At 39.5% G+C, this 72,089-nt stretch overlaps 1 protein-coding gene across 1 annotated transcript; it reads right to left on the reverse strand.

The window, feature by feature from the left end:
• Positions 1-10,509: 10,509 nt before the first annotated feature.
• Positions 10,510-44,258, reverse strand: LOC107771273 (protein argonaute 9-like). Its single transcript, XM_075247423.1, has 13 exons — positions 44,151-44,258; positions 43,826-44,031; positions 43,669-43,741; positions 16,480-16,540; positions 15,837-15,934; positions 15,653-15,744; positions 15,426-15,561; positions 15,105-15,212; positions 14,725-14,838; positions 14,469-14,640; positions 11,168-11,286; positions 10,950-11,080; positions 10,510-10,576 (listed from the first exon to the last, which is right to left on the reverse strand). Exons 1-13 carry the CDS (start codon positions 44,256-44,258, stop codon positions 10,510-10,512), a joined length of 1,485 nt encoding a protein of 494 aa, XP_075103524.1.
• Between the last annotated feature and the right edge of the window lie 27,831 nt (positions 44,259-72,089).

Below are 72,089 nucleotides of genomic sequence, written 5' to 3' on the forward strand. Positions count from 1 at the left end.
ATAATGATATATGACAACTGAAGTCTGACAATAATGAAATCAATGCATCCTCTCAAAGCAACAATCACTCAGTCCTCCCATTCACTCTAACCTCACAATCACATTTTCCTCACAGTCACTTATTCCTCTCAATCACTCGGCACTCGCACTCAGTAGGTACCTGGGCTCACTAGGGGTGTGTACAGATTCCGGAGGGGCTCCTTCAGCCTAAGAGCTATAACAAGTCAATCATGGCATATAACAATGAAACATGCTGCGGCATGCAGTCTGATCCCATAAATATCCTCACAATCAGGTCCTCGGCCTCACTCAGTCATCAACCTCTCCAGTCTTTTTGGCTCTCAGAAGTCATGATAAGCAGCCCAATAGAAATGATATGATGAATCAATAATGAACAATATAGACTGAGATGTAATATGTAGTAAAATTGTGACTGAGTATGAAACAACAATTTAGCATATAATTCAACATGTACACGACCTCTGTGGGTCCCAACAGTGTAAACACATGGTTTAAACATGATTTATAGTTCAATTTCTCAAATACGTGGAAATATAGACGGATATCAACAGATTATTTAACTACACAATTCCATGGAATTAATCAAGTCACAATTCCTACGGTGCATTCCCACACTCTCGTCACCTAGCATGTGCGTCACCTTAAAACCAATCACATATCACAAAATCCGGGGTTTCATAGCCTCAGGACTAAATTTAGAACTGTTACTTACCTCAAACCGTCTAATTCTTTATTTTTCAATGCCTTTGCCTCATGAATCGGCCTCCAAACGCCTCAAATCTAGCCACAAATACTTCGATTCAGTCAAAACAAATTATAGGAATTAATTCCATATGAAAATACTAATTTTCCAACAAAATCCAAAATTGCACTCAAAATTCGTGTCTCGAAACCCGACAAAAATTGTAAACTATGAATCCCCATCCAACCACGAGTCCAACCATACAAATTTCACCAAATTCCGACATCAACTCGACCGTCAAATTTTCAATTAAAGTCTTTGAAGATTTCTACCATTTTCAACCCAATTTTTACCCATTTGAACTCAACAATCTTTCCACAAACCTTATTGGTACGTATATGTATAGATAATACTCTCACACGCAAGACTCATACTCCCAATCACCCATCTTTACCCAAACTCGAAATTGAAGACCATGGTTAGAAATTCTTACCTCTTTGAAGCCCTAGAAAGATCCTTGTGAAATCTTCAAACCTTGAACAAGAATTGATGGACAAATGACTAGGTCTTCACTTTCTCTCTCTAAGATGCTCTCACCTCTCTAAAATATCAGATGAAACCCTTCAAAATGACCCCCAATGCCTTTTTGTAAAAATGGGATCGGCTAAAATTTCCAAAACTTAAACTTGCCGAAACCGTGTCTGCGATCGCATACCGTCCCAAAGAATCATTATGTGGCCCGCATAATGGGTCGCAAAAAGGCCCTTCGGAACTGGGCAACACTATTTCAGTCTGCGGCCGTTATGCGATCGCATAATGCATCACAGAACTGGTCTGCGGTCGCATAATGCACCGCAGACCTTCCTCAAAACTTGCCCCACCTCTGATTCACTCTACGACCATTATGTGGTCTGTAGAGTGATTCTGCGATTGCATAGTGGGTCGAAAAAATGACTTTCTGCCATTAAGCCTAGTTCGGCATCACGAAACCATAATTTCCTTAGCAAATATTTTCCGGGGTCGTTACACATAAGTCAACATCCGGTCAACCTTTTCAACTTAAGTTCTAAATCTTGGAACTAAGTGTTCTAAATCATTCTAAAACCTCACCGGACCAGAACCAATTATCCCGGCAGGTCAAATAACAACCGTAAAGCACAATTTACGCAATAAATAGGGAGACGGGTTTGTAATACTCGAAACGGTCGGTCGAGTCATTACATTCTCCTCCTCTTTAACAAATGTTAGTTCTCGAACGAGTTTAGAATTATACATGGTGTCTCAAATAGGTGTGGATATTTGCTCCGCATCTTCCGCTCAGTCTCCCAAGTAGCTTCTCCGACTGTCTGGCCTCTCCACTGCACTATCACTGAAGTTATGTTCTTTGATCTCAACTTTCGGACCTGCCGGTCTAAAATGGCCATCGGCTCCATATCATAAGTCAAATTACCATCCAACTGTACTATGCTGAAATCCAAAACATGAGACGGATCCCTGACATACTTCCGGAGCATAGATACATAAAACACTAGATGAACACTTGATAGACTAGGCGGCAATGCAATTTCATAAGCCACCTCTTCAATCTTCTTAAGCACATCAAACGGCCCAATATACCGAGGGCTCAACTTGCCCTTCTTCCCGAACCTCAACACAGCCTTCATGGGCGAAATCTTGAGAAGAACCATCTCCCCAACCATGTAAGCAACATCACGGACCTTCCGGTCGGCATAAATCTTCTGTCTAGACTGCGCCGTGCGAAGCCGCTCCTGAATCAATTTAACCTTCTCCAAAGCATCCTAAACCAGATCAGTACCCAATAGCCTAGTCTCACCCGGCTCAAACCAACCCACTAGAGACCGACACCGTCTCCCATATAAAGCCTCATACGGAGCCATCTGAATGCTCGATTGGTAGTTGTTATTGTAAGCAAACTCTGCCAGTGGCAGAAATTGATCCCAAGAACCCCCGAAATCTATAACACAAGTGCGTAGATAATAACTGGCCAAGGCGAGAAAACTTTGAATCTCAGTAGCTGAAGATGGTGTGGGCTAACTCTTAACTGGCTCTATCTTCTTTGGATCTACCTTAATTCCTTCACTGGACACTATGTGTCCCAAAAATACCACTGAACTAATCCAGAACTCACACTTAGAGAATTTGGCATATGGTCTCTCCTCTCTCAGCCTCTGTAATACAATACCCAAGTATTGTGCATGCTCATGCTGGCTACGTGAGTACACCAGGATATCATCAATAAATACTATGACAAATGAATCAAGATATGGATGGAATACACTATTCATCAAGTGCACAAATACTGCTGGGGCATTGGTCAGCCCAAACGACATCATGAGAAATTCATAGTGACCATAACGAGTCCTAAATGCCGTTTTTAGAATATCCAAATCCCGAATTTTCAACTGGTGATACACGGATCTCAAATCAATTTTGGAGAATACCTTCGCTCCATGTAGCTGGTCAAATAAATCATCAATACGCAGCAACAAATACTTATTCTTGATTGTAACTTTGTTCAGTTGCCTGTACCATCTTTCTTTTTCACAAACAGAACTGGTGCAACCCAAGGCGACACACTAGACCTAATAAATCCCTTATCAAGAAGTTCCTGAAGTTGCTCTTTCAATTCTTTCAATTCAGTTGGTGCCATACGATACAGAGGAATAAAAATGGGCTGAGTGGCCGACACCAAGTTAATACCGAAATCAATATCTCTGTCGGGTAGCATACCCGATAGGTCTGCAGGAAATACATCCGAAAAGTCTCTCACTACCGGTACTGAATCAATAGTAAGAGTGTAGGCATCAATATCTCTCATAAAAGACAAATATGACAAATACCCCTTCCAACCATACGTTGAGCCTTCAAATAAGAAATTACCCTGCGGGGAATATAATCTAGAGAACCTCTATATTCGACCTTCGGCAACCCCTGCATCACCAATGTCACGGGTTTTGTTTGACAATCCAGAATAGCATGACATGGAGACAACCAATCCATACCCAAGATTACATCAAAATCAACTATACTAAGCAATAAGAGATCAACTCTAGTCTCCAGTCCCCCAATAGTTACCACACATGACCGATACACATGGTCCACAATAATAGTATCGCCCACCGGTGTAGATACACGAATAGGTAAAAATAAGGACTCACGAGATATATCCAGATAATGAGTAAATTACGATGATACATACGTATAAGTAGAACCAGGGTTAAATAATATAGAAGCCTCCTTGTGGCACACTGAGACAATACATGTGATCACTACATCTGAGGCAACGACATCTGGCCTGGCAGGAAAAGCATAGAATCAGGCCTGACCGCAACGTGATTGGCCTCCCCCTCTTGGGCGACCCCTAGCTGACAGACCCCCACCCGAGCTGGCTGGGCGGGTGGAGAAGTAACTGGTGCTGAAGTCGTAGTCTGATTCCTCTGCTGCACTAGACCTCCCGGGCGACGAGGACACTGCCTCCACATATGCCCAAACTCCCCACACTCTAAAGCAACTCCCCGGTACTGGTGGTGGTAAGGACTGAATCGGGCCCCGAGAACCAAAATAACCGCTAGAAACACCCGGTGCAAATGAACCATTAACTGAAGGAGCACAGGACGAAATCTAGGCTGGAAGGGCACTGAGAGATGACTGACCCTGATGAGAACTGTATAAACCATGGCTGGATAATGCACCATTGTGAACTGGACGACCCACCTTAGCGTGTCTGTAAGGACGACCCTTGTCGTGGTAAGACTGACCCTCTGAAGGAATACCATTGAAACCACTCGATCCACGAGGCTCTTGGCCTCTTTCTCTCTCTCTCCTCGCTCCTGGATACGAACCATCTCTATCTGCCGAGCAATGTCAACTACCCCATCAAAATAGCACCTGCGGTTACTTATCATATGCAGTTACTTATGACACCCTTTCCCGAGTCATAAGTAACCGCAGATGATATGTGAGGCCATGAATGAACCTCCCCCTAATCCTCTCCCTATTGGTGGGAACCAACCAAACTGCATGACGAGCCAACTCAGAAAACCTCATCTCATACTGGGTCACAGACATGCCATCATGCCGAAGCTGCTCAAACTGTCTGTGCAGCTCCTCTCTATGAGACTGCGGCATGAAATTCTACAAAAAGAGAATAGAGAACTCCTGCCATGTAAGTGTACTACACCGACCGGCATGCACCTCTCATAAGCCTCCCACCATCTGAAGGCAGCCCCAAAATATCTTCACAATCAGGCCCTCGGCCTCACTCAGTCATCAACCTCTCCAGTCTCTCGGGCTCTCAGAAGTCATGATAAGCAACCCAAATAAAAATGATATAACGCATTAATAATGAAAAATAGAGACTGAGATGTAATAAGTAGTAAAATCTTTACCCATTTGAACTCAATAATTTTTCCACAAACCTTATTGGTACGTATGTGTATAGATTAGACTCTCACACCCAATAATCATACTCCCAATCACCCATCTTTACCCAAACTCAAAATTGAATACAAGGGTTAGAAATTTTTGCCTCTTTGAAGCCATAGCAAGATCCTTGTGAAATCTTCAAACCTTGAACAAGAATTGATGGACAAATGACTAGGTCTTCACTTTCTCTCTCTAAGATGCTCTCACCTCTCTCTAAAATATCAGATGAAACCCTTCAAAAGGACCACCAATTCCCTTTTATAAAAATGGGATCAGGTAATATTTGCAAAACTTAAATTTTCCAAAACTGGGTCTGCGATCGCAGACCGTAACATTGAATCGTTATACGGCCCGCATAATGGGTCGCAAAAAGGCCCTCTAGAACTGGGCAACATTGTTTTAGTCTGCTGTAGCATAATGCATCGCAGAACTGGTCTGCGGTCGAATAATGCGACGTAAACCTACCTCCAAACTTGCCCTACCCCCAATTCACTCTGCGGCCATTATGCAGTCAGCAAAGTGATTCTGTGACCGCATAGTGGCACGCAGAAATGACGTTTTTTGGCAAATATGTTACCTTTACTCCCCGGGCATTTTTCAACCCAAAAGGTCCTTGCCACGGTGAGCAAGCTCGCCGCGAAGAATATCTACAATTCTCAAACACGTAAGCCTAGTTTCGCACCACGAAACCTTAATTTCCTTTGCAAATTTTTTTTGGGGTCGTTACATATAAGTCATCATCTGGTCAACCTTTCAACTTAAGTTCTAAAACTTGGAACTAAGTGTTCTAAATCATTACAAAATCTTACCGGACCCGAACCAATTATCCTGGCAAGTTAAATAACAACCGTAAAGCACAATTTGAGCAGTAAATGGGGAGACGAGGTTGTAATACTTTAAACGGCCGGCCGGGTCGTTACATGTACTTTTTTGACTATCTAGATCGCCGCCTAAATTTGCATCAGTAAAACTTTGTAAAATAATATTGCTCCTTTTAAAGCAAAGTGCCATACCAGAGGTGCCTTTAAGATATCGGAATATCCATTTTACACCTTCCCAATGCTCCTTTCCTGGATTTGACATGTATCTACTGACAACTCTAACTGCATGGGCTATGTCACGTCTAGTGCAAACCATAACATACATTAAACTTCCTACTGTTGAAGTATATGGAACTTTGGACATGTACTTCCTTTCTTCATCTGTCTTAGGTGATTGGTCCTTCGACAAATTAAGATGGCTTAAGAGTGGAGTTCTTTTGGTCTTTGCATCATGAAGACTGAACCTTCTTAGTACCTTCTATATGTACTTTTCTTGAGACAATTTTAAGGATCCTTCAGAAATGTTTCTGCTAATCCTCATCCCAAGCATTTGCTTAGCTAGTCCTAAGTCTTTCATTTCAAACTCCTCCGCTAGTTGTTGCTTAACACTGTTTATCTCATTTATGCTAGATCCTGCAATTAGCATATCATCAACGTACAACAGTAAAATGATATAGGATTTATCAAGATTTTTGATATAACGGCAATGGTCCATCTCACATCGTGAAACCATTATTATGCATGAATCCATCAAATTTCTTGTACCATTGTTGGTGTGCGTGTTTTAAACCATAAAAACTCTTCTGCAACTTACACACTAGGTTTTCTTTACCAGAAACTTGAAAACCTTCGGGTTGCTTCATGTAGATGTCTTCTTCAAGGTCACCATGCAAGAAAGCAGTTTTAACATCTAGTTGCTCCTAATGCAAATTTTTTGTAGCTGCGATACTTAGCACCAACCTGATAGTAGTTAATTTGACTACAGGAGAGAAGATCTCGGTGTAGTCAATCCCTTCCTTCTGCTGGAAGCCTTTTACTACTAATCATGTTTTGTATCTCTTCTTACCATCATGATCTTCTTTGACCCTGCATACCCACTTGTTTTGCAATGCCTTCTTTCCTTTTGGTAACTCTATAAGTATACATGTTTTATTCTTTTGAAGAGAATTCATCTCTTCTTTCAAGGCTAGCTTCCACTTATCATAGCTTATCACCTGTATTGCTTCAACAAAATGCTCTGGTTCTGCAGCATCAGTCAGAAGTAAATAGTGTAGAGAGAGAGTTAACCTATCAGGAGAATTCATGACTCTTTTAGATCTCCTTAATATAGGTTCAGGATTAACTGATCCCGAATTTGATTCAAGTCCTGACTCCAGATCTGGTTCTCCATCTGATTCTATCTTTGGTTCTGGTTATGATTCTGATCCAGATTCGACTTCTGGTTCGGCATCTTCAATTTCAGATCCAGTTGTAGTCTCTCTATCCACTTCATTTTTTGAGATTTCCTCTAACTCAACTGTTTCAGATGTCTATCTGTTGGTGCTGGTTGGTTCTACTTCAAGCTTATCTTTGTACATCACATTTTCATTAAATATGACATTCCTGTGTCTTAGGATCTTTCTATTCTGATCATCCCAAAATCGATAACCAAAATTATCATCACCATAGCTAATAAAGAAATATTTCTTGGCTTTAGGATCAAGCTCATCTCTATCATTAGCGTTTACATGTACAGAAGCAACACAACCCAAAATTTTCAGATGTGAGAGAGTTACCTCATTTCCTTTCCATACCTCCTCAGGAATTTCAAAATTCAGTGGTACAAAGGGTCCCCTGTTTATGAGGTAAGATGTCGTGTTAACAGCCTCAGCCCAAAAATACTTCGGCAATCTAGAATGTATTCTCATACTTTTGGCTCGTTCATTCAGGGTTCTGTTCATCCTCTCAGCAACCCTATTTTAATCGGGTGTTCCAGGAACTGTCTTGATCATTGTGATCCCATTCTCAGAGGAGAATGCTTTAAACTCTTGACTATCATACTCTCCTCCATTGTCAGACTTCAGATATTTTAACTTTTGACTTGTCTGATTTTTAACTTCAACTTTCCATCTTTTAAAGGTAACAAACACATCATATAGTGTGAGCCTACCAGATAAGTTACAGGAGCTGGTCCCCACACATCTGTATGCACTAGTTCCAGCTTCTCTTTTTTTGGCATCCTTCCCGCCTTTGAGAAACTAACTCTCTTTTGTTTTCCGTAAATGCAATCTTCGAACAAACCTAATTCAACATGCTTTAGGTTTGGTAAATTTTCTTTGGGTGTCAACAACTTCATTCCCTTCTCACTCATATACCCGAGCCTCCGGTGCCATAATGTTGTATCACGACTATGATCAAATGTTGCTATAGTATCTCTGTGTATTGCATTTGCATACAATGTTTCCTTCTTGAAGCCTCATGCCACAACCAAATATCCTTTGGTTATCTTCCACGATTCGCTACCGAATGTTGTTGTATATCCTTCACTATCAATCTAACCCATAGATATCAGATTTTATTTGAGGCTAGGAACATGTCGAAAATTTTGTAATTTCCCCTTGTAAAGTCTTTATATGAACTTCACATTTCCCAACAATGTCCAGAGGTTCGTCGTCTACTAGATAAACCTTCCCAAATTTTCCAGAGATATAATTATGCAATAATTCTTTGCATGATGTAGCGTGAAAGGATGCACCTGAGTCCAGAATCCAAGATTCGACTGGACTGTCTGTACAACAAATTAGTGCATCACCAACTTGTTCATCAATTACATTTGCTGAATTATAATCCTTGTATTGATCGTTCTTCTTTTTCTTTGGCTCTCTACATTGACTACTGTAGTGACCTTTTTTATCGCAATTCCAACACGTAATATCTTTGTGATTTTTGGATTGCCCTCTTCTCCTTGACTTTGATCTTCCACGACCATGACTTTGTCCTTTTTGGCTGCTTCTCACCTGCTTTTGGTATTCAAAGCAGATCCTGGGGAATCATTTGATTCTCCCCATGCTTTCAGTATTCAAAGCAGATCCAATTTGAGTTTTGTACTTCCCGATGAACTGCTAACTGCAGTTACTATTGTAAACCAACTCTCCAGTAGAGATAATAGTAGAATCAGTGCCCTGACTTTGTCATTGAATGTTATATTAACAGAACTCAACTGAGTTAATATTATATTAAACTCATTGATATGTTCTGTAACAGATCCATCTTCTGTCATCTTTAAGTTAAATAATCGACGCATCAAATAGACTTTATTTGAAGCAGATGACTTCTCGTACATATTTGATAACGCCTTCATCAGGCCTTCAATGGTCTTCTCGTTAATAATGTTAAACGACACATTTCGTGTTAGCAACAAACGAATCACACCAATAGCTTGGAGATCTAATAGATCCCAATTCGCTTTGGCCATATTCTCTGGTTTTACCTCGGTCAAGGTAAGTGTAATTTTTTCTGGTACAAATAATCATCTATTTTGCATTTTTCAGAATCCAAAATCTTTGCTATTGAATTTGTCAATCTTAACCTTCCCTTCTTCCGATGCCATTTCTTTTCACAAAAAAACATTTATGTGAATAGTAACGATGATCAATAGTGTCGCACTATTTTTGTGAATAGTACATGCACTAATACCGTACTTTTCTACCATAATTACACTATCTGTGCCCTTATACTAGTTGTTGGGAAACGTGTGAGGCTAATTGGAGGAAAAAAATATTTGAAAGAGAAGCAATAAATTGCACAAGATAAGACAAGAGAATATTTATGTGGTTCGACAATTTTTGCCTACTCCACGGCCACACAAAAAATGGTTCTTTATTAATTGAAGAGAGAAAAAAGAAGTTAAGCGATGATTTATAAATGAAAATGCATACCCCTTTTATAGGCATTTGAATGTCATGCCGACGTAAGCGCGTACATCATAGGAATGCCGATATAAGCGCTTACATCATTTGAATGCCGATATAAGCACATACATCATAAGAATGCCGATGTAAGTGCTTATGGAGGTTGTGACATCATCCCACACTCATAATGTCATCGTCCCCGATGACACATCATGGCTTAAGACATCCCGGAGTCTGCCCCCTCAGGTATGCCCATTTCAGCTCCGTTTGTCCTGTGGGTTGGACTTCCTCGAAGTCCTTTCTCAAAAGGAGTCGTGCCCCATGCACTTCTCCCCCAAGTATCTTCCAAGCGTGCCTCTGCACTTCACCTCCATTCGGTGTTCACTTGGAAAGTGCCTCCGCACTTGCACCCTCTGGTGTCTAACTTTGTGATTGACCCACACTAGTCAATCACACCATGACCCTCACGGCCTTCATGTCCGTCTGAAGCTTTCCTTCACAGGTTAGCACATCAATGTGCTCTTTTGACGCCGCTCCCGTAGCCTTAAGATGCCCTTGGCATGTAGTTCATCTCTTTTTAACTTTTCTTTCTTTTGTTTTGTTTACTTTTCTTTCTTTCACATACAATAACAGATTTGCTACTATCAGTTCAAACCTTTTTAATCTGATCAAGCTCTAAGTTTAGGACTGTCTTGTCCTCCTCACGCGCTACATCCCTATACATTAAAGGCGAACAAGAGTAACTTGCAGAAAATGTGGATATGGAACTTGAAAAGAATAACAATTTTTAGTTCCAGATTAAAAGAAGTATATTTTGAGCAAATGCTTCAAGATTGAATCAGTTCTCTAGTTTTTAGAAATTATACCTAAAAATCACAATATTCTGAAGTTTCTGATGGTTAGAACTCTTATAGAAGTCTAGCAGCAGCTCCTTGAAAAAACAGGACAAACTTCTTAAGCAACAAAGAGAGGGCATGTATATTATTGGGAATATGCTACGTTTCAATGAAAATGCTTTTTTAAACAGAACCTCACACGAAAGATCTAAAAACTTTAAACACGAAAAAACTATAGTTAGTCAGCAACTACCTGAAAAGGCCCTCATCTCTAGCAATAGTTACATTTTCGGACAGACATTGTATCACTTCCAAGTTTGGTGGCAGAGTACGAACAACTGCCTTATAGCATGAAATGAAGGGCCCCTGTCTAGAACTAACCACCTGATGATCTCAAAAACATAAAATCAGTGACATCTAAGACCTAGTAAAGTAAGCGATTGTAAAATGAACACAAAAATCCTTTAGTACCGCTGCAATGGCTGGAAGATTTGCAGGTCCAGGTGAGACATACATGCCGATAATCATAGTGGGAATCTGATGCGCTGATGGGTCAAGCACCATAGTCAATAAGGAATTTATACACCCAGCTGCAACGAAGCACCAGATATAGAAGATATGTTTAATCAGTCAAGTCGCTAATAATTGGTGTAAAGAATCTTGTTAGTTCAGACTTGCCTTTACGTTAATTTTCAACAGCACATTGGTGAGATACCGATCAAGATTGATCTTTGCAAGATTAGAAATGTAACGACCCGATCGGTCGTTTTGAGTATTACAACTCCGGTCCCTCATTTACTGCTCAATTTGTGCTTTATAGTTGTTATATGACTCGTCGGGGTAATTGGTTCGGGTCTGGTGAGATCTTGGAATGAATTGGAACACTTAGTTACAAAGTTTAAAACTTAAGTTTAAAACTTAAGTTGAAAAGGTTGGCTGGATGTCGACCTATGTGTAAACGACCCCGGAATAAAGTTTTAATTATTCTAATAGTTCCGTATAGTAATTTTGGACTTAAGAGTGTGTCCGAAAATTATTTGGAAGCCCATAGCTATATTATGCTTGAAATGGAGAAATTAGAAATTTAAGTTTGGAAGTTTGACTGGGGAATTGACTTTTTGATATCGGGGTCGGAATCCAGTTCTGAAAATTTTCATAGGTCCGTTATGGCATTTATGACTTGTGTGCAAAATTTGCATCGAATGTAGAGGTTGGTATTTCTTAGTTTCATTAAGCTTGAATTGGGGTATGATTCGTGATTTTAACTTTGTTTGATGTGATTTACAGGTTCGATTAAGTTCGTATGATGTTTTAGGACTTGTTGGTGTATTTGGTTGAGGTCCCGGCGGCCTCGGGTGAGTTTCAGATGGTTAACAGATCAATTTTTGGACTTGGTGTTTTGCTGAAGTTTTTCTGGTGCACAGGTCTGTTTTCCTTCTACGCGATCACGTGAAGAGGTATGTGATCGCGTAGGCTTAGCTGGGCAGTGCAGGTTTTGTGCTATGCGATCGTTTAGGGGTATCCGCGATCGCGTAGGGTTAATTGTGGGCTATTGAGTTTTGTTCAATGCGATCGCATGAGGAGGACCGCGATCGCGTAGCTGGAGTAGTTCACGCATCCTAAACGCGGGAGGCATGTCGCGTTCGCGCAGAGGAAGTGAGGTAACAAGGGGGTCACACGAGTTTGTGCTTTGCAATCGCGTGGACAGGTACACGATCGCGTGGGTCTGAGAAGCTGTACTTCGCGATCGCGTGGCATTATCCGCGATCGCGTAAGCGTAATATGGGCATTGAAAAATTTGTGCTTCGCGATCACGGGACTTGGTCCCCGATCGCATAGAAGAAATGACTAGGCAAAGTGTTTAAGTTCTTAAAATAGGACGAAATTTCCATTTTTACCGATTTGGAGTTCGGAAAGAGGCGATTTTCGGAAGATTTTCAAGAAAAACAACGGGGTAAGTATTTTTAACTCATTATTGGTCAAATTACCCGAATCCACGGTTGTTTTTAATATTTAATTGGTGAATTAAGTTGGAAAATTGTGAAAACCCTCTTAGTTTAATTTGAAAATTTGAGGGTCGAGTTGATGCCGAAATTTGATAAAATTTATATGTTTAGACTCGTGGTTGAATGTGCGTTCTTATTTTGTAACTTTTATCGGATTCTGAGATATGGGCCCCACGGGCAATTTTTGAGTTAAATTTCGGATTTTGTTGGAAAATTAGTATTTTCATATGAAATAAATTCCTATGATTTTTATTGACAAAATCGAATTAATTGTGACTATATAAGAGGCTTTCGGAGGCCAATTCACGAGGAAAGGGCATAGCGGAATAAAGAATTTCACGGTTTGAGGTAAGTAACATTTCTAAACTTGGTTCTAAGGGTATGAATCCCTGAATTTTGTGCTATATCAATTGTTGGAGGTGACGCACATGCTAGGTGACGAGCGTGTGGGCGTGCACCATAGAAATTGTGACTTGAATAAATTTTGTGGAGTTGAAAAATTAAAGAATCATGTTATTATCCGAATATTCTCCACGTGTTAGAAAAATTTAGCTGAGACTCATATTAAAGATCACGTTTAGGCTACGTGCCGATATTTTGGGACCCATAGGGTCGTGTTGCTGTTGAATTTAATTATTTTAAAATATACATTTTATACTCAGTCATGTTCATCAATTGTGAGGATATTTATGGGATCGGGGATGCCCCCGCGCTGCCATATCAGCTTTATATATATTATTATTTTATGAATCGGGGCTGCCCGCCTGCTGCAGGCCTTATAAGCTTTATTATTATATGGATCGGGGCTGCCCGCCTGCAGCAGGCCATATCGACTTTATATCACGTTTGGGCTGAATGAGCCCCTCTGGAGTTTGCACCCCCCACAGTGAGCGTAGATGATTTATATTCGGCATGGACTTGTATTACTTATTTATATTTGTGATGAATTTCCCTTGACATGAATTTTGTCCGAATCATTATAATTTAGGGATAAATTACCCATGTGCTCGATTGACCTTATACGGCACTGAGTGACTAACTGTTAGTTGATGTATACATGGGATAGATCTTCCCTAGGCTGGATTGGTCATATACAGTACTAAATTTAATTGTTGAACTTGAAAGCATGCCTATATTTTTGTACCGTTATTGCCATAATGGACTGTACCTGCTGAGCTCGTCACTACTTTTAGCCCAAAGGTTAGTCTTATTCTTATTGAGTTGGCTATACTCATACTACACTCTGCACTTTGTGTGCAGATCCAGGTGCTTCCGGACATGACGACTGTTAGATCTCAGAGCGTCATCAGTAGGAGACTATCAAGGTAGCTGCCTGGCTTCCGCTGACCTTGACTCTCTTCCTTTCAGCTATTGTACTGTTCTATATTTTCAGACAGTGTTTTTAACAGTCGGACTTTGTTATCATTTAGATGCTCATGTACTCAGTGACACCGGGTTTTGAGAGTGTTTTGTATCTGTAATTGTGAGGTTTTCTATTGAATTCAAATATTATGTTTTCAAGCTTAAAAGATATTGAGTTTTATTGAGGTTGTCGGTTTGCCTAGTATTGAGATAGACGTTGTCACGTCATGCAGATTTTGGGTCGTGACAAGTAATGCATTAAGTCACGATACCAAGATCAACTAAATTCTTTCTCTTCCATGGGCCTTCAATAGGGAAGTTACCAGATAGATAATTGAAAAAGACATTCCAACAATTAGTATAACACTATAACTATAACTACAAAGGTAAACAAGGCAACAAACCATAAAGGTCAGATTTCTTTCTTTGTGGTAGAATGCAGAGAAGGAACTGAGGAAGATCTTCTAGATACGCTGATTTCAGTTTTTCTATCATCCCCTCAAAACTCACAGGAGCAGGGTCATTTTTGAACTCTAGATCCTCCTCAAAGATATGCACAAATGGTGTACCGAAGGTCTGCAGAGATGATGGAACAGGTTAACATTAATGCAGAATTATGACTATATATAAATATCACCCTATAGTTGGAGAGGTACTCACAATTCCTAGGTTAAGCCCACACCTCTGCAGGTCCTCACAAAGCTTGGCGACACCAGAGTGGTTCGAGAAGTCCACAACTGCCCAACGCTTTAGTGTGATTGGTTTAGCCAATTTCTGTGTTAGTAATTAAAGACATCATAATCAAAGGAGTGGCAATGATAAATCATGGGAAGAAAAACAGTTAAAGCAAGATTCCTACCTTGTGGTTAAAGTTCCACCTTCCTTCCGTAGGAAAGAGCTGTCCCTTGTCTACATTCAAGTGTAGTGCAAGTAATAATAAAAAGTGTTTTATTGTTGTGTGAACGAATTCGAATTCTGAAATGTAAAGCAGAATTTTGGAGCGAGCAATAAAGGCATAACTGAACGTTGATTATGCTCACTTGTGGGGATGGCAAGATACGACCTTTAACTTTACTAAACTCATCGCTGATTGAAATTTTAGCAGATTGAAGAAGAGCGTCACCCTTGTAGTTGCAAGTCCTTATTGCCTGCAAGTTTATATGATTTTAGTGAAATGCACAGCAGAAAGGTAATGTTCTCATCCTTTCAGCACCGGAAAGCACCTTGGTGTAGCGCTGGTTCTCCACCAGGGAGCAAAGCTAACAAGACAAAGAGAATAACGTCCTGTGAGTGAGGTCACAACCTTAAAATCTGCCCATAGCAGGTGTAAATTGTCTAGTACCTCAAGAGGAAAAAAAAACTGGATGTTGCTTCCCAACATTTATGCAAGGAATATCTCCAGAAATTGTCACAGCAATACTGCGATGCTTCGTGAAATATTCATAAACTGTCACCTCCTTAGCTTCCTCTTTTCCCCCTTTCGGCTTCATTTTGAAACTGAAAAGCAAAACAACGTAGATTTAATTTGTGATCTAAAGCAAATCAGTCAAGAAAATGTGAAGTAGTAAACTGGATTCTGCAAACTTACTCCTGCATTCTGCAAATCTCAGCAGAAAGGTCGGTGATTTTGTATTCCAATTTGAGGTGGTCTGCCTTGATCCTCAGACCCTTGAGCATCCTCTTGGCCAGAACAAAGGAGCAATCAAGAAAACTTTAAAATAACTGCTGCAAGGAAAAGGAAATTAGTACTGTAGTAGAAGTTAGTCAATTACCTTGGCCCAATCAATTTGTTCAAGAGAGTCAGCATTCATCTTTGCAAGAAGGAAGCGTATAACTGTCCCTGGCCTCGTAATGCAAGGGGTTGATGCATCTGCAAATTCAAAATTTGTAAGATACTGATTTAGGAGGTGACAAAAATAATGTCATTTCTTGATTTACCCATGTTCAATGAAAGCCCTCCTTGAGTGGCCCTGATATATATATATATTTAAATGGAAACCCCGGCATCCTACATCTCTTCCACCAAGATAAACAAAGTTTCCGCGCACTTTGTGGAAAGATGGGTGCACAATAAGGTAGCCCCTGTATGAAAACAATCTATATATTAATATAATGCAAGGCGATAGCATGTGGCATTCTGTTATGCCAAGTTTTCTATTTATCTTTTTTCTTAGAATTTTGCTTTTTTGTACCTTTTAAATAACATAGCTCTACTAAAAAATTCAATAGTCACATCTTTTAAAAAGTTATTACATTATCTTTTCCTTAACCGTCGTCTATTAATTACGGCTACCGTTACATACTGTAACTTCTGGAAAACGCACATTCAAACCTCCTGGAAATCTTAATTTTTCTGCACTTTGTGCCCTTCTGCTACTTCTTACACCCAAACTGCAATCGACCATAGTCAAAGACCAAACTTGCCAAGAAGGAAGGTTAAGACGGGTGCATACACATTGCATTCTAAAACTCCCAACTGCAAAAGCCGTTTGACACTAACTTTGCATAAAATGCAAACTCTTACGAGACACTTAGAAAGGTTTTCCCTTTCATACTTATATTTTTTTATATTACGGGGCAATCGTTCAGTCACTCTATGATTTTTATGCCATGCAGTGAACAACAACCTCTTAATTAGAGTTTTTAGTGATGTTTCCTTTCTCTTCTTTGGACACTTTCTTCGAAAGAAAAAAATAAAAAAATCTACCACTCAATATCATTGAATATTTTGTAACAGGGAAATACTAATGTGGTTATAGACTCTATTCTTTACTGTTTGTGACTGTATGAGACGATTGATATATTCTCTGGATTGGCAATAGCCAAGTGGGACTTGACACAAATGAAATTTGAATCACTAATTATATATAATCTAAAAGCTCGATTAGGTGAAAAAATAATTTCACCTCTATTACACTTAATTGTTGATTTCAAGAAAAAAGAACGTAATGCTGTTTTTTGAAAAGTTTCATAGGAGTAAGCATAATGTCCATCTAAATGAACTGATCATGTCGGCCTCATAGCAAAAATATTTGCTTCATATGATGTGTCTTTTACATTGGAACAACAAATAAATTGCTCTATAGGACTAGGAAAGTTCTGTTTAACTATTGTGTATTGTCATCTTTATATGTATGGGCCTAAAATATAAAAGAACTAAGAGTTCTTCGGGGAAAAAAATGGTTACCAAGCTAGGAAAAAGGAATATTTGACAGTTTCTCTGATAAAATGAAGAGGCCGGTTAGGTAATTTAGAAAGAAAAAAAGAAAAGAAAAAGAAAGCCAAAAAACTTATAGATAAGACTCATAAAATTTTGGTTTGTGGATTTATGACAGATGGATTCAGGTTTTTTGTTTCTTTTTTTTCTTGCCTTACAAGGAAAAATCATAAGACAAATCTTTAATTCGCTATGGAAAAAAATTTAGACACTTACACATGTTAAGGGGCTTTTGATTTTGTGAATTTGCGCCAAAGGATTCGGGTTTGCTTTGTTTCTCTTTTAGTTGCCTTACAAGGAAAAATCATAATACCACAAAAATTTAATTCTCTAATAATTATTTTTAGATACTTATATACATATAGTAAGGAAAAATAATGTTTAAAATTTATTACGTATGCTCAAAAATTCTTTACATGTTTTAAGGGGAACAAAAATTATTGTTGCATCTCTATAGGTAAAACATAAATCTATTTATATGACAAAAAACCTTACATGACAACAAAGTACAGAAAAGGAAAAAAAAAGTGTTAATACTTAAATGAGTTAAATATTATTTTAAAATTTAGAAGGTTGTATATCTAATTACTAATAAATATAAAGAGTAGCTCGGTGCATAATGCATCTCAAGTTTACGCATGATCCCGGAAAAGATTGTACCCCTAAGGTGTGATGCATTATGCTCTAGAGAACAACATTAAGTAGGAATAGAAAGCAAAAAATCAAGTGTTAATAATAAATAAGATAAATATTATTTTAAAATTTTAAAAGTCTGTAAATTTAATTACTATTAAATATTAAAGGACAATTCGGTACACACATGCATTTCGCGTTCACGCAGGATTAGGAGAAGGGCCACACCCTAAGGGGTCATTTGGTACGCGGGATAAGATGAAATAAGATGTGGCATTAAATTTATACCATGTTTGGTTGACGGTATAAATTTATTCCAGGATAAATATATACTGTCAACCAAACATGATATAAATTTAATCCCAGTCTTAATACAGAATATCTCACCTTATCCCATCAAACTTGGGATTATATTATTCCACCTCCCTAATAGAATAAATTAGTCCAGGAATTATAATCCCGAAATAATTTAGTCCGCGTAACAAACAACCCCTAAGGGTGTGATGCATTATTCTCTGCAAGAAATAACATTTTAGGCTGAAAATTGGTTTTTGCTAAACATGTGGATATAATGACAAGGAAATAAAAGTGGAAGAGATAACAGCTGGCGGACGACATCAGAATTTGAAAGATCTATATATATATAAAAGAGAGGTATAGACCCGGTGATGTGGCGCATCCAGATACCAGCATCCATATTTATCTATTTTCTCTTCTTTTTTTTTAAAAGAAAAAAAATCTCCTTCATTCTACTCCTACACCGCTAAAAATGAGAAAAAATATGTGTCATTCCAACCGAAGCTTCTTACACTTCTTGTAACTGCCAGCAAAAAAGAGGCGTCCATTTCAATAACCTACCTTCCTTATTCCAGAATCTCTCTCACCCGCAATTGAAACCGATGATATCAGTTTCCCCTCCTCCATTGCTAAAGAACTGCTTTTTTTTTTTAATCTATCTCGTAATTGTGACAGTGCAAAATTAGCATAGAAACAATATACTAAGTTGAATCTACAATAGAGTACAATCACTAAAAAGAAATTGGTAATCCCTTTTCTCTCCCCCTACTGCTTTTTATTCTCCTAATTTATCCTTTTCCCTTTTCCATTTGAGAGTTCCATCTAATTGTCCTTTTTTGCTCCCATTGTTCCAGTTATGCAACTTTGTTAATATTTTAGCTTTATAAAGCACTGAAGGAGGTTAGATGTTGTCGATAATTGTTTTGTTAATATTTTAGCTTTCTAATACAACTTTGTTGTTCAAGTTTGTCTAACTGATTTGATTAATACATGCACTTATTGGCTAATTCAGTACTTGAAGCGTCCTTTCCAGGTTTTAACAAACGCTCTCTACGATCAAGTCTGGGTTTTCTCCTTCAACAATTGTGACCAAAGGTAATCTTACTCATTTGTGCTTTCTGATTTTAACTGCTCTTCTTAAATTTGTGATTAACTTATTTGGTGATACACTTTACTTATTTGTTGTTACCGTGTTGAATAATTCACTATTCTCTCTTCTATTATGATTATTTATAGCTTTGTAACAGAGATGTGGAGGAGTGTAGAATAAGGGCCTAAAAGGTCACTCTAGAAACTTTCAATGGTTCATTTATCTTGAGGTATTATATTCTTCTACTCTATTTCCTTGGTGTAGGTGAAAAGTTGCCTCCATAAGATTTATATGCACAACTAGCAACTCTTCAATAAGGGAATTCTTCAAATATACACCACCCAAAGGATTTTATCGGTGGAATTTTTATGATAATGTCTAATTCCAGAGTCATCAAGATTTCTCTTTTCTTATCTTTTTCCGTTGTTATGTTTTTCCCTGTTGATGCTATAAAGAGTGAAAGTTTTAGATCCATCAACAGAGTCTACTATAATATTGAACATTATAAATATTGGCAGGCCAGAAGGGCATTACTCAATAGCTAAATTTTAAGAGAAGGAGCATGAGTTGCAAGGAATTGTTCAAGAAGTTCTTTAAAAGTCTTTAAGATGGTCCCATGTCTATATCTTTTTGAGTTGGCTAAGATTTTATTTCTGATGTTATGTTCCTTGTCCCTATAAATATTAAATACCCGTACTCGATGTTATTCAAAAGGTCGAAAAAGATCAATATATACATATAAACGTGTTACAATATGTTTTAAATATTAATTGTCTTTCTTTACTTTCGTGTTGGGGCACAATTTTATATGTAACCCTTTAATTATGACTTGATTTTCAACTTATTGAGTTTATTTCATTTAACTTTCAAATTGTCCTAACACGTAAAACTATCTCTAAATATTAGCGCATCAAAACTTATATAAAACTTCTTGTGAAAAGGGGAGGATAAAGTGGGCATTTGCAATATTCCAGCGGCTTATGTGCAGTATGTTGCCCTCTTAAATTAAGTTGAATTATCCTAAACTATCACTTCAATCAGAATTTGATTTCCTTAAATGGTGAAAAATGTCTCATACTAATTGTTGTATAGGGGTTAAAACGGTAAGATGGCTTTGCGACTACTTATAACACCAGTTAAGAATGTCGGTGAAAGTTGATGCCCCTGGTATTAATTTGCATAGCAATTCATGGCCTTTGAATGTTGACTTTGCTAGAGTGTGTTACATTTTTGTTTGGAATTTTTTTCATTGTAGCTCTTCAATGAAAAGCATCAGAGTTGCCAGGAACAAGTAGCTGCTAAAGATTTCAGCCCCAAAAATCTGTGTTGGTAATCCCATTCTATCAAATTTAATTTTCTATACACAAATGGGCTACTTGGAATCCCTTTCTAACTCTCTTCTTGCTTCAGAATTTTATATGGAAAAAAGGCGAACACATAGATTGCAGATTTGCAGAGATATTCTATATGCCCTTCAATTTTTTTCCTTTTCCAGATAAATTACTGCTGCTCATGTTGCCAAAATAAAAGAACGAACTTTGGAGATGAAAGGACAAAATAATCAATGACTCTGAAGGCAAAGAACAGGAGAGAAAAATATGTTCCATTTGTTGAAATGATGACAAGCAAGTTACAGAGTTAATAGGGTCAGAAGAAGAGAATTGTAAAGCGATAAGAAGATATATATACTTGTAGTGAAGAAGTTGTTTGAAATTATGATCCATAGACACAAAGATAGAGATTGACTTGATCATGTTTCAACATCAGAAAGCCTGTGCTTTTTCCATCCAATCCGAGGAGTGATCCAATGCGACAGATTATGTTATGATCAAATTTGTAAGATAATACTATATGTTCCATGCAAATTTAATGTTTATGGGTTGTAACTTTTTGGGATTTTGATCTTCTTAGCTTTTGATTCGCCTATTCACGCAGGAAGATGTTTGAGGCTAACAAACACATGGTTTGTTCTTATTCCCTTTTATTTTCCCTTTTCTTTGTATTTTCAGCATCTTAGCCCTATTTTGTACCATACCAACTTCTTAGGAAGAAAGAAAATCTTTTTTTTTCCTGTATATCTATGGCTTTTATGTTTATATGGTAAAAATTGTCATTTTCTTGATAAAATTAAGTTAAATGTAGGGATTAACTCGAAATACGTAAAGATCTTAAACATGAAAAGAACTTTCGGGATTGATGACCAATTTGTAAATATATTAATTTCGGAAAATAATTCAAGCTCAGGCTGGTAAAGGAAAAAAAAAAGATAGTATGATTTTTCGATTGCTGAAATCTCACAAATATTACTAATATGATTCTCAATTGCTGATTGTTGTTTGTTACTATGGGATATTAGTTTTAATTATAGAACTGCAAGACATCAACTGGACTATGAGTCACAAAACTACCTCTATCTGTTTAGCAAAAGAAACTCATAGTGTTGGGATTACTTCCCATGTACTTTTTGACAAGATAATACTAAGTGTTGAATGAGCTAGCGGTTTTTCAAGAGTCCTCATGTTGGAGAACACCAGAGGCCAGAGCATAATGTTAATGTCATTGCCACTGGATCTCGATTTAAAAATCGAAATCTCGGGACTTCTCTTGCTCCATTCATACACAAGTTATTTATTTGCCTTTTTGGGTTTCTCCAGGATAGATGCATATCAGTTTTTGCTCTTTATCTACGGTAGTAATGTTTGTATTTGATTAACTTTATTATTTAATTTATTTTTTTTGCTTTTTCCCCATCATTTTTTTCCATTCATGTGCTATAGCACAGTTTCGAGGTAGATTTTGAAAAGACTAAACTGGTGAACTTAATTAACTTGTAATATATTGTTGTGTTTTTCTTTTGAGTGTCTCGCCTTCTGAATTTATTTTTTTTTGGTACTTTTTTGCGTAGTTGGAAGAAGTTTAACTTATAGTAGCAAAGAAGCTCATGATATTGATGCATGAATTAATCTTATTTGTGTTATCATATCCCGTGCGAAGCGCGGATAAATTAACTAGTTACTATATATTACCAAATAACAGTATTTGCCTCTAAATACAATCACTATTAAATATTATTATCTATAATAATTCGTATAGTATTACTTATGAATAACATTTAACATGATTTAAAGGCTTAATTTATAAAATTACATTTATTAAGATAATTTTTTTTATATGTATGTCTTACATTATCTTTTATATTGTTGGCGTTATGAAAATTATAAATTTTTAATCTCGACTAAAATTCTTAAGAGAATCACTTTGTAATGCACTAATGTTTCGCGGTGCGAAGCGCGGACAATTTAACTAATAAAAAAATATATAAGAGTTTTAAGAAACCAGAATAAGTTGCCACGGAAAACCAGAATATGTTGTGACGACAGAAAAATAAGAAACTCCATACTGCTTGGCTCAGAAATATGTCAAGCACTCTCACTGCCTCTTTATACTCTATAGATTCTGGTTCCTCCAATGCGTTGGCAATAACTCGCATTGGTATTTTTGCAACATACTTTATTACTGTAACGACGAGAGTGGATTGCTCTAGTGGTGAGCACCTTTCACTTTCAACTAAGAGGTTGTGAGTTCGAGTCACCCCAAGAGCAAGGTAGGGAGTTCTTGGAGGGAGGGAGCCGAGGGTCTATCAGAAACAACCTCTCTACCCCAGGGTAGGGGTAAGGTCTGCGTACAAACTACCCTCCCCAGACCCCACTAGTGGGATTATACTGGGTTGTTGTCGTTGTTATTGTACTTTATTACTGTAATGACCCGGCCGGTCGTTTTGAGAATTTAAATCTCGTTCGGCAGTATAAAGTCCTGAGTAATTTCGTATTATGTGTATTGACTTGCGTGCGTGGTTGAATTCAGTTACCGAATGATTCGGAGTCAAATCGGAAGAAGAATACAAGTTTTGGAAGCTTAAGCGGTAAGAGTTAAGCGGAATTTGACTTTTGTGTAAAAGGCTACGGAATGGGTTTTGGATGATTGCAACAACTTCGTATGGTGATTTTGGATTTAGTATTGCGTCCGGATTTGGATTTGGAGGTCCGTAGGTTAATTTGGAGCATTTCGGCAAAAGTTGGAAAAGTTGAAGTTTGAAGGTTGAGAGGTTTGACCAAGAGTTGACTTTGGCGATATCAGGGTTAGAATGCAATTCCGAGAGTTAGAACAACACCATTATGTTACTTGGGACTTGCCTGCAAAATTTGACGTCATTCCGGGTTGGTTTGATAAGTTTCGGCGCTAGTTTTAGAAGTTGGAAGATTTGAAAGTTCATAAGTTCGATTCATGGTGCGATTCACAGTTTTGACATTATTTGATATGATCTGAGACTTCGAGCGGGTCCGTATTAGGGTATGGAACTTGTTGGTGTGCTTGGACGGATCCCCGGGTATGTTTCGGACAAGTTTGGGTTGGTTTTCATAGTTTTGGACAGGTTTGTTTCTGGTGTCTCGCACCTGCGACATCTTGGATCACAGGTGCGGCTCCGCTTCTGCGTGAGCCTGGCCGCTTCTGCGATCGTTGAGGCAAGGGAGCTCGCTCGCTTCTGCGAAAGTTGGCACGCAGGTGCGAAGGCCGCTTCTGCTGATCCTCGATCGCTTCTGCGAAGGAGTTCGCTTCTGCGGCGCCGCTGGTGCGGCTATATTATCCGCAGATGCGGACCTAGTCCTGGTAAGTTAAGTTTGTAGATGCGAACGTCTGCCCGCAAATGCGCTTAATTATCTGCAGATGCGGAAGTCCTGGGCGGAGAGTTTATATTCGAGGGTTTTGCCATTTTCTCCATATTTTGAGTTTTAGACCTCGGTTTTGGGAGCTTCTTTGTGGGGGTTTTCAAGAAAATTATTTGGCTAAGTATTCTTCACCTAGAATTTATTATATTCCATGATTTTATCTTTATTTATATCATTTAATTTGTATTTTGAGTTGGGAAAAATGAAGATTTTTGAAGAAAACTTTCAAAATGTAAAATGATGATTTGAGGAGTGAATTGGTATCAGAATTTGATAATTTTAGTATGGTTGAACTCGTATCGGAATGGGTGTTCGGATTTTTATGAAATTTATCAGGTTCCGAGGTGCGGGCCCTGGGGTCGATTTTTAGATTTTTTATAAATATTGAGGCTTTTATGATCGAGAATAGTTTCTTATGAGTTTTATTTGTGCTTTAAAGTTATTTTGGTTAGATTTAAGCCGTTCAGATGCCATTTCACCCGAGAAGTTTATTTTAGAGTATCAGTCTGTCTTCTTCGATGTAAGTATCTTGCCTAACTTCGTGTGGGGGAACTACCCCTTAGGATTTGAGTCTTCTATACTAATTGTAGTATGTGTACGCGAGGTGACGAGTACGTGCTTAGACTTATTTATGGAAAATTGGCCTTTTAGGGTTCTTAGGTCCTTGTATTTACTGAATATGCAGTTGTTCTCGCTATGATTATGTATCTTAATTACTAGTTTCACCTCTACATGCGTTAATTAGAATTAATTTCTTCATGATCCACTCTTGTTGCTTATTTGATTCATCAATGCCTTAACTGAAATTGTTATCTCTTCTATTGCCATGTTATCATTTCCTAACTGCTTATCTTTATTCGAAGTTATAATTATCTCTTCTGAAATTGTTCACCCTTAATTGAGGCTATGATTATCTTTCTGTTGCTTATCCTTATTGAATTTGTTGTATCTCTATCCTAATTGCCCAACCTTAAAAGAAGTTAGATATCCTGTAATTTAGTTGACTCTCCTTATTTGGAATTATTCGACTTGTGTTAGCTCCCTCGTTGTTGAACTGTACATTGTGGGACCGTTGTTACCTATTATTTCCTTCCATGTTGAGTTGTTCTTATTATGACTAGCATTCTCTATTGTGGCTACTGCTTGTGACATAGTTCCTCCATTTCTTTGAGTTCTGGAATCTCTGAGTTGACTTGTTTGTTGTACCCTGGTGTTATTATCATTTTTGCTGTTGTACTTGTTGTTGTGATGCACGAGGTTTCTGTCGTGCGGTTGTTGTTATTGTGATGCACGGGATTTCTGTCGTGCGAGTCTTATTAGGTTGCACGAGGTTTCTGCCGTGCTATTGTTAATATTGATGTTTGCACATGCGGCGTGACAAGGCGGGATATATATATATATATATATATATATATATATATATATATATATATATATATATATATATATATTTAACATGATAAGACAACTTTATTTACATTATTATGCACGTGTGGCGAGACAAGGCGGGCATTTACTTTACTAGTGCACACGTGTCAAGACAAGGTGGGCTATGTCAGGGATTGATTTGTGATAACTTGTGATGGCCTGGGGGCATTTTTGTTGTTGATGTTTGTGTAGTGGTACACTTACATATGTGAGCTTTATCTTGTGGAAAGTTGTGAGAAAACATTCTACGTCCTGTCCATTTCTTTTCCTATACTTACTAGCTGACATAAACCATATTAGGACACTTGCACAAGCATACACGTTGTTGAGCACTCTTATCGGTTAAGAGGTTTTCTTGGTATTTTCTGAGTATAGATGCACACCCTTGTTTACTTGCCTTCTATGTGAGAATGGCTCTATTTGGCACGTGAGTCGTCAGTGCAGTTATGAAGTGTAATGAGGGCACATGATGCCAAGTGTTAGGGTTTAGGTATTGGGACCCGTGAGTTGTGAATAGTATGAGGTTCAGTACCTCGTGGAGTTTATTGACTAAAACCTGGTGTGAAAGTAGTTGTTTTCATCTAGTTTCTACCTGCCTTTCTTTTAATTGAGTTCATCGGATTTAGGCTGTGTTTTCGTTCATTCTTCTATGTCATTATTATGGTATTCCGCTGATAGTTGTTGTATCCTTTTCTTACTGAAATTTACCGTATTAATTGCCAATTCGCGTAGTCTTTATGCAGATATCATACTCTGTTGTTTCTATACTTATACTTGTTCAGATTATTTAGTCCAGTAGATGTCTTGACTGTTTTCTCGTCACTACTCCACTGAGGTTAGTCTTGATACTTGCTGGGTACCGTCGTGGTGTACTCATACTACACTTCTACACATTTTTGTGTAGATCCAGGTATTTTGAAGTTAGTTCATCATTAGCTAGCTGTGCAGATTATTGCTATGGAGACTCAAGGTAAACCTGTTATTGCGTTCGCAGGCTTCAGAATCACCTTTCTATTTTGTATTCACATTGTTTTACCTATTTCCAACTAGTTGTATTTAGAAATTTGTAGCAAACTCTGTAGAGTTTATGACTTGTACTACCGATTTTGAGAATTGTAAATTTTATAGAGATTTCCATTTCAAAAAAATTGTTAGATGTTATTTATATATTGTTGTTATTCAATAAATGTTAGACTTACCTAGTCCCTAAGACTATGTGCCATCACGATACCCAACGGAGGAAAAATTGGGTCGTGATAAGTTGGTATCAGAGCTCTTGGTTCATAGGTATTACGAGTCATAAGCGAGTTTAGTAGAGTCTTGCGGATCGGTAGGGAGACCTCTGTACTTATCTTCAAGAGGCTACGGAACTATTAGAATAATTTCACTTCTTTCATTCCTATCGTGCGAGTTCATTGATCTCGCAGTTTAAACTTTTATCAGTCCATTCTCTCACAGATTGTGAGGACACGAGCTGCAGTTACTGATGACGTTACCCCAGAGCCGATGTCGCTAGGGGAAGAGGTAGAGGCGGACGAGGAGCACTTGCCACAGCTAGGGCACCCACCAGAGCAGTAGTTGAGGAGCCGCCAGTAGTCCCAGTTGGGGGGCAGGTACCGGAGGTTCCTGCTGTTTACCCCGGGACTTCAAGAGACCTTAGCATAGTTCCTAAGCATGTTTGGTATATTGGCTTAGGCGGTGTTGGTTTCGATTGCACCAGCTACTTCACTGACCGGGGGAGGAGCTCAGACTCCAGCCGCCCATACTTCAGAGCAACGAGTTCATGTTGGTCAAGTTCCAGGTGTCATGGCGACACAGCCTTTGGTCCCAGTTCAGCCCGTGGTTAGGGCAGCAGTATCTGAGGAGGAACAACTTAAACTTGAGAGGTACAAGAAGTACCACCCTCATACCTTCAATGGATTGGCGACAAACGATGACTAGGGTTCCTGGAGGAGTGTCACCGCATTCTTCGTACTATGGGTATTGTGGAGATGACTAAGGGTTGCTTTTGCTACGTTCCAGATCAGGAGAGAAACTTATAAGTGGTGGCGGGCGTATGAATTGGGTAGTCCGGCTGAATCAGCTTCACTTACATTGGTTCAGTTTTCAGAGATGTTCCTGAGAGAGTTTGTACCTCAGTCCCTTCGAGATGCATGGCGCGTGGAGTTTGAGTAGCTGCGCTAGGGCACTATGTCAGTGTCAGAGTATGTCGTTGGATTCAGTGATTTGGCCAGACATGCACCTGCTTTGGTCGATACAGTTAGAGAGCATGTCCGTAGATTCATTGAGGGGCTCAGGCATGATATTCGGTTCAACATGGCTCGGGTGTTAGAGTCGGATGTTTCATTTCACCAGGTGATAGGGATCGCTCGCTGAGTGGAGGGCATGTGGGATCAAGAGAGAGAATAGGCGGGGTCAGGAGAGAGAGGATAGGTGGGGCCATGAGAGAGAGGACAGGTGAGGTCAGGAGAGAGAGGACAGGGAGGCGAGGAGGCCTCGTAGACCGGAGAGATCCACTGGTCCTTATTTTGGAGGTAGGGTACGACATGGTAGAGGTTTTGTGGGTCAGCCAGTTCAGTTTGCACTTCCGGCTTCACACGGTGTTTCAGGTACTCATGGGTCTCAGAGTACCCGTGCCGCACAATTCCCCCAGCCATGTCAGCAGAGAGGGTTCTTTGAGTGTGGAGTTACCAGCCACATGGTGAGAGATTGTCCTAGACTCCGGACATATGTGTCACAGTGGGGTATTCAGGCGAGTAGAGGGCGCCCAAGAGGGGGAGGCCTGACGCGTTGATGTGTCTCATATAGTAGGCTTGAGGCCACTGCGCCAGATGATATCATACAAGTATGCTTTTGATTTGTTACAGAGGGGCACCATTCGTATTTTGTTTCGGTTCTGCTTATCGGGGTGAGTTCCCCTATTTGGTTGCTCCACCTATGGGTGAGTTCATGACTTAGTATTATTGTCACGACCCTAAATCCACTAGCCGTGATCTCACCTAATCCAACCAGCGAGGTAAGAGAATTAACCTCTAACCAATTCCAATAACAATTCATAAAGCGATTAAGTAAAGAAATATCTGAATCTTATACATTCCCCAAGAAACTGGTAGTACAAATCATTAGCTTCTAAGAATAGAGTTTTCAAAGTGAAAATGAAATAAATACATAGTCTGTTTGAAAATGACATAAACAAAGTTTTACACATCTAAAGCTACCACGAACAAGAGGCAATTGCACCCGGGACGCAGGTATATCTTCAATCCAGCTTCCATCGAACACAGCAACATCATCAACCAACATCTGCACGCAAGGTGCAGAAGTGTAGTATGAGTACAACCGACCCCATGTACTCAATAAATAACAAATGTAACCTTAGGTTGAAAGTAGTGACAAACTTGTACCAAGGTCGGGACCTAACTTCAATAACCAACAATAGTTCATAATAACATAAAACAAGTAATACCAGAAGTAACTCAACAATCAAATGCCCAACAAAAACATGATTTCTCAAAATAGTTCCGCCTTTCATGTACTTCAACGAAACCCAAATCATTTACCAGAGTTACCAAAAATATGAATAAGTTTGAAAACAATAATTTTCCCAAAATCCTTTCCATAATAAATAAGATGCTTCATTTTCTTTCCAGATAACCAGTGTAGAACAAATGCATCACTATGCCCATCTGTCAACATGTGTGAGAAATCATGAATGATGTGATAACGTACAACATGAGGAAAAATACATTTCTATGCTTGTATGTCATGTGTGCATGTCAATGCAATGTATCTCAGAGATAAACTCATGTACTCACACTCTCAGACTACTCAATCTCACTGTCTCGCATTCTCTCTCACTATGCTCAAGGCTCAGCACACTCAATCACTCAGCGTTGTATAATACCTGCTGCGGCGTGCAACCCGATTCATATATGACCACAAGGCCCGTTGCGGCGTACAACCCGATCCACATATATATAGTCGATTGCGCTCATTGGGGGTGTGCAGACTCCAGAGGGGCTCCTTCACCGAAGCGCTATATTGCTACGGTGTGCAGCCCGATCCAATATTGTTGCGGCATGCAACTATATATATATATATATGTATATATATATATATATATATATATATATATATATATATATATATATATATATATATATATATATATATATATATATCGAAGGCTTGTTGCGGCATGAAACCCGATCCATATAAAATATAATCAATATCATATGTTGCGGCGTGCAGCCCGATCCCAAAATGTCACTCTCACTCAGGCCCTCGGCCTCACTCAGTCATCAATCTCTCTAGTCTCACTCACGGGCTCACAATACCATGAAACTAGCCTGACAACAATGATATGATGTATCAATAAACAACAACTGAGACTGAGATATGATATGAATGCATGAATATGACTGAGTACAATATATCAATGAAATCAGTGAGATGACAGCAAGAAACGACCACTATGGGTCCTAACAATATCAGCATAAGGCCTAAACATGATATTTAACATGATTGACAGCTTAACTTCTTTATCACATGGTGATAACACATATATCAACAAAATTGGGCCACTATACAGTGCCATGGGAACAACAGAGACTTAATTCACATGGTGCACACCCACACGCCCGTCACCTAGCATGTGCGTCACCTCAGCACAAATCACATAACACGTATTTTGGGGTTTCATACCCTCAGCACTAAGATTAGAAGAGTTACTTACCTCGAACAAGCCAATATCAATGCTGAGCAAGCCAAATGATGCTCTGAAGATGCCATCTCGCGCGTTCCGACCTCCGAATGGCTCGAAACTGACCAACAACAACTCAAATACATCAAACAATGCTAAAGGAACCAATCCCGATCGAAAAGATTAAATATTGAATCAAAATCCCAAAATCGGCCAAAAGCCCAACCCGTACTTGCACCTCGAAACCCGACAAAAAATTATAAAATCCGACAACCCATTCAATTACGAGTCCAACCACACTAGTTTCACTCAATTCCGATTCCAATTCAATGTTCAAAACTCAAAAATTCATATTATGAAACTTTAGGCCAAAACCCCCAATTTCCTCTTTGAAAATCATCAACCAAAAGCTAGAATCGAAGATAGATTCATGAAATGTAATCAAAACTGAGTAGAGAACACCTACCCCAATCCTTGTGATGAAATTTGCTTCAGAAATCGCCTCAAGAGTCCCACAACTCAAAATATGAAGAAAGAACCAAAACCTCGATTTTTATAACTCTGCCTAGCTATTCCGTATTTGCAGTTAAAATATCGCATCTGCGACCTCCGCTTCTGCGGATGAAGCCTCGCATCTGCGAAGCCCATGGAGACTGGCCCCTCCGCACCTACGGATAACCCTCGCTTCTGCGCACGCGCAGGTGCGCCAACAACCTTAGCTTCTACACCACTCGCCGCTTCTGCGGCTCCACTGTCGCTTCTGCGACCATCACACCTGCGCAAACCAGCCGCAGGTGCGGTCACACAAGAACGAGCAGCAATGAACCTTACCAAAATGCTCCGAAATCGATCTGAAACACGCCCGAGCTGCTCGGGACCACGTTCAAACATACCAACAAGTCCCATAACATAGTACAGACCTACTAGAGGCCTCAAAGCACACATAACAACATCGAAATGACGATTCATGCCTCAATTCAGAAATTAATGAACTTGAAACTTGAAACTTCCACAACCGATGCTGAAACCTATCAAATCACGTCCGGTTGACCTCAAATTTTGCACACAAGTCACATTTGATATTCTAGACCTGCTCCAACTTCCCGAATCGAAATCCAACCCCGATATCAAAAAGTCCACTTCCGGTCAAACTTTTCAAAATTCCAACTTTCGCCATTTCAAGCCAAATTCTACTACGGCCTCCAAATCACGATCCGGACACGCTCCTAAGTCCAAAATCACCCAACGGAACTAATGGAACCATCAAAGATCCAATCCAAAGTCAAATACCGAAAAGACAAAGTTGGTCAAACCTTTCAAATTTAAAGCTTCTAGCTGAGAATCATTCTTCCAAATCAATTCCGAATAACTTGAAAACCAAAACCGACGATTCACACAAGTCATAATACATCATACGGAGCTACTCATGCCCTCAAACAACCGAGCGAAGTGCAAATGCTCAAAATGACCGGTCGGGTCGTTACATCCTCCCCCACTTAAACATATGTTCGTCCTTGAATATGCCCAGTGTTATTTTCAAAGCCATCAACTGCAGTGTAACCTTACCATGCATATACCCGGGGCTGATCCCACGTCACCCTATCTCATATAGGTTTGATAACACAATTTAACTAAAATTTCTTAAATCCAACCTATCCCATAAGCCTTAGAATCCAATTCCCACATTCGAACACTTGTAGCGATAATTTCTAAATCACAACAGCTGCTCAAAATAACCCAATGTTTGTAATAAACATCTTATCAAATAAAGCCTCGTTCTGACACCTTCATATACTACCAACGATGAAAGAAACACGTAAAAACTCATAACCATTCGCCAAATCAACAAGTCATAGAGCTCCATCTCCTTCAACAAGAACTATAGTAGATTTCTAAGTCGACTTTCGATATTACCCTTCCAACATGCTGAAATCAAATTCGATAGTATCCATTCCAGGTCCAACGACCTCATCTCATCCAACACGACCACTCTAGTGACATGGCACCTCAATACAATCTAAAATCACAACCCGTGCAATCCATGCACCAATAAGCAACATTCCAAATGTATCCAAACATGGAGAATGACTCAAATAAGAGAATCGTTCCAAAAACTCAATGGGTGCCACCCCAACGAAATGCTAAGAACCCGTCACACACCGCAGAACCAAAACACACGAATCTCACACAAAGGATCATACCTCAATACAACTCCGCTACAACGCGTGACCCCTCCAAACGCTAGTCCATATTATATACCCCGAGCCACCATGCTCAAAATCAATAACCATGCAAAATTCGATATCAAGTACTCAAAGTGCATTACCATGACCACAGAGAGAAAATAACAAAATACCACGATCCGGAAAGAACATAGCCAACTCGCAATTAATCATGCAATACCCAGATACTCATCCCGCTCAAACCCCGATATAAAGCTCAAATAGAACCGTACAATATATGCATATAACCAACGAATTACGACTCCTCATAGCATAGAAGAGTAACTCACAGACCATTTTAGAACATGAATAGGCTCAACAACAATCGAATGGAATATCCTTCAACAATAGCAGTATAGAGCCAACCAATCCGGTTCGGTGTGGCACACACATCCATATTGGGCCTACCAATGAACCCCAAATCAACTCTCGTCACCCACAATAGATAAATAACCCTTCGAAAGTCCACAATGACTGAATCACAAAACATAATATCCTCTGACCAACCTTGGGTACATTTTCACAGTCCACAACCACGAAACAATCTACTCATGAGAACTCCCAGTCTCCTACTCCGCCCAAATATTTGACACATCTCTCATACACGATCATCCCACGAGGAATACTCCTAAAATTCTTTTGTGCCACAAAGAAAAATTGAATATCAGTCGTCGACCAACTAGGAGAGTGCCACAATGCCAATAAAGTATTCATAAATCAAAACACAATTCCCCTTCTAAAATGTACACCCTCATCAAGAAATACCAAATAGTAATATCATTTACATAGTCTTCTGAAACCGTCTGTGCTACCTAAGGATCCATGACCTCCCCTTCAAAACTGAACCGTAACCTTACACATGCAAATCTCAATCCTACCCAACACACTGCATATACCATGCCATCATACGAAAAAACAATATGAGAACTTCGTAATCCGCTCTAATTCACAAGCAATTGCATACTTAATTAGCCAAGAACTTTTCATTTGATCCCATCCAGGAGAAAATCACTATACATCACATGCTTCTCACGCCAGTAGGAAATATACATCTCTAACCATGGTAGAAACCATCAAGAACTTTCTGAATCCCATTTGCACAAAACCAGCACATCAGGACTGAATCCCTTTAACTCAACCAAGCTACGCAGGTAGCCAAAAACCCAAGAGCATTGCCACGAAACACATGCAGAAACTCACTACATCATAAGAACCAAAAGAGCCAATCACATCCGTTACCATGCTGATCCAACCCGTTACCAAGTTGTCCTCATTCTCTGAGTTCTTTTCGAATTGCCTTCGAATTGATACCTTTCCTTGCTAGAACACTACTAACCTTGACCAAACCTTGCCCCACAAACTTTAGCATAAGATCACACCACCCTAAGGCTTATAAGCCGCTGAATTCCCTTTTTATGTATCCCAAAAGTACCATAACCAAAATACTTACTCTGAAGATACTTCCTGCGAATCTAAGGCCATTACCTTCACCTTCCTGATACTGATATGTAGAATCCATAATGATATAGAAATACCACAAGTTTTGATATCTTCCTGTATAAATCTCAGTTTCTAGCCAATTACACATCCTGAAGATTCCCAATTGTTACATATAAATCTTGAATCCATTAGAACCATTTTTGAGAGTCATCCACTATGCTCAAATCTAAATTGCACCGCCCCAAATGGGCCAAACGACTGGTTCCCCATTGGCACGATGACACCCAAAGGAGTAACCCACACTCCTAAGCAACCGAGAAAATTCCTACTCCATGTACACTACATCTTTCGCGAATAACTACTCAATTATTTTATGATTCCCATATACCCATAGAGTGTAATACAACATGTATCCAGAAATTCCTTTACCTGAGTCATCCTCGATATCGACCCCTGCAAATCAAAACTGATTCACCATTATACCCCGAACCAAAACAAATACAACACATAACCGTGCAATCAACTCGTCGATAACAGACTCCCCCACTAGGCTCAAAGACACAGAACAAACCACTCGATAACATCACGATACCCATACTCTATTACTGCCAGAATCCCGTACTAAAATTCAACTAAATCCTTTGCAAGACCATGTAACACAAACCATATAATACCTCAAATCGTCTGCAAATCTTGCATTTACCCTTGTAATAGTCAAGCCATCTTCCACAAACAATCCAAACTCAAATTGCAACATATTTCATTCACTGGTAAAAGAGAACTCTCTACAAAACATCATAAGGACCACACAATCTCAGTACACCTCGCAGGAGATAACCCGTCTGCTCTGCCTCAAACCGACATCTCTCTATACCCTTCTACAGTTATAACTATTATGCAACCCCTTAATCCTCCTGAGTCTGAACTCATAACACGACATGAAAATCTACTTCATTCCCCAACTAAACAACATGAAAAGATCCTTCAACCCATAACTCGAGTCTATACGTCAAATCAAGACGAAAATCAAGCATCAAATTTACATCTCAATCAAACTTTTTTCGTCACATTCAAACAATCTGAACACTTTCCGCAGTCATATCATACTCGTTATATAGCCATCCAACCGCCCATCGACCCACAAATTCCACTCATAGGGACGTTACCGAACATATAAGTCCAAAAGCACGTGCTCACACAATCAACATCTCTGTGCTCAAGCTACAGTCAAAACCCGTCCTCAAGTCCTTCAGACTAGCCCATCATCAGCATACCGAAATCATATCTCGCACCACTTTCATGGAATCACAAGCCGTCGATGCACAACTGATACCGAGCGCTCATGTACGCATACGAATGCGTGGAAGGAATTCAAAGAGTTACGCTTCAAGCTGAATCAATGCCGCACGATAAGGAAAGAAAGATGGAAAGTATATCCTAAATGTCTTGTAGCCTCTCGAAGATAGGTATGGACGACATCATACCGATCCGCAAGACTCTACTAGACACTTGCTCATGACTTCTAGAACCTATGAACCTAGAGCTCTAATACCAATCTGTCACGACCCCAAATCCACTAGTCGTGATGGCACCTAACCCAACCCACTAGGTAAGCAAATTCATATCTAACCAATTCCAATAACAATTAATAAAGTGATTAAGTAATGAAATATCCATTTCTTATACATTTCCCAAGAACTAGTAGTACAAATCATGAGCTTCTAAGAATATAATTTTCAAAGCGAAAATGAAATAAATACATAGTCTGTTTGAAAAGTACATAAACAGAGTTTTACAGATCTAAAGCTACCATGAACAAGAGGCAGCTGCAACCGGGATGCAGGTACATCTTCACTCCAGCTCCCATCGAACACAGTAACATCAGCAACCAACATCTGCACGCAAGCTGCAGAAGTGTAGTATGAGTACAACCGAGCCCATGTACTCAATAAGTAACAAATCTAACCTTCGGTTGAAAGTAGTGACGAGTTTGTACTAAGGTCGGGTCCCAACTTCAATAACCAACAATAGTTCAAAACAACATAAAACAAGTAATACCACAAGTAACTGAACAATCAAATACCCAACAAAAACATAATTTCTGAAATTAGTTCTGCCTTTCAAGTACTTCAACGAAACCCAAATCGTTTACCAGAGTTACCAAAAATATGAATAAGTTTGAAAACAATAATTTTCTCAAAATCCTTTCCATAATAAATAAGATGCTTCATTTTCTTTCCAGATAACTAGTGTAGAATAAATGCATCACTATGCCCATCTATCAACATGTGTGAGAAATCATGAATGATATGATACCATATAACATAAGGAAAACTACATCTCAATGTTTGTATGTCATGTGTGCATGTCAATGCAATGTATCTCGGAGATAAACTCATGTACTCACACTCTCAGTGTACTCAATCTCACTGTCTCTCATTCTCTCTCACTATGCTCAAGGCTCAGCATACTCAATCACTCAGCGTTGTACAATACCTGCTGCGGCATGCAGCCCGATCCATATATGACCACAAGGCCTGTTGCGGCGTGCAACCCTATCCACATATATATATAATCAACTGCGCTCACTGGAGGTGTACAGACTTCGGAGGGGCTCCTTCAGCCCAAGCACTATATTGCTGCGGCGTGCAACCCGATCCAAAATTGTTACGGCATGCAACCCGATCCAATATTGTTGCGGCGTGAAACCCGATCCAATATTGTATATATATATATATATATATATATATATATATATATATATATATATATATATATATATATATATATATATATATATATATATATATATATATATATATATATATATATATATATATATATATATATATATATATATATATATATATATCCATAAAAAATATAATCAATATTATATGTTGCGGCGTGCAGCCCGATCCCAAAATGTCACTTTCACTCAGGCCCTCGGCCTCACTCAGTCATCAATCTCTCCAGTCTTACTCACGGGCTCACAATGCCATGAAACTAGCCAGACAACAATGATATGATGTATCAATGAAAAACAACTGAGAATGAGACATGATATGAATGCATAAATATGAATGAGTACAATATATCAATGAAATTAGTGAGGTGACAGCAAGAAACGACCATTATGGGTCCTAGCAATATCAGCATAAATCCTAAACATGATATTTAGCATGACTGGCAGCTTAACTACTTTATCACATGGTGAAAACACAGATATCAACAAGTAGGACCACTATACAGTGCCATGGGAACAACAAAGACTCAATTCACATGGTGTACGCCCACACGCCCGTCACCTAGTATATGCGTCACCTCCATACAAATCACATAACACGTATTTCGGGGTTTCATACCCTCAACACTAAGATTAGAAGAGTTACTTATCTCGAACAAGCCAATATCAATGATGAGTTATGTGCCACCCCGCGTGTTCCGACCTCCGAATGGTTCGAAACTGACCAGCAATAACTCAAATACATCAAACAATGCTAAAGGAACCAATCTCGATCAAAAATATCAAATCTTGAATCAAAAGTCTAAAATCAGCCAAAAGACCAACTTGGGCCCACACCTCGAAACCCGATAAAAATTACAAAATCTGACAACCCATTCAATTACGAGTCCAACCACACTAGTTTCACTCAAATCCGACTCGAATTCGATGTTCAAAACTCAAAAATTCATATTATGAAACTTTAGGCTAAAACCTCGCGCGTTCCGACCTCTAAATGGCTCGAAACTGACCAACAACAACTCAAATACATCAAACAATTCTAAAGGAACCAATCCCGATCAAAAAGATCAAATCTTGAATCAAAATCCCAAAATCAGCCAAAAGCCCAACCCGGGCCCATACCTCGGAACCCGACAAAAATTACAAAATCTGACAACCCATTCAATTACGAGTCCAACCACACTAGTTTAACTCAAATCCGACTCCAATTCGATGTTCAAAATGCAAAAATTCATATTATGAAACTCTAGGCCAAAACCTCCATATTCCTCGTTGAAAATCATCAACCAAATGCTAGAATCGAAGATAGATTCATGAAATGTAATCAAAACTGAGTAGAGAACACTTACCCAATCCTTGTGATGAAATTTGCTTCAACAATAGCCTCAATCCGAGTCCCACATCTCAAAATATGAAGAAAGAACCAAAACCTCAATTTTTATGACTCTGCCCAGCTATTCCGCATTTGCGGTTAAAATGTCGCATCTGTGACCTCCGCTTTTGTGGATGATGCCTCGCATCTGCGAAGCCCAGGGAGACTGCCCCCTCCACACCTGCGGATAACCCTCATTTCTGCGAACGCGCAGGTGCACCAACATCCTTCGCTTCTGCACCACTCACTGCTTTTGAGGCTCCATCGTCACTTCTGAGACCATCGCACCTGTGCAAACTAGCCGCAGGTGCGGTCACACCAGAACCAGCAGCAATGAACCTTAGCCAAAATTTCCAAAATGCTCCGAATCAATTCGAAACACGCCCGAGCCCCTCGGGACCATGTCCAAACATACCAACAAGTCCCATAACATAGCACAGACCTACTCGAGGCCTCAAAGCATGCATAACAATATCAAAACGATGAATCACGCCTCAATTCAGAAATTGATGAACTTAAAACTTCAAACTTCCACAACCGATGCCGAAACCTATCAAATCACGTCCGATTGACCTCAAATTTTGTACACAAGTCACATTTGACATTACAGACCTGCTCCAACTTCCAAAATAGAAATCCGACCCCGATATCAAAAAGTTCACTCCCGATCAAACTATCTAAAATTCCAACTTTTACCATTTCAAGCCAAATTATACTACAGACCTCCAAATAATGATCCGGATGTGCTACTAAGTCCAAAATTACCCAACGGAGCTAACAGAACCATCAAAAATCTAATCCAAAGTAAAATACTGAAAAGTCAAACTTGGTCAAACCTTTCAAACTTAAAACTTCTAGCTGAGAATCATTCTTCCAAATCAATTCCGAATAACCTAAAAACTGAAACCAAGGATTCACACAAGTTATAATACGTCATACAGAGCTAATCATGCTCTCAAACAACCGAGCAAAGTGCAAATTCTCAAAACGACCGGTCGGGTCATTACAATTATGTTTATGTGTTTGCCCTTTTTGGGAGATTCTATGAGTGATAACCGTGTCTATTGTTGTTTTAATTCATTATTGAAAGTTACGAGGCTAGAGGTGAATTAATGTTGTCCATTACGGTAGGTTTTGATGTGATTCCTGAATATTCTGGTTACAATTTGTGATTTAGATGCGCTTCCGGGGTGAGAATTCAGTAAGTGTTGTGATTCTATTGGCAGAGTTAAGTTAGTGGAAGGTTTCGATTTTTATGATGTCTATTCGACCTGCGATGCAGAGTTGAGGGTGAGACCCTCGCGATTTCATGTGATGTGATATGTTTGAGCTCGGTTGCGTGCCGCGGTGGAGAGTTATACCAGGAGGAGATCCTTATGATTTGTTCATGTACTTTGATTTTTTTCCATTTCTAAATTGGATTATAGCATAGTACTGATAGAGAGTTTTGCCTGTCGGGCTTGTTTGATATTTCTCTTATGTGTTTCTCTTTACATATTCAGTCATTTTTATATTGTGCTTATTTGAGTTTTAGTTTACGGGGTGTGTGCCCGGTGGCGTTAGATGTGACTTGTTGATTCGGGTTTATAGTTATGAGGTCTTCATGTTTCTTTCATCATTGTCAGTGTTGTTGAGGTTTGCAATGGATCTCTAACGGATATGAGGCTAATTGACAGTGTTGATTTTGATTACGGGCAGCTATTGTGATCAGAAATGTTGTTTTGGGCCTATATATGGTGTGTCATGTTGGGTGTTCATACCTTTTGGGTGTAGGCATAAGTTGTTGCAGTTGGTTGAGACTGATACCAGATATGAATTTAGAATCGGGTGTTTTGGAGATAAATAGATGGTGAAAATTTTGACTCTAAGGCTTATCGGTGTTGGTAGTAAGGATAAATTACAGTTGATATGGTGTCTTCAGGCTTATGTTGATTGGGGTCACGTTGGTTCACCCGCGGGTGTATGTTGGATATGTGCATTCATTGATTTGAAGACTTCGAGGCGATTCTTGGCACGTTCGAGGACGAACGTTTGTTTAAGAGGAGAAAGATGTAACGACCCGGCCGATCATTTTGAGAATTTAAGTCCCATTCGGTAGCATAAGGTCCTGATTAGATTCGTATTATGTGTATTAAATTGCGTTCGTGGTTGAATTCAATTACCGGATGATTCGGAGTCAAATCGGAAAAAGGATGCAAGTTTTGGAAGCTTAAGCGGTAAGAGTTGACCGGAATTTGACTTTTGTGTAAACAGCTCCGAAATGAGTTTTGGATGATTGCAATAACTTTGTATGGTGATATTGGACTTAGGCGTGCATCCAGATTTGGATTTGGAGCTCCGTAGGGTAATTTGGAGCATTTCGGCGTAAGTTGAAAAAGTTAAAGTTTGAAGGTTGAGAGGTTTGACCAAGAGTTGACTTTAGCGATATCGGGGTCAGAATGCGATTCCGAAAGTTGAAACAACTCCATTATGTTATTTGGGACTTGCCTGCAAAAATTGACGTCATTCTGGGTTGGTTTGTTAGGTTTCAGCGTGAATTTTAGAAGTTGGAAGATTTGAAAGTTCATAAGTTCGATTCATGGTGCGATTCATAGTTTCGACATTGTTTGATATGATCTGAGACCTCGAGCGGGTCCGTGTTAGGGTATGGAAATTGTTGGTATGCTTGGACGGGGTCCCGGGGGCCCGGGTGTGTTTCGGACGTGTTTGGGCTGGTTTGCATAGTTTTGGACAGGTCTGTTTCTGGTGTCTCACACCTGCGACATCTTGGATCGCAGGTGCGGCTCCGCTTCTGCGTGAGCCTAATCGCTTCTGCGATCGTTGAGGCCTGGGAGCTCGCTCGCTTCTACGGAAGCTGGCACGCAGGTGCGAAGGCTGCTTCTGCTGATCCTCGATCGCTTCTGCGAAGGAGCTCGCTTCTGCGCTCCTGGCATCGCTTCTGCGGTGCCGCTGGTGTGGCTATATTATCCACAGATGCGGACCTGGGCCTGGTAAGTTAAGTTTGAAGATGCGAAAATCTGCCCGCAAATACGGTTGCGCAAATGCGCTTAATTGTCTGCAGATGCGGAAGTCCGAGGCAGAGAGTTTATATTCGAGGGTTTTGCCATTTTTTCCATATTTTGAGTTTTAGACCTCGGTTTTGGGAGCTTCTTTGTGGGCATTTTCAAGAAAATCGATTGGGTAAGTGTTCTTCACCTAGAATTTATTATATTCCATGATTTTATCTTTATTTTTATCATTTAATTTGTATTTTGAGTTGAGGAAAATGAAGATTTTTGATGAAATATTTCAAAACGAAAAATGATGATTTGAGGGGCGAATTGGTATCGGAATTTGATAATTCTAGTATGGTTGAACTTGTATCGGAATGGGTATTCGGATTTATGTAAAATTTGTCGGGTTCCAAGGTGCGGGCCCAAGGGTCGACCTTTGGGTCAATTTTTAGGTTTTTGATAAAGATTGAGGCTTTATGATCCGGAATATATTTCTTATGAGTTTTAATTGTGGTTTGAAGTTATTTTGGTTAGATTTGAGCCGTCCAGATGCTATTTTACTAGAGAAGCTCATTTTAGAGTATCGGTCTGTCTTCTTCGAGGTAAGTATCTTGCCTAACTTCGTGTGGGGAAATGACCCCTTAGGATTTGAGTCTTCTATGCTAATTGTAGTCCGTATACGGGAGGTGACGAGTACGTGCTCGAACTAATTTGTGAAAAATTATTCTTTTAGGGTTCTTAGGTCCTTGTATTCACTGAATATGCAGTTGTTCTCGTTATGATTACGTTTCTTAATTACTAGTTTCACCTCTACCTGCTTTAATTAGAATTAATTACTTTATGATCCACTCTTGTTGCTTATTTGATTCATCAATTCCTTAACTGAAATTATTATCTCTTCTATTGCCATGTTATCTTTTCCTAACTGCTTATCTTTATTCGAGGTTATAATTATCTCTTATGTAATTATTCACCCTTAATTGAGGCTATGATTATCTTTCTGTTGCTTACCCTTATTGAATTTGTTGTATCTCTTTCCTAATTTCCCAACCTTAACAGAAGTTAGATATCATGTAATTTAGTTGACTGTCCTTATTTGGAATTATTCGAGTTGTGTTACCTCCCTTGTTGTTGAATTGTACATTGTGGGACCGTTGTTACATATTATTTCCTTCCCTGTTGAGTTGTTCTTATTATGACTAGCATTCTCTATTGTGGCTACTCCTTGTGACATAGTTCCTCCGTTTCTTTGAGTTCTGGAATCTTCGAGTTGACTTATTTGTCGTACCCAGGTGTTATTGTCATTTTTGTTGTTGTACTTATTTTTGTGATGCACGAGGTTTCTGCCGTTCGCTTGTTGTTATTGTGATGCACGAGGTTTCTACCGTACGAGTGTTATTAGGTTGCACGAGGTTTCTGCCGTGCTATTGTTAATATTGATGTTTGCACATGCGGCGTGACAAGGCGGGATATATATATATATATATATATATATGGGTTGCGCATGTGGAGAGACAAGGTGGGAACACTATTATGCACGTGTGACGAGACAAGGCGGACATTTACTTTACTATTGCATACGTGGCGAGACAATGTGTGCTATGTTAGGGATTGATTTGTGATGATTTGTGATGGCCTGGGGGTATTCTTGTTGTTGATGTTTGTGTAGTGGTACACTTACCTATGTGAGCTTTATCTTGTGGAAAGTTATAAAAAAATATTCTGCATGCTGTCCATTTCTTTTTCTATACTTTCTAGCTGGCATGAACCATGTTACGACACTTGCACAAACATACACGTAGTTGAGCACTCTTATCGGTTAAGAGTTTTTCTTGATATTGCTGAGTATAGATGCACACCCTGGTTTACTTGACTACTATGTGAGAATGGATCTATTTGGCACGTGAGTCGTCTGTGCGGTTATGAAGTGTAATGAGGGAACAAGATGCCAAGTGTTAGGGTTCAGGTATTGGGACCCGTGAGTTGTGAATAGTATGAGGTTCGGTACCTCGTGGAGTTTATTGACTAAAACCTGGTGTGAAAGTGGTTGTTTTTATCTAGTTGCTACCTGCCCTTCTTTTAATTGTGTTCATCGGATATAGGTTATATTTCCATTCGTTCTTCTATGTCATTTTTACGGTGTTCCGCTAATAGTTGTTGTAACCCTTTCTTACTAAAATTTACCGTATTAATTGCCACTTCGCGTAGTCTTTATGTAGATATCATACTCTGTTGTTTTTATACTTATACTTGTTCAGGTTATTTAGTCCAGTAGGTGTCTTGACTGTTTTTTGTCACTACTCCACTGAGGTTAGTCTTGATACTTGCTGGGTATCGCCGTGGTGTACTCATACTACACTTTTGCAAATTTTTATGCAGATCCAGGTATTTCGAAGTAAGTTGATCATTAGCTAGTTGTGCGGATTGTTGCTATGGAAACTCAAGGTAAACCTGATGCTGTCTTCGCAGGCTTCGGAGTCATCTTTCTATTTTGTATTCACACTGTTTTACCTATTTCCAACCAGTTGTATTTAAAAATTTGTAGCAAAATCTGTAAAGCTTATGACTTGTACTACTAGTTTTTGGAATTGTAAATCTTATAGAGATTTTCATTTCAAAAATTGTTAGATGTTATCTATTTATTGTTGTTATTCAGTAAATATTAGGCTTACCCAATCCCTAAAACTAGGTGCCATCACGATATCCAACGGAGAAAAAATTGGGTCGTGACAATTACCACTTTGTATGTCTTTGACGGTGGCTGTGTCTTTCTCCTTTTAGTATATGAGCCGTCTCCACGGCCTCTTTCCCTAAAATAATGAAACAATATTTTAGAAGTAGTTGATATACGTATATAAAAATGAAAGTTTTTACTTTAAACGTAAGTACCATACCTAGACGCAAGGGCATACTCCAAGTCAACCGGAAACTCAACTTTTTCATCAGCTAGTACAACTGTGGTAAACATAGCACTCCTCTCACTATCATAGGCAAAATGTTTGCCACCTAGACGGAAAGCATTTTGTTGCACTTTGTTTATGATTTTTCGTTTTATGACTATTGACTCTACGGGACTTCCATCTTCAGAATTCATAGCAACCTAATGCAATAAGATCATTATTTTTCAGTTTATCTTTTATATTTATGCATTTCAAACACAATTAACATCGCATATTATAATGGAAGAAATTAAATGTACTATCAAAGATGAAAGCTTACATTATAATGGAAGAAGTACCCATCAGAGTTGGTGGTTACTACTTTAAAATGGTTTGTACGTAGGCAAATCTCTGTGCCTGGTCTCATAAGAGCTGATGGAGATGCCATTTTATCTGACGAAGGAAGGAGTTCTTACACTTTCAAAATAATATTTTAGAAAATCTTTCAAACAGCAATGTGACAAACAAATTGTTACTAAAGGAGCAATTTACTTGTGCATCTCTCTCTAAAAACAATGATGAACTAGACTTTTCAAGAACGCGTGCAGAAATTAAAGAAATGGCATCATTTCATTTGAAAAACTCTCAAGAACAACATGATGTACATTTTATGTAGAAAATACCTATCAACTCACAGATTTTGTTTCTATTTCGTCGTCCAAGATCATACTATTGTGTTATGAGAACGGTATTTTAAAAATAAATAAAAAAAGAAAAATTTGTTTCGGTTTTGTTAAACTATCTAATTGCAAAATTCATGACTGACCAGTAAGTGTCTTTTTTTCTTTCTTCGGATAGTTACATATTTGTCCGTTGATAAAAAATATTTACATCTCCTAGCCAATATATATTTATTGTACACTAATTATATATATATATTTGAGCTATTATTTTGAGTGAACGGGTATACAGATAGTTCCCAAACATTCTGAATATTCTCAATCGAATATATAGAAAGTGGTAAGTTTGTATATGGCGGGAATGCCTTGCCGCCTCTTCCTAATATTATTTTATTTTCTTCAGAAGCGAAGGGATGCAGGGAGTAAAAGAATAAAAATAAAAGCAACTTCGGACAGAAAGAGAGAGTGCATGGATATACCTTCAAGAAATGCTAGAACCTGTAGACCTTAGTCCTTTGCAGAACAGGCAAGAAATAGTAATTACTCAAAACAGAAAATCCTTTTTACACAAATTCAAAAAAACTTTTATACCCCAAAAACAGAAAATTTTAAAGGTGAAAGAAAAACCAAAGACAAGCAAAAAACCATCCACGAACATACTCATACATGCATATTTACCCCAAGCTAAAAAAGAAAACAAACTACGAGCACTCTTTGTTATAGGATAAGCAGCTAACGTTTCCATTTTTAGCAAACAGATGATAAAACGAAGAAAACCCATTTACCCAAAACAGAAAATCGGGAAAACATTTTTACCCCCAAAACAGAAAACTTTAAAGAGGAAGGAAAAACGGAAGACAAGCAAAAAACCATCACATACTCATACATGCATATTCACCCCAAGATAAAAAAGAAGACAAACTAGGAGCAATTTTTAGGAAAGAGATTTGTTCGATATTGCTGGATAGGCAGCTAACATTTCCATTTTTAGCAAGCAGATTCTATGGGGTTCACTACTAGAAAACTAGCAAAATCTTTCCACAGAATACCGACCGAAATCGATCGGAAAATAAGTAAATTTGTCACAAAAGTCAAAGAAAATATTTCTGACAATCGAAATAGAGGTCCCACAATAAATATATAAAAATTTCGACCGATTTCGGTCCAAAATTGGTCAATATTTGACCAAGACCTGGTCATACTTGCATATTATCTACAAAAATAATTTTTAATTTCGGTCAGTATATTTGAAATTATTCTTTCCCGCCCAAGACAATTGGGTTGGAAATACAATTTTAAAATATAAATTTTATGAAATTACCGACCAAAGTCGGTCGTTTTTTGTCAATTTATATAAATAGCTTTTAAATAAATAATATTTAATATTTAATTAATATATATATATATATATATATATATATATATATATATATATATATATATATATATATATATATATATATATATATATATATATATACGCGCACACACACATAGTCTTGAATATTTTATTCTCGATCACCTTATTAGTACTTTGCTCGGATACTTCATCAGTGGATCAATTGAAAATTTAATTATATTCAATTAAATCTTACTATAACACATTTTAAAACAAAGTGTATAGTTTTATAAGATGTAGTGCTATATTTTTATTATTTAAGTTTTAGCAACAACAACATATGAATATAGCATATGTTAATATAGCATTAATATGTATATATATGTTGTTGTTGCTACAACTTAAGTATTAATATAGCACTACATCTTATAGAACTATATATAAAATGTACCTATAGTATAATATAGTATATATATAGCTATATCGATTAAATATATATATATATATATATATATAAATATTATAACGACCCGACTTGTCGTTTTAAGAATTAGCATTCCGTTCAACGGCTTAAGACCTCGAGCAGCTTCGTAATGTGTATTATGACTTGTGCGCGCGGTCGAGTTTGGTTTTCGGATGATTCGAGATTTAATTGAAAGAACAATATATTCTTGTTTTGGAAGCTTGAACGAAAAGAGTTGACTAGAGTTTTACTTTTGTGCAAACGACCCCGAAATGGAACTTTGATGATTTCAATAGCTTCGTATGGTGATTTCGAATTTAGGCGTATGTCCGAAATTGGAGTTGGAAGTCCGTAGAATAATTCAACAAATTTTGGCGAAATTAAAAAGTTGATGCGTGCTAATTATATTATTCTGTGTGCAGACGAGGAATATTAATATGATGGATACTAATTGGATATGATAATAAGTGTACAAGATATATTATAAGTGATGTGGGGTCTAAGGTGAGCCCTAAGTCTAAGTCAGGTTGGAAATTTCATGATAGACTAAAGTTTCAAGTGGGTACACACAAGAACACAATTTGAACAAGCATATCTACATACATATAAGGGGTTATGGGATGGATAACCTATCAAATTAAATATATTCGAGTCTAGTTTCTAATGCTTTAAACCGTTTGTCATTTGGACACTCCTACAAGAAGTTATGACTAAATTACTAAAGGCTGGCATAATGTAGGTTTGCGGCCAATTCTGCTGACCGCAGAAGTGGTTATGCGACCGCAGAATGGTCGCGGACCTGCCCAGTGAAGCCCATTTCTGGGCATCAATTTTGCGGTGCATTGTGCGACCCGCATACCAATTACGCGGTCCATTATGCGACCGCAGACCTGAGTTCGGAGGGTTAATTTTTCTATTTTCATAACCCGACTCCATTTTGATAAATAGCCTTCGGGGCTTATTTTGGGGTATTTTTTTGAGGGTTTTTGAGAGAAGTAAGAGCATTTTAGAGAGAGAGAAGGAGAGAACCTAGCATTCTAATCATCTAATCTTGCACCAATCTTCAAGAATCAAGGAAGCCAATCACAAGATCTTTAACTAAGAGGTAAGATTCAAACCCCTAGTCTTCAATTTTGAGTTTTGGGGTAAAAGATGGGTGATTGGGAGTATGATTCTTGATTGAACGAGTATTATGTATATATGCTTGTACCAATAAGGTTGTGGGGATATTGTTGATCTCAAATAAGTAAAGATTGGGTTGTGGGATGAAAGAATCCACCATAGAAGAACCTTGAAATCAAGATGCACACCTAGTGTTTGATGAAATGCTTAAATGAGGTGAACCCACGAATATCTTCCTAATTAGGTTTCACTTTTATTATGTTTCTAAATAGACTGAAGTTTCTAAGATTTTCAGAACATTGTAGTAATGTAAGGAAAGATCAAGAAAGATTGATGCCGTCCAGAGGTCAATTCACGTGAGAATGCTATTTCGAAATATCGGCCTAACTTTGTTAAGGTAAGTGTCTTGTCTAACTTTGTGTGGGGGAAATCACCCCTTAGAATTTGAGATGATTGTGTCATTCGTGTTATGTGAAGGTCATGTACGCGAGGTGACGAGTGGGTACACGACCTATATATGATATTTGACCGGTTAGGACCGTTAGACTCCTATTATACAATTGTTTGTAAATATCGTGTCATCATTATATCTTTTGTTGTTAGAATTGTTTGTACGTACTTTACTTGAAATTGTTAGTACGTGTTCCATCCTTGTTGTCAAGTTTACCCTTATATGCTAATTGTTGATTATAGTCACTTGTTGAATTACTGTTTATCTGCTATATGCCTTGATTGTGGATTGCTATTACCTTGCTATGTGACTTCGTGAGCTATCGTGTAGCTTTTTCATTAATTGTGACTTCTTTGTATTGACTCGTTATTTCTTATAATTTTGTGGTACACCGTAGTTGGTTGTAAATTGGTTATTTAATTTGTGTTGCTTGAGGAGCGAGTTTCATGCAACAACAGATGTGTTAAATGTTTAATTTGAGGAGCGGGTTGTACGCCACAACAGATTTGTTGAATGAATATATTGGAGGATCGGGTTGCACGCCGCAATGGAATTTAAAATGAATATATTGGAGGATCGGGTTGTACGCCGCAACGGAATTTAAAATGAATATATTGGAGGATCGGGTTGCACACCGCAACAAAATTCAATATGAATATATTGGAGGATCGGGTTGCACACCGCAACAAAATTCAATATGAATATATTGGAGGATCGGGTTGCACGCCGTAACGGAATTTAAATATGAAATTATTGTGATATTAAGGTTAATTCCGATTATAATTCTCATGATGCATTCCATGTTGGGACGGTTGTTGTGGTTTCTTAAATCACTTCATTATATTTTGAACATAATTAATTAATTGTCAATGTATTAAAAATGGAACAATATGGACTTCTTGTGTGAGTCATGCATCCTATGTGATACGATAAGTTGTTGAAACTTAGCAGATTTAAATGAAAGGAATTTTAAGAGGTTCTACTTGTGTGTCTTTCAAAAATAAAACTCATATTTTATTTGGAGATTTACTAATCTAAACGGTGATTATATTTCTACTCTAATTGGTATCTCAAATTTGATTATTATATTATTGTCGTGTAATTTACGTAAAAAATATTATGACATATTACTGTAATAAATTCCATATTTATCTCGTTAAGATTTGATTGAGTGTCTTATTTGTATAAATATAATATTTATCGGATATCATATATTTCTAATCTAAGTTCAATTGATATTCTGTTTATACAACCTATCCACTATTTTACCTTATTTAAATCCTAAATTGGCTTAATATCTCATTAGACACTTTACTATGTTCAAATTGGAATTATATTCAATTGTGCTTAAATTATTCATCATTTCATGGTAAGGATGAGAGTAAGAGCACGATGGGTGATGCCGTGCCGTGTTTATATTATAGTTGTACTCTGTCTGTGTTGTTGCTTAATTACTTGATTGTTTGCTCGATGTCATCCATTTATCATTGTTTTTATTGTTGAATTTAATGGGAAATTCTTCTATTATTGGCCTTACATTGATATTCTTTCCTTGTTAGCTTTATGTAACATATTATACAATTTTATATGTGTGGTAGGTGTCTTGACCTGGCCTCGTCACTACTCTATCGAAGTTAGGCTTGAGCACTTACTGGGTACCTCTGTGGTGTACTCATGTTACGCTTCTGCACATCTTTTTGTGCAGATCCAGGTACCTCATTATTGTTTATAATCTTACTAATTGATCGGACATTGTTGTGGAGACTTATGGTATACCTGCTGTCACGTTCGCAGGCCTCAGAGTCACCTTCTAATATTTTTCTGCACTGTTGATTCTATTCTGGAACAATTGTATTTTGAGATTTTATAGTAAACTCTATACAGCTTGTGACTTGTACTACCGGTTTTGGGAATTGTATTAAATTTCTACTTCATATTTATTCCAGATATTGGTTGATCTATTCTCATTTCAACTGAACTGTTAAAAATGGCTAAGATTTATTCTAATGTTGGATTGCCTAGCAACTAAAATGTTAGGCGCCGTCATGGCCCCGAAGGTGGGAATTTCGGGTTGTGACAAGTTGGTATTAGAGCTCTAAGTTCATAGGTGCTACAAGTCATAAGCAGGTTTAGTAGAGTCTTGCAGATCGGTATGGAGACGTCTGTACTTATCTTTGAGAGGCTACGTAAACTATTAAGAAATTTCACTTCTATCATTCCTTGTCGTGCGACATTGATTCAGCATGAAACATATATCTTACATTCCTTTGCATCCACTAGTGTATAACACTGCACACTCGGTATCAGCTGTGCGCTGATGGTTCGTGATGCCACGGATTGACTATGAGGGATCCAGGTATGCTCAATATTGTCTCAAAGTGTGGTTCTGACCGAAGATGCGGATGTATTGAAAGATCACTCAGTGAATCATATAGGGGTACAACAGACCTTGGCATCTGGTTAATTTGTACGAGCTGTGAAGGTTAATATTGTGGATCATCGGACATTGTGGCCTATGACTTCACGCCAAGTGGCGGAGTCCACTATCAATGGACGGATTGCGGGGTCATATGTTATATCAGTTTGGGCCTGAGCTATATATGTATGTGGTACCGAAAGGTTCCCCAAAATTTGCACATGTTTAAGGCCTGAGATTTTGCAGGGGATAATGTTGGGACTTACGGTATATCTGCGCCCTTAATAATCTTATAAATTAGTATCAAAGGAGTTAGAGAAACAACTCCAAATTTACTGAAGGTCTATTCAGTGTGGGCGTCTCGGTTGCGACATTATGGGGTACTTTAGAGGAAGTACAGTGATTGATGAGCTTCTGGACTACGTGGTTCGTGCCAGGATTTGTCTATATGGAGCTCTACTTTTGTGATCATTGTGTATAAATAGGGGGAAGATTACCCCAAGGAAGAATCGAAGAGTATGTGAAGAAATGGGTCAGCTCAGCAATGTTGAGTCAGCATAGCAAAAGAAGAAATTGTCCTTGAAAGAGATAATTCTTTGCCGGTGTTTGTGGCAAGCCTATGAAGAGGGCAGACCAACCAATGCAACACCACCTACTTAGGCCCAGTCTTCATAAATGCTTTGAAAGAGTTTGTTCTCGAGACTCTCCGTAATATGTGGCGCACAGAGTTTGAACGGTTGTGTAAGGACACCACGACGATGTCAGAATATGTCATCAGGTTCAGTGAGGTAGCCTGTCATACTCCTACTTTGGTTCCTACAGCCAGAGAGCAATTCCACAGATTCATTAAAGGACTCAATTATGATCATAAAATTTTGTATGACTCGGGAGCAACATGCTGATACTTTATTTCGGCTAGTGGTAGCAATTGCCAAGATATTAGAAAGTGTTCGGGGTGAGGAAAATGAAACTAAGGAGATCCAGAGGTTTCGAGGTTCTGGAAGATTCAGTGGATTCTATTCTACAACTATGGGCCATTATGGCAGAGGCTCGGGCGGTCGGCCAGCCTAGACCGCATTTTAGAATACTCGTAGTGCTCCAGTTAATCAGGGCACTCATGTGGGACAATCATCTTTTAATGCACCACTGGCGCGGTATTCCTACAATGGTTATTCTAGTTATCCGGCACAGACTCAGTATGTGCATTCGAACCGCAAATAGGTTATTATGAGTGTGGTGATACTAGGCACATCATGAGAAATTGTCCCAGACTTGGAAAAAACCTATTTCATTAGAACACTCAGGCCAAAGACTCCATTACAGTTGCTGATATCCCTGCACCACCAGCTTGGGGTGCAGGCCAGGCGAGTAAAGGGCGCCCAAGAGGGGGAGGCCCGACCCATTGATGTACTTTCACGGTATGGTTGAGGTCGCTACACCAGATGGTGTCGTTATAAGTACGATCTCGAGTTATTATAAAGTAACAATTTCCTTAACTTGATTCGGCTTTGAGTATCGAGGCAACTCCTCCTAATATGCTCCACTCATAAGTGAGCTTCGTAATCCTGAAATATACTTATATGAATACTCTTGCTAGGAGATTATATGGAGATAGCTATGTCTATCATTATGTGTTGGTCACTAAAAATAACTGTCAGGCTAAAAGTGACTTTGTTTATCATTTCGGTGAGTTTGATTTAATTTCCAGATAATTGATTTCAATTTTGAATTATATGCCCTACCGATATGAGGATTCATTATGTGCTATGATTTTGTTTAACGGAAATTATTTAAAAGAAGAAAATTGAATGTTTCGATTGGCACAACGTGTATATTACTTGTGATTCAGAACGGAGGACGAGATACTCGCATTTTAATATGATTTGATATGTTTAAATTGGGTTATGAGCCGCAGTGGATGTTATAACAGGACGAGATCCTTGTGATAAAAATTTATGTGTTTAAATTCTCCCTTATGAAATTAAATTTGTACTATATTACTTATAGGGAGTCATGCATGTTAGGCTTATTTGAAAATTCTTGTATGAATTTCTCTGTACATAATTTGCCAAATTCGTGTTATAATTATTGAGTTTTAGCCTACGAGGTGAGTGCCCAGGTGGCGTTAAATGTGACTCGTTAATTCGGGTAAATAATTATGAGGTCTTCATGCCTCGCATCTCGTTGTTAGTAAAGTGGAGGTTTGAACGAGATTTTTGTTAACATGATGTTAATTGGCGATATTATAATCGATTATGAACAACTATTAAGACTAGAGATGTGGTTATGGGCATACATATGATGTGTTTCATGTCCACATATCATTATGATAATGCAATGCTTATAATGCTGAGATTAGTGTTATTGATATATACATTGTGGTGCTTTGTTGGGTTGTGGATATGTTGTTAGGAGTTATTTTGGTGTTACTCTGGTAGGTGGATAGACCCCATTACAGGGGAGACTCTGCCAAAAGTTTTGAAAAATTTGGGAGATTGATATGTGCGAAAGAAGAGATAAGCTATGTTATGTATTTGAGGGCGGACTCTACTTCTCATTTGAGGAAGAACAATCCTAAGTGGGGGAGGATGTAACACCCCGGAAAATTTTGAAGTACTTAAGCGCTATTAAGAAAGTTGATGTGTGCGTAGGCACGAGTTGCTAAAGCCAGTTGAGACTCATACCGTGCGTTGATATGAAAATCAGACTTTTTGAAAATGTTTGGAGTGTAAGAAATTTGGTCTTAAAGTTTACAAATATGGATAAAAGAAATAATCTCAATTAAGATGGTGTTGTCGGGATTATGTCAAACGCGATAACATGGGATCAACCGTGAGTATATGTGTAAAAGTAAAATCCTCAATTTTGTAACCTCAGAACAATTCTTAGCACGTTCGAGGACGAACGTTTGTTTAAGAGGTGGAGAATGTAACGACCCGATAAGGAAAGCTCAAGAAAGATTGATGCCGTCCGTAGGTCAATTCACGTGAGAATGCTACTTTGGAATATCGGCCTAACTCCGTTACTGTAAGTGTCTTGTCTAACTTTGTGTTGAGGAAACCACCCCTTAGGATTTGAAATGATTGTATCATTCATGTTATGTGAAGGTCGTGTACGCTAGGTGAAGAGTGGGTACACAACCTATATATGGTATTTGACCGGTTAGGACCGTTAGATTCCTTTTTATACAATTGTTTGTAAATATCGTGTTATGATTTTATCTTTTGTTGATAGAATTATTTGTACGTGCTTTACTTGAAATTGTTAGTACATGTTCCATCCTTGTTGTCAAGTTCACCCTTATATGCTAATTGTTAATCGTAGTCACTTGTTGAATTACTGCTTGTCTGCTATATGCCTTGATTGTGGATTGTTATTACCTTGCTATTTGACTTCGTGAGCTATCGTGTAGCCTTTTCATTAATTGTGACTTCTTTGTGTTGACTCGTTATTCCTTATGATTTTGTGGTACACCATAGTTGGTTGTAAATTGGTTGTTTAATTTGTGTTGCTTGAGAAGCGGGTTGCACGCAGCAACAGATGTGTTAAATGTTTAATTTGAGGAGCGGGTTGCACGTCGCAACAGATTTGTTGAATGAATATATTGGAGGATCGGGTTGCACGTCACTACGGAATTTAAATGAATATATTGGAGGATCGGGTTGCACACTGCAACGGAATTTAATATGAATATATTTGAGGATCGGGTTGCACGCCGCAACGGAATTTAAATATGAAATTATTGTGATATTAAGGTTAATTCCTATTGTAATTCTCATGATGCATTCCATGTTGGGACGATTATTGCGGTTTCTTAAATCACTTCATTATATTTTGAACATAATTAATTAATTGTCAATGTATTAAAAATGGAACAATATGGACTTCTTGTGTGAGTCATGCATCCTATGTGATACGATAAGTTGTTGAAACTTAGCAGATTTAAATGAAAGGAATTTCAAGAGGTTCTACTTGTGTGTCTTTTAAAAATAAAACTCATATTTTATTTGGAGATTTACTAATCTAAATGGTGATTATATTTCTACTCTAATTGGTATCTCAAATTTGATCATTATATTATTGTCGTGTAATTTACGTAAAAAATATTATCACGTATTACTTTAATAAATCCCATATTTATCTCGTTAAGATTTGATTGAGTGTCTTATTTGTATAAATACAATATTTTATCGGATATAATATATTTCTAAACTAAGTTCAATTGATTTTCTATTTGTACAACCTATCCACTATTTTGCCTTATTTAAATCCTAAATTGGCTTAATAACTCATTAGATACTTTACTATGTTCAAATTGGAATTATATTCAATTGTGTTTAAATTATTCATCGTTTCATGGTAAGGACGAGAGTAAGTGCACAATGGATGATGATGTGCCGTGGTTATATTATAGTTGTACTTTGTCTGTGTTGTTGCTTAGTTGCTTGATTGTTTGCTCGGTGCCATCCATGTTATCATTGTTTTCATTGTTGAATTGAATGGGAAATTCTTCTATTATTGGCCTTATATTGATATTCTTTCCTTGTTAGCTTTATGTAACATATTGTATAGGTTTATATGTCTAGTAGGTATCTTGACCTGACCTCGTCACTACTTTACCGAGGTTAGGCTTGATACTTACTCGATACCGCTATGGTGTACTCATGCTACGCTTCTGCACATCTTTTTGTTCAGATCCAGGTACCTCAGTGTTGTTGATAAATTTACTAATTGATCGGACATTGCTGTTGTCACGACCCAAATACCTAACCTGTCGTGATGACACCTATCGTGGAACTAGGCAAGCCGACATTCTCAATATGCTTTCAATATATAATAGAAGTGAGCTAAAGTAATTTAACTAACTAAAGGTTTACATAATAACGGGGTAAATATCCAAAACACAAGTGTGGAATGATAGCCCAACATCGGGGTATCACTAAGTCATGAGCATTTAACAACCAATCTAGAAACATAGTCTACTACAGTCTGTGCCAAATGCCAATACAAGAGAGAAAAGATAATAAGAAAGGAGAAACAAAGACTACAGATGCCGGCAGCTACCTCGTAAGTCTCCGATAATCAGCTCGCGCATGAACCCAGCGACCGCCAGAACCGTACACACCTAGATTTGTACATGAAGTGCTGGGTGTAGCATGAGTATAACTAACTCAGTAAGTAACATAATGAAATAAGGAATTGAGAAGCAGTGGCGAGCTATAAAAATACAGATCATTTCAAATGTTTTCAGTAAAGAGTGAACATGCTTTCAAATCCGGTGGTATAAGTCAAATCAGTTCGAGCTCAAGTAAAACAGATATGAATCTTCTAGAAATTTCACAACAACAATAGATAACAACTAATTGCAATAATAAATAAAAGTAAGTACAACCTCTCAAGGTAGCAGTCACTCAACTCATCTCAACAGCTCATACTTTCGGCTCTCAGCCCTTAATACACACTCTCAATAGGTACCTGTGCTCACTGGGGGTGTACAGACTCCGAAGGGGCTCCTTCAGCCCAAGGGCTATATTGTTGCGGCATGCAGCCCGATCCAATATTGTTGCGGCGTGCAACCCGATCCAATATTATTGCGGCATGCAACCCGATCCAATAATATATATATATATATATATATATATATATATATATATATATTTTTTTTTTTTTTTTTTTTAGCGACGTGCAACCTGATCCATCTACCTCATAGCTCGCAGCTCGGCACTCAGGCCATATCTCAGTCACTAACCTCTCCAGCCCCTCGTGCTCATAGAATATCATAATAATTAGCCCAAACAGAGAATAAAACAAGTATCAACAAGAAATGAGAGGAAACGGAGATATAACACACAAGTAAGACTGTGACTGAGTACAAGACAACAATTAACAGTCAATTCAACAAGTATACGACCGCTACGGGTCCCAACAATGATATCATATGGCCTAAGCATGGTTTCTAACATGAAAGGCAGTCAATTGCTCAAAGACAAGGAAAAACAAGTAATAACAATGGCTATTTGACTTTGCAGTCTCACGGGACGGACCAAGTCACAATCCCTCACGGTGCACGCTCACACGCCCGTCACCTAGCTTGTGCGTCACCTCCAAATATTCACATCATACCAATTCTCGGGGTTTCATACCCTCAAAACCAGATTTAAGATTGTTACTTACCTCAACCGTGTAGAAATCATACTCCGAAATGCCTTTGCCTCAAGAATCGGCTTCTAAATGCCTAGAATCTAGCCACAAACAGTACGAGATAATCAATATTGGCTAAAAGGATCAATTCCACCAGAAAACTACTAAAATATAGTCCAGAATTCGAAATCGGCTCAACCCGCCCCCTCGAGCCCACGTCTCAAAACCCGACGAAAGTCACAAAACATGAAAGACCATTCACTCACGAGTCTAACCATACCAAATTTATCAAAATTTGACCTCAATTGCCCCTCCAAAACCCCAAAATTTACTCTCCATTTCCCAAGCCCTAATCTCCCAAATCTCACCTCAAACACTCATCAACTCGGTGTAAATATTAGTGGGAAAATACCATTATTGAATATAAATAGGCACAAGGAACTTACCTCAGTGATTACTCCGAAATCTCTCCCAAAATCCCCAAAATATGAGCTCAAAAATGATGAAAATCGTGAAAATTCTCGAAGTCTTCTATATATAGGTTCTGCCCAGACTTCTCGCACCTGCGGCTTCATTTCCGCATCTGCGGATCCGCATCTGCGGGCAAAGCCTTGCTTCTACGGAAAATCACTAAAACGCTGCCTCCGCTCCTGTGATCAAGTGACCGCATTTGTGCTCTTCGCGGGTGCGTGAACTACATCGCACCTGCGGCTCCTCCTTCGCTTCTGTGGGCTCGCACCTGTGGTTCCCACTCTGCAGGTGCGGTTACACAAGTAGCAGCAGCTTCAGCTGCAATTCCTCAACTCCCATCAAGCCGTTAACCACCCGAATCACCCTGAGGCCTACGAGACCTCAACCAATTATACCAGCAAGTCCTATAACCCGATACGAACTTAGTCTAACCTTTGAATCCCTTAAAACAACATCAAAACACCAAATTACACCCGGATTCAAGCCTAAAGAACTTCTAAATTTCCGAATTCCACAACGACGCCGAAACCTACCAAACCACGTCCGATTGACCTCACATTTTACACACAAGTCAAAAATAACACCACGAACTTATTCCAACTTTCAAAAATTCAATCCGACCCAGATATCAAAATTTCCACTGCCGGCCAAAATCGTTAAAATTCCAACTTTCTCTAATTCAAGCCTAATTCTACTACGGACCTCCAAATCATATTTCGGACGCGCTCTTATGTCAAAAATCACCTAACGGAGCTAACAGAACCATAAAAATTCAAATCCGAGGTTGTTTTACTACAAGTCGACATCCGGTCAACTTTTCCAAGTTAAGCTTATAATTAAGAGACTAAGTGTCTCAATTCACTCCAAAACCAATCCGGACCCGAACCAACCAACCCGGTAAGACATAATACAACTGTAAAAAAAGAAGCAGAAATAGGGAAACCAAGGCTATAACTCTCGAAACGACCAGCCGGGTCGTTACATCCTCTTTCTCTTAAACAAATATTCGTCCTCAAACGGGTCTAGAAACATAAATGGAGTCTCAAATAGGTATGGATATCTGCTCCGCATCTCCCGCTCGGTCTCCCAAGTGGCCTCCTCCACAGGATGACCTCTCCACTACACCTTCACTAAAGCTATATCCTTTGACCTCAACTTCCGAACCTGCCACTCCAAAATGGCCACTGACTCCACATCATAAGTCATATCACCATGCAACTGAACCGTGCTGAAATCCAAAACATGGGACGGATCGCCGATATACTTCCGGAGCATAGAAACATGAAATACTTGATGCACACTAGACAAGCTAGGTGGCAAGGCAAGCTTGTAAGCCACCTCCCCGATCCTCTGAAGTACCTTAAAATGCCCAATGAACCGAGGGCTCAACTTGCCCCTCTTCCCAAACCTCATAACACCCTTCATGGGTGATACCTTCAGCAGAACCTTCTCCCTGACCATGAAAGACACATCACAGACCTTCCTGTCAGCATAGCTCTTCTGCCTAGACTGTGTTGTGCGAAGCCGCTCCTAAATCAATTTCACCCTTGTCTGATACATCCTGGACTAAGTCTGTACCCAAAAGCCTAGCCTCACTCGGCTCAAACCATCCCGCCGGAGATCTATATTTCCTCCCATATAAATCCTCGTGAGCCATCTGAATGCTCGACTAATAACTGTTGTTATATGCAAACTCTGCGAGCGGCAAAAACTGGTCCCATGAACCCCCAAAATCAATGACACAAGCACGTAGCATGTCCTCCAATATCTGGAGAGTGCGCTCAGACAGTTCATCCGTCTGAGGGTGAAAGGCTGTGCTCAATTCAACCTGAGTACCCAACTCTCGCTACACAGCCCTCCAAAACTACGATGTAAACTGTGTGCCTCTATCTGAAAAATGATGGAAATTGGGACACCATGAAGGCGAACAATCTCTTGGAAGTAAATCTCAGCCAACCGCTCTGAAGAATAAGTAGTACCAACTGGAATGAAGTTCGTGGACTTGGTCAGCCGATCCATAATCACCAAAATAGCATCGAACTTCCTCGAAGTCCGTGGGAGCCCAACTACAAAATCCATGGTGATCCGCTCCCACTTCTACTCGGGGATCTCTAACCTCTAAAGCAAGCCACCCGGTCTCTGATGCTCACACTTAACCTGCTGACAGTTGAGACACCGAGCCATAAATCCAACTATATCCTTCTTCATCCTCCTCCACCAATAGTGCTGTCTCAAATCCCGGTACATCTTTGCGGCACCCGGATGGATGGAATGCCGTGAGCTGTGGGCCTCCTCAACAATCAACTCCCGAAGCCCATCCACATTGGGCACACATATTCGGCCCTGCATCCTCAACACACCATCATCACCAATAGTCACATTTCTAGCATCACCTCGCCGAACCCTCTCTTGGAGGATGAGCAGATGGGGGTCATCACACTGACGCTCCCTGATACGATAATAAAGAGAAGACCTAGAGACCACACAAGACAATAACTGACTCGGCACCGAAATATCCAATCTGACAAGCTGGCTAGCTAAGGCCTGGACATCCAATGCCAAGGGTCTCTCTATTGATGGAAGATACGCTAAACTCCCCAAACTCTCCGGGGGACGACTCTAGGCATCGACCACCACATTGGCCTTCCCGAGATGGTACACAATGGTGATATCATAGTCCTTGAGAAGCTCCAACCACCTCCGCTAATGCAAGTTAAGATCCTTCTACTTGAATAGATGCTGCAAACTCCGGTGATCAGTGTAGATCTCACAATGAAACCTATACAGATAGTGCCACCAAATCTTCAAGGCGTGAACAATAGCTGCTAAATCAAGATCATGGACATGATAGTTCTTCTCATGGGTCTTCAATTGGCGCGAAGCATAAGCAATCACTCTACCCTCCTGCATCAGAACATATCCAATACCTATCCGCGAGGCATCACAATACACTGTGTAAGAACTAGAAGCTGATGGCAGAACTAGAACTGGGATCGTAGTCAAAGAAGTCTTGAGCTTCTGAAAGCTCTCCTCACACTCATCCGACCACCTGAATGGAGCACCCTTTTGGGTCAATTTGGTCAAGGGCGATGCAATAGATGAAAAACCCTCCACAAAACAATGGTAATAGCCCGCCAAACCAAGAAAGCTCCTAATCTCGGTGGTTGAGGACAGTCTGGGCAAACTCTGCACCACCTCTATCTTTTTCGGATCCACCCGAATACCTTCGCTGGACATCACGTGCCCAAGAATGCCACTGAACCGAGCCAAAACTCACACTTGGAGAAGTTTGCATAAAGCTTCTCCTCCATCAATCTCTGTAACACAATCCTCAGATGCTGGGCATCCTCCTCTTGGCTATGAGAGTACACCAGGATATCATTAATGAATACAATAACGAACGAGCCAAAATAAGGCTGAAACACACTGTTCATCAACTGCATGAATGCTGCTGGGGCGTTAGTCAACCCAAAAGACATCACAAGGAACTCATAATTGCCATTTCCGGTCCTGAAAGCTATCTTAAGAATATCTGAATCCCGAGCTGGTGATACCCTGACCTCAAATCAATCTTGGAGAACACCCTCGCCCCCTAAAGCTGGTCAAATAGATCATCAATGCGTGGCAAAGGATACTTGTTCTTGACTGTGACCTTGTTCAACTGCATGTAGTTAATGCACATCCTCATAGAACCATCCTTCTACTTTACAAATAGAATCGGTGCACCCCAAGGTGACACACAAGGCCGAATAAACCCCTTATCAAGGAGTTCCTGAAGATGTTCCTTTAACTACTTGAACTCCGCCAGTGCCATACGATACGGTGGAATAGAAGTCGGCTAAGTACCCAACACCAAATCAATACCGAAGTCAATATCCCTGTTAGGCGGCATGCGCGGTAGGTCTGCAGGAAACACATCCAAAAAATCATGCACCACCGAAACAGAATCAATGATAGGAGTCGCTACACTAACATCCCTCACAAAAGCCAAATATGATAGACAACCCTTCTCAACCATCCACTGAGCTTTCAAGTATGAAATTACTCTAAAGGGAACATAGTCTATAGAACCGCTCCACTCAACCTTTGGCAACCCCGACATCGCCAACGTCTCAGTCTTATGGTGATAATCTAGAACAGCATGACATGGATAAAACCAATCCATACCCAATATCATATCAAAATCGACCATACTGAGCAGCAAAAGATCCACTCTGGTTTCCAGATCCCCAATAATCACCATAGATGGACCGATATACGCGGTCCACAATAATAGTATTACCCACAAGAGTAGATACATAAACAGATGAAACTAAAGACTCATGGGGCATATCCAGAAAATGAGCAAAATATGAGGAAACATATGAATAAGTGGAACTAGGGTCAAATAATACAAAGGCATCTCTGTGGCAAACTGAGACAATATCTGTAATCACAGCAATTGAAGCAATGACATCTGGTCTGACATGGAGGGCTTAGAAACGGGCCTGGCCACTTCCTGATCTGCCTCCCCCTCTCGGGCGAACCCTAGCTGATTGGGCTCCACCCCGGGTTGGCTGAGCGGGTGGTGGAGGGGCTGGTGCTGATGACATAGACTAGCTCCTCTGCAGAGCAGGACCTCCCACTATACGAGGATACTCTCTCCTCATATGACCACACTCCCCACACTCATAGCAACTCCCCGATGCTGGTGCAGGGGACTGAAGGGAGCCCGGAGCATCGGGATAATTGGTAGAAGGACCTGGCATAGACGAACACTGACCCGATGGAACACAGGACGAACTCTGCACTGGGAGGGCACCGAGAGATGAATGGCCCTACTGATAACTGTGAGAACCATGGCCAGATGATGCACCACGGTGAACTGGATGAGCCGTCTGAGCATTTCTAAAAAGACAACCTCTACCGTGCTGGAACTGACCCCCGAAAGGAGAACCACTAAATCCACCCTGTCCACGAGGCCTCTTGGCCTCCCTCTCCACCCTCTCCTAACTGCGAACCATATCAATCTGACAAGCAAGATCGACAACCTCATCAAAAGTAGCACTAGACACTCTCCCTATGGTCATAAGCAATCGCAGCTGAAAAGTGAGGCCATCTATAAACCTCCTGATCCTCTCCCTGTCTGTGGGAACCAACCAGATAGCATTATGGGCCAACTCTGAGAATCACATCTCATACTGCGTCACAGACATATCACCCTGATGAAGCTGCTCAAACTGTCTGCGCAGCTCCTCTCTGTGGAACTGAGGCATGAACTACTCCAGAAAGATAACAGAGAACTGTTGCAGGTAAGGGGCGCTGTGCCGACAGGCCTATGCCTCTTGTAAGCCTCCCACCAACTGAATGCAGCCCCAGAGAACTGAAAGGTAGTGAACGAGACCCTACTGGTCTCTAGAATACCTGTTGTACGGAGTATCCTCTGACACCTGTCTAAGAAACCCTATGCATCCTCTCCCTCTGCACCACTGAAAGATGGAGGCTAGAGTCTCCCAAACCTCTCCAATCTACGTTGCTCATCCTCAAGCATAGCAGGAACCACAGGGTCCTGAGCAACTGCTATAGGCTGGGCTGGTGGTGCCCCCGGTGTCTGGAGTCCCTGTACTACCTGCTCAGGTGTGCGGGCAGCGGGGGTCTGAGTGCCTCCCCCGGCCTGAGAAGTGGCTACTGCCGTTAAAATAGAGAATGCCTCAGCAAGGCCGGTGCACACGGTCAAAATCTGAGCTAAGGCCTGTTGAAGGCCAGGAATAACGATGGGCACAGGTAGTGCCTGAGCTGGTGCATCAACAACTGGAATCTGGTCCTGATCTGGGGCAACTAGTGGATCTGCAAGTACTGCCCCAGCTGCTGTGCGGGCTGCACCTCTGCCCCAATCGTAGCCTCTACCGCGACCTCGGCCTCTCACGGCCCTAGCTGGTGGTACTGGTGGCTGTCCATCCTGCCCAGTAGTATGAGTCCTCACAATCTATGACCGAATGAAAAAACATATGTTTACTTACCAGAATCAATAGATTTGTACGAAAAGAATTCAAGAATGTGGAGTTTCCTAAGGGTTCTGCATCCTCTCGAAGATAAGTAAAGACGTCTCCGTACCAATCCGCAAGACTCTACTAAACCCGCTCATGACTCATGAGACCTATGTAACCTAGGGTCTGATACCAACTTGTCAAGACCCACATACCTAACCAGTCGCGATGGCTCATATCGTGGAACTAGGCAAGCCGACATTCTCAATATGCTTTCAATATATAATAGAAGTGAGCTAAAGCAATTAAACTAACTGAAGGTTTACATAATAACAGGGTAAAAACCCAAAACACAAGTGCGGAATGATAGCCCAACATCGGGGAGTGACTAAGTCATGAGCATCTAACAACCAATCTAGAAACAGAGTCTACTACAGTCTGTGCCAAATTCCAATACAAGAGAGAAAAGATAATAAGAAAGGAGAAACAAGGACCGAGGATGCCGGCAGCTACCTCGTAAGTCTCCGATAGTCAGCTCACGCATGAACTCAACGATTGCCAAACGTACACACCTGGATCTACACATGAAGTGTAGGGTGTAGCATGAGTACAGCTAACTCAGAAAGTAACAAATATAAATAAAGAACTGAGAAGCAGTGACGAGCTATAAAAATACAGTTCATTTCAAAAGTTTTCAGTAAAGAGTGAACATGCTTTCAAATCCGGTGGTATAAGTCAAATCAGTTCGAGCTCAAGTAAAAGAGATATGAATCTTCTAGAAATTTCACAACAACAACATATAACAACTAAGTGCAACAATAAGCAAAAGGAAGTACAGCCTCTTAAGGCAACAATCACTCAACTCATCTCAACAGTTTATAATCTCGGCTCGCAGCCCTCAATACACACTCTCAATAGGTACCTGCACTCACTGGGGGTGTACAGACTCCGGAGGGGCTCCTTCGTCCCAAGCGCTATATTGCTACGTGTGTAGCCCGATCTAATATTGTTGTGGCGTGCAACCCAATCCAATATTGTTGCGGCGTGCAACCCGATCCAATATTGTTGCGGCGTGCAACCTGATCCAATAATATATATATATATATATATATATATATATATATATATATATATATATATATATATATATATATATATATATATATATATATATATATATATATATATATGAGTTGCGGACATGCAACCTGATCCATATACCTCATAGCTCGCAGCTCAGCACTCAGGCCATATCTCAGTCACTAACCTCTCCAGCCCTTCGTGCTCACAGAATATCATAATAATTAGCCCAAACAGAGAATAAAACAAGTATCAACAAGAAATGAGAGGGAACGGATATATAACACATAAGTAAGACTGTGACTGAGTACAAGATAGTTATTAGCAGTCAATTCAACAATTATACGACCATTAAGGGTCCCAACAGTGATATCATATGGCCTAAGTATGGTTTCTAACATGAAAGGCTGTCAATTGCACAAAGACAAGGAAAAACAAGTAATAACAATGGCTATTCGACTTTACAGTCTCACGAGACGGACCAAGTCACAATCCCTTACGGTGCACGCTCACACACCCGTGTCACGACTCAAAATCCAACTAGTCGTGATGGCACCTAACCCAACTCGCTAGGTAAGACAGTTAACCACTAACCACTTCCAATAACAATCAATAAAGCAATTAAGTAAAGAAATTATCTAAATCTGATACATTCCCCAAGAACTGGTAGTACAAATCATGAGCTTCTAAGAATAGAGTTTACAAAGCGGAAACGAAATAAATACATCGTCTGTTCGAAAAGTACATAAACAGAGTTTTATAGATCTAAGGCTACCACGAAGAAGAGGCAGCTACAACCGGGACGCAAGTACATTTTAAAATCCATCTCCCAAAGAACACAGCAACATCAACAGCAAACATCCGCACGCAAGGTGAAGAAGTGTAGTATGAGTAGAACCGACCCCATGTACTCAATAAGTAACAAACCTAACCTTAGGTTGAAAGTAGTGACGAGCTAACAGAAAGGTCGGGTCCAACACCAATATTCCACAATAGTTCATAACAACATAGTACACGTAACCAAAAGAGTATCTCAGAAATAAAAGGCTCAGTCCGTTCACAGTTCCAGAAAAATAGGCATTTTTTCTAGTATCTCAGTGAAAATCCATATCTTTTACTAAAAAAACCAAAACACGAGTAAGTTTGAAAACTGTGATTTTTCCCAAAACTCCTTTCAACAAATAGTAAGATGTTTCATTTTCAGTTAGAATGATGAAAGTACTACTCTATGCCTACATGTCAAGATATAGGTAAAATCACAAATTTCCCCAAAACTGGGTAGCAGAAGTAAATACACCTCTATGCATGTATCTCAAGTACGCATGTCAAATGCAATGCATCTCGATGATGAGCTCATGTACTCACACTCTCAGAGTACTCAATCTCACTATCTTGCATTCTCTCTTACTATGCTCAGCATACTCAATCACTCAGCGTTGTACCATACTCGTTGCGGCGTGCAGCTAGATCCATATTTATAGTCTGATGCGCTCACTAGGGGTGTGTAGACTCCGGAGGGGCTCCTTTCAACCCAAGCGCTATAATCCACACGGACAACTCAATTGCTGCACGGACAACTCAAGTACCATAATAGCAATATCTGGAATCGCACGAAAAACTCACGTGCCGAACAGACAACTCACGTGCTATAATATCTGCATCTGGAATCGCACGGACAACTCACGTGCTATAGTGACAACATCCTCACAAACATTCCCCCGGCCTCACTCAGTCATCAATCTCTCCACTCTCACTCTAAGAACCTATCACACACCGTAGAACCAAAACACAAGAATCTAACACGAGGGATGCGTGACCCTATCCAAATACTGGTCCATATGAAATACATCAAGCCACCCTGCTAAAAATGAATAACCATGCGCAATTCGACATTAAGTACTTAAAGTGCATTACCATAACCATAGAGAAGAAAATGACACAATGTCACACAAAAATCAAAAGAACATAACCAATACTCCATCAACCAAGCAATACCCAATACTCTTCTCGCTCAAGTTCCGTTGTAAGGCCCCAATAGAACCGCACCATATGTGCATATAACCAACGAATCACAACTCCTCGTAGCATAGAAGAGTAACTCACAGATAGATAAATAACCTCCGAAAGTCCACAATGACTGAATCATAACACATACTATCATCTAGCTAGCTTCGGCCACAACTTCACAGTCAACAACCATGAAACAATATGCTCCTGAGAACTCCCAATCTCCAAATCCATAGAACATATGAATCACCATATTTGATCCCAACTCCACCGCCCGAATGTCTAACATATCTTCCATACACGATCATCCCACGAGGAATACTACTATAATTCTTTCGTGCCACAAAGAAAAATTTGAATATTAGCAGTCGATCAACCAGGAGAGTGACGCAATACCAATGAAGTATCCATAAATCAAAACACATTGCCCCTTCTAAAATGTATACTCTCAGCAAGCCATACCAATCAGTAATATCATATACCTACTCATCTGAAACCGTCCATGCTGCCTACGAATCTATGCCCTTCCCTTCCAAACTGACCTGTGACCTTGCACATGCAAATCTCAATCCCACACAACACCGCATCTAATATGCCATCCTGTGAAGAGTGCAAGAATCTCATAATCAACTCTGAGTCCCAAGAAGAATACATACCCGATCAGTCAAAAACCTTTCATTTGATCTCATCCCGGAGAAAATCCAAATACGCAACATATCCCTCATGCCGGTAGGGAATATACTCCTCGAACCATGGTAAAAACCATTGAGAACTCTTTGAAACCCATTTGCACATAACCAGACTATCAGAACTGAATCTCTCTAACTCAACCCAGCCACGCAGGTCGCCAAAACCCAAGAGCATTGCCACAAAACACCTGTGGAGACTAGCCACATCATTGGTACCTAAAGAACCGATTATATCCACTACTGTACTGATCCAACCTACTACCGTGCTGTCCTATTTCTCCAAGTCCCTTCCAAATTGCCTTCAAATTGATACTTCTCCTTGCTGGAACACCACGATCCTTAACCAAAATTCACAACACAAGAGATACTAGTATAAAACCACAACGCCCTAAGTCCCATAAGACGCTAACTTCCCTCTTAAGCACCCCAAAGCACCACAACCGCGACACCCACTCTAAGGAGACCTTATGTGAACCTAAAATTATTTCCTTCACCTTCTTGATGCTGAAATGCATAATCCACAAAGGTATAAAATGCCACAAGTCTCGACACCATCCAATGTAACTCTCAGTTTCTAGCCTTATACAAATCTTGAAAATTCCAAATCGCTACATATAAATCTTGAATCCATTAGAACCATTCTCGAGAGTCATCCACTCTAATCAAATCTCAATTAAACCGACCAAACGGACCAAACGACATGTTCCCCATTAGCACACCTCCCCGGGCCGGGAGCAACCCACACTCTTAAGCAACCGAGCAAATTCCTATTCCATGTACACTACATCCTTCGCAAATAACCACTCAATTATTTTGTGATTCCTATATACCCATAGAGTGTAATATAACCTGTATCCAGAAATTCCTTTACCCGAGTCATCCCCAATATCGACCTCTATAAGTCATAACTGATTCACCAGTATACCCCGAACCGAAACCAATACAACACATAACCGTACAATCCACTTGTCGATAACAGACTCCCCCACTTGGCTCAAAGCCATAGAACTAATGCAGTCGATAATATCACGATGCCCATACTCTATTGCTGCAAAAATCCCGCACCAAAATTCAACTAAATCCTTCGTAAGCTCATGTAACACAAACCATATAATACCTCAAATTGTCTGCAAACCTCGCATTCATCTTCGTGATAGTTAGGTCAACTATTACAACCGATCCAAATTCAAATAGCACCAACATACCCAATTGGTAGAAACGAAAGCCTCCACACAACATTACAAAAATCACACATCCATAGATTACCTCGCAGGTTATAACCCATCTGCTTAGCCTCATACTGACATCTCTTTATACACTTTCACAGCCACAACTACTAAGTAATCACTTAATCTTCTCGATTCCGAACTCATCGACAAGACATGAGAATCTACTTCACCCCATGACTAAACAACATGAGAGATCCCTCAATACACCCATAACTCGAGACCATATGCCAAATCAAGACACAAATCAAGCACCCTATAGCCCTTGCTACAACTCAAGGAAATACTTCTCGTCGCATTCAAATCGTCTTAATACAAACACCTCCAGTTGTCACATCATTCTCATCACAAAGCCATACCACTCATCGAACCATAAATTCCACTCCCAGGGACATTAAATCATTACCATACATATAAGTCCCAAAAGCACGTGCTCACAAAATCGAAATCTCCATGCTCAAGATACCGTCAAAACCCGGCCTCAAGTTCTCCAGACTGGCCCATCATGAGCACGCAAAATCACATCTCACACCTCAACCATGGAACCACAAGTCGCCAGTGCACAATCGATATCGAGCGCTCACATGCGCATATGAATGCGTGGAAGGAATACAAAGAGTTACGCTTCAAGCTGAATCAATGCCGCATGATAAGGAATGGAAGTTGGAAAGTATATCCAAAATGTCCTGTAGCCTCTTGAAGGTAGGTATGGACGTCATCATACCGATCCGCAAGACTCTATTAGACACTTGCTCATGACTTGTAGAACCTATGAACCTAGAGCTCTAATACCACCTTGTCACGACTCGAAATCCAACTAGTCCTGATGGAACCTAACCCAACCCGCTAGGTAAGCTAGTTAACCACAAACCAATTACAATAACAATCAATAAAGCAATTAAGTAAAAACATTATCTGAATCAGATACATTCCCCAAGAACTGGTAGTGCAAATCATGAGCTTCTAAGAATAGAGTTTACAAAGCGGAAATGAAATAAATACATCGTCTGTTTGAAAAGTACATAAACAGAGTTTTATAGATATAGGGCTACCACGAACAAGAGGCAACTACAACCGGGACGCAGGTACATCTTCAAATCCAGCTCCCATAGAACACAGCAACATCAGTAGCCAACATCTGCATGCAAGGTGCAGAAGTGTAGTATGAGTACAACCGACCCCATGTACTCAATAAGTAACAAACCTAACCTTGGGTTGAAAGTAGTGACGATCTAACAAAAAGGTCGTGTCCAACACCAATATTCCACAATAGTTCATAACAACATAGTACACGTAACAAAAAGAGTATCTCAGAAATAAAAGGCTCAGTCCGTTCACAATTCCAGAAAAATAAGCATTTCTTTTCAAGTATCTCCGTGAAAATCTAAATCTTTTACCGAAAAAGCCAAAATATGAGTAAGTTTGAAAACTATAATTTTTCCCAAAACTCCTTTCTACAAATAGTAAGATGTTTCATTTTCAGATAGCATGAGGAAAGTACTTCTCTATGCCTACATGTCAAGATATAGGTAAAATCACAAATGTCCCCAAAACTGGGTATCAAAAGGAAATACACCTCTATGCATGTATCTCAAGTACGCATGACAAATGCAATGCATCTCGATGATGAGCTCATGTAATCACACTCTCAGAGTACTCAATCTCACTATCTCGCATTCTCTCTCACTATGCTCAGCACACTCAATCACTCAGCATTGTACCATACCCGCTGTGGCGTGCAGCCCGATCTATATTTATGGTCGACTGCGCTCACTGGGGGTGTGTAGACTCCGGAGGGGCTCCTTTTAGCCCAGGCGCTATAATTTGCACGAACAACTCACGTGCTATAATATCAATATCTCACGTGCCGCACGGACAACTCACGTGCCACACGAACAACTCATGTGCTATAATATCAACATCTGGAATTGCACGGACAACTCATGTGTTGCACGGATAACTCACGTGTTACAGTGACAACATCCTCACAAATGGGCCCCTGGCCTCACTCAGTCATCAATCTCTCCAGTCTCACTCACGATCTCACAATGTCATGAAACTAGCCCGACAACAACGAAATGATGTATCAATAAATAACTGAGACTGAGATATGATATGAATGCATGAATATGACTGAGTACGAAATATCAATAAAATCAGTGAGATGACTGTAAGAAACGATTACTATGGGTCCAAACAATATTGGCATAATGCCTAAACATGATATCTAGCATGATTGACAGCTTAACTACTTTATCAGATGGTGAAAACACAGATATCAAAAAATTAGGACCACTATACAGTTCCATGGAAACAACAGAGTCCCAATTTACATGGTGCACGCCCACACGCCCATCACCTAGCATGTGCATTACCTCAATACCAATCACATAGCACGTATTTCGGGGTTTCATACCCTCAACACTAAGATTAGAAGAGTTACTTACCTCGAACAAGCCAATACCAATACCGAGCAAGCCAGGCGGTTCTCCAAAGATGCCATCCCGCACGTTCCGACTTCCGAACGGCTCGAAACTAACAAAAACAACTCAAGTACATCAAACAATGCTAAAGGAACGAATCCCGATCGAAAAAGATCAAATCTTGAATCAAAAACCCAAAATCGGCCAAAAGCCCAACCTGGGCCAGCACCTCGGAACCCGACAAAATTCACAAAATCCGATAATCCATTCAATTACGAGTCCAACCATACTAGTTTAACTCAAATTCGATGTTCAAAACTCAAAAATTTGTATTATGTAATTTGTATTATGAAACTAGGCCAAAACCCCTAATTTCCTCTTTAAAATTCACAATCCAATTACCAAAAACGAAGGAAGATTCGTGATATAACATAAATAATTAGTAGAGAATACTTACCCCAATTTGTGTGGAAAATTTCCTCTCCAAAGTCGCCCAATTCGAGCTCCAAAATCTTAACATGAAGAAAGAAACCAAAGACCTCGAATTATAGGTTATGCCAAGCGATTTCCGCCTTTGCGGACAATCATCGCATCTGTGACCACCACTTCTGTGGTAAAAACTTTGCTTCTGCGAAAATAGCCTTGCCTAGCAACCCCCGCACATGCGGATATCAAATTCCGCTTCTGCAAAGATTTTCGCACCTGCGTTTCCAATCTCGCATCTGCGCGCACGAAGGTGCGCTACAAAAACCTGCTTCTGCGGTCTTCCTCACCCAGCCTCTTCTTGCTTATGCGACTTCACAAATGCTTCTGCGACCATCGCACCTGCGCAAACTAGCTGCAAGTGCGGTCACACCAGAACCAGCAATAGCAACATTGAAGAAAATGATCTGAAATACATCCGAAACACGCCCGAGGCCCTCGGGACCCCGTCCAAACATACCAACAAGTCCCATAACATAATACGGATCTACTCGAGGCCTCAAATCACGCATAACAATATCGAAACGATGAATCACACCTCAAATCAAAATCTATGAACTTTGAAACTTCAAACTTTCACAATCAATGTCGAAACCTATCAAATCACGTCTGATTGACCTCAAATTGTACGCACAACTCCCAAATAACATAACGAAGCTATTCCAATTCCCAAAATCACAATCTGAATCCGATTTCAATAAAATCCACTCCCGGTCAAATTTTCCAAAAATCTAACTTTTGCCATTTCAAGCCAAATTTCACTACGGACCTCCAAATCATAATCCAGATGCGCTCCTAAGTCTAAAATCACGCAACAGAGATAACAGAACCATCAAGACTCTATTCCAGGTTCAAATTCACAAAAAGTCAAACTTGGTCAACTCTTTCAAATTTAAAGCTTCTAGCTAAGAATCATTCTTTCAAATCAAATTTCGAATAACCTGAAAATCAAAATCGACGATTTACATAAGTCATAATAAATCATACGGAGCTAGCCATAACCACAAACAATAGAGCGAAGTGTAAATGCTCAAAATGACCGGTCGGTCGTTATAGCCCGTCACCTAGCATGTGTGTCACCACCAAATATTCACATCATACCAATTCTCGGGGTTTCATACCCTCAAAACTAGATTTAAGACTGTTACTTACCTCAACCGCATAGATATCCTACTCCGAAATGCCTTTGCCTCTCGAATCGGCCTCTAAATACCCCGAATCTAGCCACAAACAATACGAGATAATCAATATTGGGTAAAAGGATCAATTCCACAAGAAAACTACTAAAATATAGTCCAAAATCCAAAATTGGCTCAACCCCC

The sequence above is a fragment of the Nicotiana tabacum genome, chromosome 24 (genome assembly GCF_000715075.1).
Source record: "Nicotiana tabacum cultivar K326 chromosome 24, ASM71507v2, whole genome shotgun sequence".
Classification (NCBI taxonomy): Eukaryota; Viridiplantae; Streptophyta; class Magnoliopsida; order Solanales; family Solanaceae; genus Nicotiana; species Nicotiana tabacum.

Coding starts and splice junctions, on each gene's coding strand:
- LOC107771273 (XM_075247423.1), bottom strand. CDS start 44,258: ATGGCATCTCCATCAGCTCTTATGAGACCAGGCACAGAGATTTGCCTA. Junction 15,745..15,836: donor AACAAATTGATTGGGCCAAG/GTAATTGACTAA, acceptor GTTCTGGCCAAG/AGGATGCTCAAGGGTCTGAG. Junction 15,562..15,652: donor GAGATTTGCAGAATGCAGGA/GTAAGTTTGCAG, acceptor TTTGCTTTTCAG/TTTCAAAATGAAGCCGAAAG.